We start from the raw sequence: 72,089 nt of genomic DNA on the forward strand, positions 1-72,089 counted from the left end.
AACCGGTGCTTACGTGGTCAAAGATTTCTAATTAATTAGTAGTTAGTGAACATAGTTATGAAGTGTCATGAACCACGATTGTTCATTACTCTGAGATGGTTCTCGATTTTCACTAAGTACACTCTATTATGCCACCATAGTGGCACGGACTGTGGATGTTGGTGGATTACTGTGGAATATAAAAACTGGGTTCTTTTCTTTAGTATTTTATCCCATGCTTGGTTGCATTATGTTTTTATTTTCCTAAATCTTATTGATAGCTTGTTTCTTTTCATATTGCTAATATATATGTGCTTTTATATTTTAGTAATCATGTCGAACCCTATTATGGCCCTGTTGTCGAAAGAAGTCCTGACTGGTGAGAACTTCCCGAAATGGAAGTCTAACCTGAATATTGTGCTAGTGAGTTAAAGAATTCGCTTTATCCTCATTGAAGAGAAACCTGCCTTTCCTGATTCTACTGCTTCCCGAGTTCAAAGGGAAGAGTACGATAGGTGGATCATGACTAACAACAAAGCCATGACCTACATGCTCGCAACCATATCTGATGCGTTGCGAACAAAGTTGGAAGGTAAGGAGACTGCTGTGGAGACCCTTGACTTGCTGCAAGAAATGTTTGAGATGCATAGCGAGCAAGCCCGTATTGAACTCATTCGTAAGTGCACAAGCACTAGGATGATTGCAGGAACTCCTATAAGGGATCATGTCATGAAAATGACTAATTACTTCACAGAAGCTGAACTCCGTGGGGCTTTGATGGATGAGGTCACTCAGGTTAATTATCCGGAATTCCCTTTCGAGTGATTTCATATAGTTCACGTCGAACTATATCATGAATAAGTTGACGTATGGACTACCTCAACTATTGAATGAGCTACATACTTTCGAGTCTATCACGATCGTCAAGGAAAGAATAAAGGATCGGCTCTGTATGCTGACAAAATTTCTTTGCCGAAATCCAAGAAGAACATGTCTTCTGGAGCTGGATCATCAAAGGCACGTCCTAGTACTTCGAAGGGGAAAGCTCCCGCTAACAAGGAAATGAGAAACTTTAAGAGAAGTGGAAAAGAAAAAGAGAAGAAGCGTGAAATGGTGGGCAAGTGCCACCACTGTAATACTGAAGGCCATTGGAAGAGGAGATGTCCTTTGTACATAGCCGAACTTGAAAAGAACAAGAAGAATGCTCGTAATGTACCGAAAAATTCATGATATCCTAAAATTGTTTTTGAGGATAATTATTCATGAGCATACGTCTTTTTCTTTTTGCAGAATAAATCTGGAGGAATACGATGGTGTTGGTGAGCTTGCTAAGCAATGTCAGATTCAAGCCCGAATTATTGAGAAGCTCATGCTCCAGCTCAAGATCTAAAATTTCCCGCTAGTTTTATTACTTTCATTTTTTGATTTATTTTTTAACATAAGAGTTGTGTCACAAATAATCCAAGGTATTCTGGACTATAGTCTTTATGACTATTTCAGATAGGATGAATCTTTTCTTTCTTTATGTTTTATTACATAATTTATGAACATATGAATGTGTCATTAAATATTTCTCTACTCATTTATGGATTGCCTTAAATTGCCTTTTTGATATTTGAATATGCATAAATGCTTAAGCCTTAACTAAATATAGAATAGGAAGGACCATGTATCCGTTCGTTAACTATATAGGTGCACAATATTATATTATCCGAGTTAATAATCTCTGTTAGAATTTTAATTAGCTTTTATTGCTTTATCAAAATTGCTATTATAAATGTGTTTTATGAAATAATAAGAACTATTTAGAACTCTGGTAGTTTCTAAATAATTATCTTATATCGACGAATGATTTGTGTGATTAAGAGATAATAAGATAACACAACTTTAAAGTTAGTGTTGATGATACATGATTGAGTGGGAGGATCTTTATAAGAACCTAGACACTCTAGTTTAATAACTAAGTGGGAGCTTTCTTGAATGGAACCTAGTCACTAGAATTGATTAAGTGGGAGCATCCTTTATTGGATCCTAGTCATTAGAATCATATTATTGAGTGGGAGAATCCTTTAAAGGATTCTAGCCACGATTGTTCAACGAATTTAATGGGAGCATCTTTATAAGAACCTCGTCATTATTGAATAATATAATGAAAGCAATGTACTTCACAGGACTGTTACCATCATTTATGATGGAATCCTTTAATATGAATTGATATTGTTATCATGACAATAATATGAATGGAAGTGTAATTAATTATTGACTTGCCATAAATAATCTATTAATAAGTGGTAGCATCTTTTATTAGAATCTTTCCGCTATTGAACGAATTTAAAATAGCTTAATCCTTCACAGAATTTTATGCATAATTTATGATGAGATTCTTAATTGAATCTAATAAGCTATTAAATCATACAATAAATGGAAGTATGCATTACTTGCCATTAAGTAGAAAGCATCCGTTAATGGATCCTTGTCTTTAATCATCAACAAAATCTTTCATCAAATTAAAGTATTGATCTTTAATAATGAAGATCGGGCTAACTTGTTTTATGTCATTAAACCCTTATTTAGTAGATCAACCTGTCAAGCTATTAGCTTGAAGGATTTTGAGAGATCTATAAATTGAACAATGAATATGTTCGAACAAGCGGATTGATACTTAAGGGATTGAGCCCTTGAAAGAGACATTGGCAACGATGTTGCTCTTTTCTCTGATACCACGAACCAGTTCATTTGGGATCTTATTTAAAATAAGATGAACTGTCCTTTGAGGAGCTTGTTGACTTTGGATTAAAAGGTAGATATTTAAAAACGAACAAATAATCATTGACGACTCATGGATTTTTGTTGTTGTAATCGATATTCTTGGAATGATCGATAAGTGTTATTTTTAAATATACATGTGTCATTGAGATAGTTATTATCGTTGTGTAATAAACTTAATGATGACACGATTGACTAAGCTAGAACAATTTTTGAAACTTAAGGTTTAGAAACGATAAGCTCGTTCCATAAATGTCTCAAACACACTTATTGTGATAAGGTATGACCTCAATGTTGAGGCTAAGGACATTGTCAATAAGTGGACTATATTGGCCCTTTTGACAACGTCAAATTTCCGAGAATACTAACGAGTGTTTTAAACACTGTAATATTATGAAAATAGTGAGATACTTAATTATTTAATTGTAAATTCTTAAAGTCATGTATATTGAATATGAATTGACTAACAAGGATGCACAATAAATAACTAAGTAATGGAAGAAGTCAATAAAGTTCTTATTGAAACATGCAACGGTGCAAATTGTTGAAGGCACCAATAGTCGTACACCAACGAATAGGGTAACTTCGTATCTTTAGATATGAAGTCTGGTGTATAGTCTAAAGCATGCAAAGTGTTAAAATGTTCTAAAGTAAATTGATTTACTAAGAACAAATGACTTGACCTTGAGAGGTGAGTCAAGAACACTTGCATGTTAGCATGGACTGTGGATATATATTTGGGATTAAGTCGAATCGACATAACTTCAGGAGTATGATAAAATTGTGAATCCATGGGAATCTCAATCCTGAGTCAAAACTTCTGAAACTATCTTTACGATGGCTACGAATAGATTGGCTCATGGTAACTTATCTTCTCTGGCAGAGGGAGATTGTTAGGAATATTGCCCACTAGAAGATAATGATTACTAAATAAGATAAGAAGTTACTTTATTAGCATCATATGATTAGTGGGTTGAGGTCTGATAACATTCAGAATCAATAAAACTATCATCCATAGTCTATGTATCAAACTGAATCGCATGTTGGGCATTCGAGATCGGGCGGTGAACTAAAACATAGTCGATGACTGATATGCGCTTGGAAAACCTTATCTAAAGTCATATATGTGGAACATGAGTGAGGGTTGATCACTCAGTGGGAGCATTATACACTTGCAGAAGGTGTACAACCTGGACAGGCTTTGGTTTGGATAGATGCGTCGTTTAAGGACTATTACGATGCACTAGCCGATGTCGTTAATGATGGTCACAATGACGCTTGATCTAATATCCTGAAGTAATCTGGAATTCTAGATCATGTTACCAGCTTCTTTGACTCACCACGTTAAAGGCTAGTTAGACGCTGATCAAATAGGTGTCTTGGGAAGTCGAGACATGATTGTAGAAGACCGTGTTTTACAAATACGGAATCCAGCCTTCCTGAAAGAAGGTTAATGTTCTCTCACCTAAGGGTTGATTCCAGAACCGATTGATTGTGCACACTTCTGAAGTTGGCTTACGTTCAGTTGAATCTTTCGCTGGGGAAGCAATGATGCTTAGGGTTTATATGTAACGAGAAATGTATAACGGAATAAATTGACCTATCTCGATACGGGAGAATCTGGAGGGTCGTGATCACGTACTGACTAAATCAGTGGACACTCGTTACGACGAGTAAATATAATTCTAGTATCAAAGTTGTGTTCAGTCCTAGATTACACGGTGGAGTATTGTAAGGGACTAGACAATTCGATTATAAAAGAAAAAGGAATATTTTGTCTTTATCGAGATTGTTAAGCTTCTACTACTACGTCCATCGTCCCCGATTTGGCTTTGATAAAGGTGGATAAGAACGTTAATATAATAATATGAATTATTATTATAATCTCACTTGCTGTAATAGTGATTGACAGCATTAAATTCCAAAAAGGGTATTTTGAGAATTAAATAAATATTTATGGCAATGCTGTTCATTTATTGTTAGATCAAGTAAATAAACTTTTTATTTATTGTTGGACAAGTAAATATGTGTTAAATGAGTTTAAATCTATTGGGCCTTGAAAAAGAAAATTTTTGGGCCTCCCTACCAATGGTAGGCGATTTTAGTTGTCTGGTGCAAACCAATATTTTTTTTGTTTTTCTGTTCCTAAAATACAGGAGAATAAATATGAGATATACTTGTCCTATATTATCTCCTAATATTTAGGCTAAATATTAGGAGAATATTTAGGAGAATATATTTTCCTAAATTTTCTCAACAGCAAATATTTTATAAAGTTGTATAAAATAAAATCCTAGATACTAATCTGACGGATGAGAGGAAATTTAGATACAGCTCTCCAGACGTGTATCAGTCATCGACCATGTTTTAGCTCACCGGTTGAACTCAAGTACCCAGCACGTGATTCAGTTTAATACATAGGCTATGGAAGATAGTTGTTATTGATTCTGATTTCAAAACTCAACCAACTAACCATATGATGCTAATAAAATAAACTTCTTATCTAATTCAGTAATCATTCATGTTTATTATCTTCAAGTATGCAATATTCCTAATAATCTCCCACTTTGACCAGAGAAGATAAGTTTCCTTGAGCCATGTAATTCTTAGCCATCCTTAGTAGACAGATTAGACGTTTGACCCAGGATTGAGATTCCCATCATATGGATTCCCACTAATATCTTTATTTATGTCGATTAACGTATTACTCCTTTAACATTCTTCCCTTCCATGCTTCTTTGTAAGTGATCTTTGACTTACCATTTAAGGTCAACTCAAATTGTTCGTAGTAAATTAATTTACTTTAGAACATATTAACACTTCACATATCTTTTAGGTTATACACCAGACTTTATATCTTTAAGATGATAAGTCTCCCTATTCTTGGTGTACCTCCCTTCCATGCCAAAACAAGTTGCACCTTTGCATGTATCGATCTCATCACCACTAACCATAGTGTGATTTAATGAACGTGTTTCAATAAGAACTCTATTGACATATTTCCATTACTTGGTTATTTATAGTTTGTCCTTGTCCGTCGTGTTCATATTCAATATACATAGGGTTTTGAGGATCTACTATATTTAAATAACTAAGTGTCTCACTATTTCCAAATACTTAGTGTTTTCAACACTTAGTCGGTTTTTCTCGGAAATTTGACATTGTCTGAGGTCTAATTATTAGTCCTTTTAATGACAATGTCTTTAGGCTCAACGTTGAGCTCATACCTTATAACAATAAGTATGTCTGAGACAACATGGAACGACACTACTAGAAATATGACATTTAGCGACGGAAGTATTAGCGACGACTAAATCGTCGCTAATTTTTCGTCGCTAATCAACCTTTTAGCGACGATAATTCCGTCGCTAATTATTTGGTGCCAAAACTTCTAAAGTTTGGCGGCAAAGATAGTTAGCGACGAATTTATCGTCGCTAAATGTGTAAATTCGTCGCTAAGTTCGCGGGAAAACAATTAGCGACGATTAAATCGTCGCTAATAGTTTGGAATTAATTTCGAAATTTAACGAAATTCAAAGAGGGAAAAATCCCCCCAAAATAATTTAAATGAAATGATTTAGCGACGATTTTATCGTCGCTAAATGTGTAAAAAAATCTATTAGCGACGAGTAAATTGTCGTTAAATGCCTGGTTTATGAATTGAAAATTTAAGTTCATTTAGCTACGAATTTTAAACATTTAGCGACGAGTTAATCGTCGGTAAATGTCTTTAAATACCAGGTCGCGTATCAGTTCCCTCATTCGCTCCCAAACCCTAAAATCGAATTTTTTCTCTCTGTTTTCTCCTCCTCCGCCGTGTGCCTCCTCCGCCGTGTGTCGCCGACGCCGTCGATGCCGATCTCTACCTCCCCGGTAAGTTTCTCTCTCCTCACTTCTCTCTCTCTCCTCACATCTCTCTCTCTCTCCTCGCATCTCTCTCCTGTCTGCAGCTCCGCCGCCGCTCCGCTGCCGACGCCGTCGCCGCTCCACCACCGACGCCGTCCTCGTCCTCGTCCGCCCCGGTCCGGCAGCTTGCGTTGCTCTTCCTCGTCCTCGTCCACCGTCCTCTACTCCCCGGTAAGTTTTTTTTTTTTTTTTTGTAACTTTATATATATATATATATATATATATATATTAGTTATTTATATAATTAATATATTAGTTATATATATTAGTTATTTATATATATATATATATAACTTTATATAAATAAATGGAATTGTATTAATTAAAATATAGTTATTTATATTAGGTAATTTAAATTATTTAAATTAGTTATAAATAAATGGAATTGTATGAATTAGTTATAAAAATTGTGATATTATGCTTATTTTGGTGTTATAAATATTTATATATATATATAAGTTATATTTTATATAATTACATAATTTAGTATATAGATATAAGTATTTATATAATTAGTTATAATTATATAGGATATAAGTATTTACATAATTAGTTATATATATAATTAGTTATAATTATATATATAATTATTTAGGATATAAGTATTTAGGATATAATTTAGTATATAATTTAGTATTTAGGATTTAATTACGATATAATTTAGGATGTTTGATAATTTAAAATTGTAAATTAGGATTAGAGATTAATTATGTATATAAGTATAGTAGATTAGAGATTAATAAATTAGGAAATGTAATTTTGTTAATTACGATTAGAAAATTTAAAATTGTTTAAGTTTGTGTAGTTTATGTATGAATTAATGAATTAAAGGTAGTTTAACGAATTAGTTTAAAGGTAATTACTAACCGATTCTCTAAAGGTAACAAACTTAAATTAATGAATTAGTTTAACGAAAATTAGGTAGTTTATGTGAAATTAATTACTTGGTTATGGATTGAAATTGAAATTGGATTTAATTTTTGTTAGAAATGACTAAAATTGTGAAATTAATTAGTTGTTTATAGATTTAAAAATGATCGAACCACTGAGGTTGGATTTATTGTTAGTTTTAGGATGTTTCTATGCAGGTTTTAAAGTTAAAGGCTGATGCTGGGTTGTTAAGTTTATAGGGGAGGTTCTGCCGAATTTTCGGTAGGATCGTATTTTGTTTTGAATTTCAGATGGCTGCGGCTACGGGAGCTGGAGGCAGCGGAGGCGGGGATGACTTCTTAGCCCGTCTCCCGAATTATTGCCAGTCGGCGCCCGTACGTGATGGCGTCGAAGAAGAAGACGAGCATATCGAACCGGCCGTGCGTGGGCCGACGGTCGGGATTCGATCTGAGCGTGCACGGCGCCCCGGGGTGAAGGAAGTCATCGTTTATAACGAGGAGTTTCAGTCGTTCTTGCAGCCAGAGCGCGAGATGGATCCGGATCTCGCGACGTTCGCGAACACGCTCGGGTTGGTCGTCCGAGACAAGATCTCGCCTACGGTCCCAAGGTGGACGAATGCGAACGTGGGGCCGGCGAAGGAGGCCGAGATCCGAGCAGCGATTCGAGACAAGTACGACATTCGAGTCGATGGTGATGCAACCGGGAAGAAGAAGGCGATTGTCGATGCGGAAATCATTCGAGACGCGAAGACTCGTCTTCACGATTGGAGGCATACCTTGCGGTGATGGTTCGACATCGACTGCAAGAGCAGCGTACAGGTGGCGCGGTCGCTGAAACCGAGGACCGTTAAGCTCGACACCGAATGGGAGACGCTGATACAACGATATACAAGCGATGAATTTAAGGTAATCAAATCATTTACGTTAAATATGTGTTTACCCTTTTATCAAACGATTTGTTCTTTACATGTACGGTTACTTATATTACAGGCCATTCAAGCGAAGAACAAGGCGAATCGCGCGAAGAAGAAGACGAAGACTCGACAGGGGACGATTGGGTTCTCGACCCACCGCATGAAGAACGTAAGTTTTATGTTTATATGATACATCAAATCGTTAAAATTATCTAACACTTGAAGTTTTGTTTACATGCAGAAGAGCGTCAAGACATGCGTTTTCGAGAGCTTGTTTACGAACTACAAGCGCCAACATCAGTCCGACAAGTCCGAATGGCTGACTCCTGAAGCCTCCGCACGTTATGTAAGTTTACATTTATTTTTCTTATTTTTCGATTAATATATACTAACTAGTTAATTATATCAGGATCGACTGGTCGCTAGGTTCAACACGTTGCGAGCGGAGGCTGAGCACCAAGGAGCGGACGTTGATATTTCCGTTCTAGAGAAGCAGGCGATCCGCGATATTATGGGTTCGCGGACTGATCACTTGACCGGCGTCGGACGTTTGGTGCCACAGGGAGCACGGATGGCGGCTGAAGTCGCCGAAGTCTATGGTTCGGAGGCTGGGACGTCGCAACCAGGATATGTCTCGCAGGAGGTGTTGACATCGACCCTCGCCGCGTTCGCCGAGACAATACAGAGTCAGGTGCCCGGCCTCAACCTTAGCTCGTTCATGTCCCAATTTCCGCAGAGTTCGCAGCAGGCTCCGTCATCCCACAGCCAGCAGACTCCGACGGCCGGCGTCCACACTCCGACGCCCGACGTCCACACTCCGACGGGCGGCCAGCAAAGGACTCCCGACGCCAGCCAGCAGACGACGCCCGACGGACCAAGTCAATCTACTCCGATGCCGCAGCCTGCAGAACTTCAGCGCCAGCAAAAGAGCGTTTCACGTCGAGGAGGAGGAAAACGAGCGGCGGGACGATAAAGCAAACGTCGCGAGTAGTGTTTTATTATAAATTTTGTGTATAGTAGATTATTATTTACATATTTCTCGATAACCGAAAACGTACGTAATCGGATTTTATATATTTCTTGATTTGGATAATATAATTTAGTTTTTATTTGATTTATCATTTTAGAATTTCATAAACAAAAAACCATAAAAAATAAATAATTAACGACGAAAAAAATAAAAAAAAATAATAATAATAATAATTAGCGACGACAAAGTCGTCGCTAAATATTATTACACAGAAGTAATTAGCGACGACAAAGTCGTCGCTAATTTCCTGTTTCAAAATGGAAAAAAACTTCTCGTCACGACATTTAGGGACGACATTATCGTCGGTAAATAGTTAGCGACGAAAAAATCGTCGCTAAATATATTTAGGCACGCATATTTAGCGACGATTATTATCGTCGCTAAAATCGTCGCTAAAGAGATTTAGCGACGATTTCAGGGTTTTTAGCGACGAAAAAAATCGTCGGTAAATGTCGTATTTGTTGTAGTGCGAGCTACTAGTTTCTAAACTTCAAGTTTCAGAAACTGTTAGCTCAGTCAATTTACGTGTGTCATTATTTGGGTCCAATGACTTTATTATTTGACACGTGTTTAGGAGCTACACTTATCGAACATTCTCAAAATATCGATTCTTTAACAAACATTCATGAACAATCATAGTTTGTTTGTTTCATTACTCGGATCATCCTTTCATATTTCAAAAGGTTTTAGTAGTTCAGCTAATATGATCCATGTCATAAGTTTTTCAGAACTTCATCCATAAAGGACAATTCATCTTCTATTCAAAAGATCCCAATGAACGGGTTCGTGGTATCAGAAAGAGGAGTACCATTTGTTAGGAATTCATGCCCACGAGAGTTAATGAATAAATCATAAATGATTACTAAATAGAATAACGGTTTACTTTATTAGCATCATATGATTAGTGGGTTGAGTGCTTAATATCAGAATCAATAGCAACTATCATCCATAGCCTCCGTATTAAACTGAGTCACGTGCTGGGCATCTGAGTTCGGACGGTGAGCTAAAACGTGGTCGATGACTGATACACGCATAGATAGTTGTATCTAAAGTCATATATGTGGAACACTAACATTGGTTGATCACGACGTGCAAACATTCTGCACTTGTGGTAAGTGTACGACCCGGATAGGCTTTGGTTGTAGATGTACCATTACGACAAACTAACTGAGGTTGCTATGATGGTCACAGTGAGACTTGATCTAAATCATGAAGTGATCGTGGACATTGGATCATGTTACCACGCTCTTTGACTCATTCGCTAAAAGGATACTATCAAGCTAATCACAACTCATGTCTTGGGAGTTTCGGAGCATGATTCGAGTGGGAAGTTGTTGACAGATACGGAATCCAGACTTCCTGAACAAAGGTCAATGTTCACTCACCTAAGGGTTGATTTCAAAACCGATAGATTGCCGACATTTCCGAAGTATGAACGTTCGAAAGAATCTTTCGCTGGGGAAGCAACCATGCTTAGGTTATATAAGTATCAAGAAAGATATAACAAATTAATTGACCTTTCTCGATACGAGTTGAACCTGATGTGAAATCTCAAAGTTTAATCTTAATTAAAAGGCTAAAATATTTATGTTCGAGTGACGTTAGTATTCTTTTTTAGTAAAGTAGTAGTGAATGATTTATTTATGTGACAGTTTTTGAAGTTTTTCTTTTATGTGTGCTTTAGTGTGTTTTTGAATTTAATATACTCTTTAGATTATAAAATATGGATATAATATATATAAGTTATATATTATAAATAAGTGGTGTATGTATACTTTACATATATTATTATATAAATATATATATATATATATATATATATATATATTATAGTTATAAATTAAAGGCAATGTATGTACGTAAGTAATATATATGTACATATTACGTAATATATATATATATATATATATATATATATATATATATATATCAGTAAGTAATATATATATATATATATATATGTATATACATATTACGTTATCTTTTATAATATAATATAACTATACATACATTACTTTCAACGCATATGTATATGTTTATATAATAATAATAATAAAAAAAGTAATAATTAATATTTTAAGAGTAGAAGTAGGATTAGGTTTGGGCTTTTAGAATTTAATCAAACCTTATATATATACACTCATTTTTTTTCACGCTTCCTCTCTACTCTCTCTCCCATATTCTTCTTATTTGGAAATTCGTAGCTCTAATTAGGCAACTCAATCATTGAAAAAAATAGGTATGTATTTCTTCTATCTGATTCGGATTCACTAAAAATCGTTTCTTAAAACGCTCATTGTGGTTTAAAAAATTGTTATTTTGCATCGATCCTTTTTGGAAACGTTATGTTTAAATGTCTTCTATCTAAATCATTAATCGAAAAATATTTTATGAAATATTAAATATTTTCCGATTATTTTCAAATCAGTGCGCATACCTGATTCACTGGTCTGGCCTATTCCGATCTTCAGACTTTAAACGTTTACTATAGATTCAAAAATTATTATTTTGCGTTGATTCTTTTTGGAAACGCTAATTTTACATGCCTTATTTTTAAAAAAGTAATCAAAAAATATTTTCATGCTATACGTAATATTTTCTGATTATTTTACGATCGGTCCGCACACCAGTTTTTTTACAAGTTTTTAAATTAAGATGTTATACTTGTCTCATTATTAATAAATACTTCCGATTTTCTTTTTGCCGTGGTGCCTTGACAAAAAGTTCTCAAAATCACATTTTATAGTTACTGGAATTTTTTATTAAAATTTTACTAGAGTTTTAGTTTTTCTCCGAAACCCTAATAGTCAAGGGTATTTTCGTAATTTCACGTCGAATCTCGTTCGGAAAATTTCCAGAACCTACTGTATCCCTTGAATCCTTTCCTTAGCTGATCTCCAGTAGCATTTTATCCCAATTATGTTCCGAGTCGTTTTGAGCGTCTATTTCCTTCGACGATCTACGATCGTAACCTTCGATATCGAGGTGAGAATAATCTCACTAAAACACAGATTAGTTCAAAATTAAAAATGATGATTTGTAATTCATGTTATAGTTGGTTTAAAGCTTTATATGTTTGAGTAGGTTCTTCTTTATTTGATTGTGTGATTGATTGTAGTAGGTTAATTTATGTTTGGTCAACTATGCATTGTTAAGTTAAAGTAGATTTGAGAATGTACATGTTTTATATTTTTTTAGTCATGTATTGTATGAGCATATGTTTGAAAGTTTTTATGTACATGTCATATCAATATGTAACGTAATTTTAAAAGTGAAAACATAAAGATAAGCAAGGGAGTTGTATTGCCTCGAGAGGTAATAATGAGAAGTTTCCCAGGCCGAGGCTCAAATGGGGAAATTTCTCGGGCTGAGGCCCTAATAAGTTTAAAAGATAGAACAAAGTGTGGGACTTTATAACCCTCATGTCTTCGTATCTAAATTGTACACTGAAATTGGTACGACTACCCTACGGGCATCCCGAACTAAAAGTTGATAGAATCAAGAAAAGAAAGATCAAGTCATCAATTAGTTCTAAAATACTAATAGCTGGTTCATGCATTGCATTACTCTTTTTATTTTGTGAGCTTTATATTATTCTCGCTGAGCGTAAGCTCATTTCTTCGAAGAAAAAAAAAATATACGTCTATGTTGTAGGTAAACAACTTGCAAGGAACTGAGCAGGGCAGACTAGCGGCGTCGATAGTGAGAAGGTTGAGTTATGGTTTTCATTTACAGAATAAGTCTTCCGCTACAAGTCTGTAAGAAATAAATTTCAAAGTTTTTTTTCAATAATTTCGAAGTTATGAAGTTTCAAAGAGTTTTTCTAATTTGGTTGAGCTTTAATTATTTTGCTACTATGTTTGGTTTAAAATTGGTATTTCATATTTTTAGTTTCGGTTAAGTACTTCTCATGATATTTTTGAAATGCAATCTATATTTTTCTTTAATGCTTTTTTTTTAATCTTTAAATTTTGGTTCGTCTTTGTGCGATGCGTTTAAAAAAAAAAATCCTCCCATTTTTCTAAAGAATTTTCAGAAGTTTAAAAAGTAAGATAAGTAAGACGGTCCGAAAAGTTGGGTCGTCACACTTGGAGGATCTTGATCACGTACTGACTAGATCAGTGGACCCTCGTCACGGTGAGTAAATATAATTCTAGTATAAAGGAGAGTTCAGTATTGGCGTACCTAGGTGGAGTCTGACCAAGATTAGACAAATCGATGTGAAAAAGATAAAGGACTTTTTCGTCTTTTTCATCGAATTTGTTAAGCTTCTATTACTAGGTCTATAGTCCCCGATTCGATTTTGATAAGACAAATAAAAGAACCTCTAATAATAATGAGTTTCATTATTATAGATCTCAAAACCTATAATGGTGATTGACAGCATTAAATTCAGAAAGTGGGTATTTGCTGAATTAATAGAGTATTTATAGTATAATTATTCATTTATTGTTTGATCAAGTAAATAATCAATTAATCCATTATTTATTTATTGTTGGACTAAGTCAATAAATAATTAATTGGGTTTTAAGCAATTGGGCCTTGCAACATGTGAAAGTCAAATTTTTGGAATTGGCAACTAGGAAGTCGCGCAAATCCACTTGGCCGTGTGCCATAAAATTCGTTTTCTATTTATTGGTACCAATATTTCTCTTTAGTTGTTTAAATTAAGGAGATAGAATAATATTTAAAAGGAAATAAGATATTGTCATTTATTCTCTCTCATGAATATTTATAGAGAATATAGTTAAAGGGAAATAAGATAGTTCCTTTATTATCTAATTAATAAATATTCTCTATTTAAACAGAAAATAAAATCTCATAGATATTGATCTGATGGCTAAGAGAGAAAGTAGGATTGATGAGATGAGATCAAATGTGCTTAATTAAATCCATAGTATGAACACATTAATGTGAACACAATAAAAGGAAATAATTTATTCTGGTTGTTACCATGAATATCTCATTGCACTACTATAAATAGAGGTTCACGAGAAGAGAAAAATAAGGTTTTTGAAAGAAATAAAAAAATTCACCCATCCCTTTCTTTTGGTGCTCCCCCCCCCCCCCCCCCCCCCCCCCCCCCCCCCCCCTCTCTCTCTCTCTCTCTCTTTCCCCTTGGAATTACTCAATTATGTTCTTAGAAAATTAAGAGTGAGATCTTGAAACAACATTGTTTAGATCGAGTGAGATTATAGAGTATGGTCCCACGCGGTCTTTCTTTATTTGTCCGGAGTGAACGCCTCGGAAGACTACGGTGTCATCAAGAGGAGTATAAGGATCTGAAAGCTTGAAGAAGGAGCGCTAGGCGTTTTGAAGACGGATTGTGAAAGCTTGAAGTTTCAGTTTGTGAGCCCAACCTGTAAGTTTTCTATGAACTTTATTCTTTGTTCTTATCGGTTGCTTGACATGTTTGAATGCTTTCATAAATTAATTAATAAGTAAATCTAGATCTTGTTAGGTGACCATAAAATTAAGTAGCTCTTGTTGGTGTTTTTGTTTAAGGGTAATTTAGCAAAATAGCCAACTTAAACGTTGGGAATTGCTAAATAGCCAAAGTTTGGTAAATATTAGGTAAATAGCCAATTTTATATATTTACAGACGTAAATAGTAAGTAAATAGTCATTGCCATATTAAGCCACGTCATTTATGGTTATTTACCTAATATTTACCAAACTTTGATTATTTAGTAATATCAAACGTTTAAGTTGACTATTTTCTAATTTTTTGTTTAATTAATTCCGCAACTTATATGGTTATTAAGGTGAGTAAATCACTAACACCATTGTTGCCACTCTAGGGCTCAATCCTTTAGGTACCAAATAGCTCATTAAAGGATGCTCCCACTTTATCATTGATTTATGTCTCAAGGTAATCATTAATTATCCTTCCACTCAAATAATAGCAGATATTTTCCAGTTAAGGATACCATCATTAATGATGGATTCAATCCTGTGAAGGATGCTGCTATTTATTGAACAACAAGTGGCTAGTTTCCAATAAAGGATGCTCTCATTTAATTATTGAACAATCGTGACTAGAATCCAATTAAAGATGCTCCCACTCAATAATTTTGATTATTTAGTGGCTAGGTTCCATTCAAGGATACTCTCACTCAATCAATGAACTAGAGTAGCTAGGTTCCAATTAAGGATGCTCTCACTCAATCAATGTGAATCTTAGTGGTTAGGTTCCGATTAAGGATGCTCCCACTAATTCAATTCATCAACACTAACTATTTCGCTGTGTCTCATTATTACCTCTAATTCGCATAATTCATTGTTGAAATAAAGTAACAATTATTTAGACGCTATCAAAGCTGTAAATAGTTCTTAAACATATTCAATATAAGAATTTAATAAAGCAATAAAAGCTAATTAAAATTCTGACAGAGACAATAACTTTGAAAATATATACTTGTGCATCTATATAGTATATGAACGAAAAAAAAAACGTGTCCTTTATATTCTATATTTTCTATCTCAAGGGCCTAAGCATTCATGCACAATCAAATATCATTCTGGCAATCAAGGCATTCAATAAAGAGGAAAATATTTAATGACGCAACCATGTGTTCATAAATAGCTGAGACAGCCCATACGTCAACTTATTCATGATATAGGATGTAAACTGTATGAAGTCACTCGAAAGGAAATTCATGATGATTCTAACATGAGTAACCTCATCCATTTGTGCCCCATGAAGTTCAGTTTCGATGAAGTAGTTCGTCATCTTCATGACATGATCCCTCACCGGAGTTCTCGCAATCATCTTAGTGTTGGTGCACTTACGGGTGAGTTCAATGTGGGCTTGCTCGCTCTGCATCCCAAACATTTCTTGCAGCGAGTCAAGGATCTCCACATCGGCATCATTTCCTTCCATCTTGGTCTGCAATGCATCATATATGTTTGCGATCATGTAGGCCATGGCTTTGTTATTGGCCATGGTCCACTTGTCATAGTCCTCCCTCAAGTTCTTGGAGGCAGCATGACCAGGAAAAAGAGATCTCTCTTCAGTGAGGATAAAGCGAATGCTTTCACACATCAACAGGATGTTCGGGTTCGACTTCCACTTAAGGATATATTTACCAGTGAGAACGTCTTTCGACAACAAGGCCGTAATAGGATTCGACATGCTCACTAAAACATAAAAGCACATTTATTAGCAGCATGAAAAGAAACAACTATCAATATAATTTAGGAAATAAAAACCATAATGCAAACAAGCATGGGATAAAATACAAAGTGAAAGAACCCAGTTTTTATGTTCCATGGTAATTCGACTAATAGCCACAGTGCGTCTCACTATGGTGACATAACGGAGTGCACCTAGTGAAAATGAGAACCATCTCAGATTAGTGAGCAATCGTGGTTCACGTACATTCATAACTATGCTCACTAAGTACCAGTTTTCAGGAATCTTTGGCCACTTGAGCAACTACTGGTTGGTTCATGCATGAGTCGAACCAACATTTCGGTTAAAGAAAGCTTAGCCCCACGCCCTAACGGAGTGCTAGGCCACGTCAGAGATCCACTCCTTCCACCTATTGTCAGAGACACAACATTGATATTGGAATCAGAAAAACCATTCTGTTTGGAATGACAGTCATAGCATTCACGAAGAAGAGTGGTGACGTGATGGGATCTTTCATCCTCACAGTAACGTGTCAATGTTGGAAGCATATGACTCAATATACTTTCGGTATTTAATTTTCCTAGCATTAACTTTAATCTAGCTGATCCACTCGGGTTAACTAAATCATATTAAAAATTCGAGTGTTTCTAAGCTCTCCTTAAAAATAAACGTTTCGATATAGCTTAGTTATTAGGAATTTCGTGACATTCTAGTCTTTGCTTATCCTTATAGTATTCCTTCACGGAAAAGCTTCCAGTAGGGAAGGAGGACAAAGTCTTTTAATAACCTCCTCGCTTAGCCTCTTATCAGCTTGGTGACAAAGCTCTCCGATCCGTTCAACTCATTCATTTAAAAACTATCCGAATCCAATAATTTTACATTAAAGAATGAAAGCCCGTGATAAGCTAAACCCACAAAACAATTTTTAAGTTATAGCATAATAAACATGGCTAAGTAATTAAATAAACAAGTAAGAGCAAGCAAGTACTACAAGCTAATCAAATTAATGATTATTAAAACAAGATCTAGTTTTATTTAATTAATTTAACCATGAGAGCATATATGTCAAGCAGCCAATTTAAAGAGACAAGTTATAGAAAACTTACGGGTTTCTCCTTAAGCTTTCTGAATTGGGATCTCCTCGAGCTCCTCGTCTTTTTCTCGTCTCGTATCAGCCTCCTACGATTGTCTTCTACGATCAGACCTCCGGGATGTCTCTGAAACTCTTGGGATTTCCTTCGTTTCGTCTCGATGACACCTTAGTCTTCCGAAACATAATCTTCGGACAAACAAGAATAAGGTGTGGACCACACTCTGAATCTCACTACGAATCTGATTTATGATTTTAGATCGTACCGTGTTTATGGGAATGGAATAATGGAATTCCGAGGGAAAGGGACAGAGAGAGAATTCCGTCCACATCTAGGTGGATGGGCGAAATTTTAGCTATCAGTTTCAGTCATTTTTGCTTTCTCTTAGACCCATATTTAGAGTGGTAGAAAGGAGATATTCTAGGAATCTCCTAGATATATTTTATTCTCATTTAATCTTTCTAATTTTGTAGTTAAGCATGAGCCACTGGATCTTGACTACAAATCCTACTTTTTCTCTCATCCATCATATCATAATCTATGATATTTATTTCTTAATTTTTCTCCTATACGTAAGGAATTTAGATATTTGAGAATAATAAGGACAATATCTTATTTCCTTATTTAATAGAGAGAATATCTCTACATTATTATTCTCCTAGATATTAGGAAATTAATTATGAGAGAGAATAAAAGACAATATCTTATTTCCTTAATTCATGGAGAGAGAATATCTCTACCATTATTATTCGCTCTCTTATTTAATTAGTTACCTGTTTTTTTTTCACAAATCTAGCAACTAATTAAAGAGAGAATATTGAGTATTATCTACCCATAGTAGGCGCCCATATTGACTAGTACTGGGCCAAGGAATTTCAAATTTTACAGTGTCCATAAGGCCCAACTTAAAATTCAGTTAATTATTTACTTGATCCAACAATAAATAATTAATTCCACAATATATATTTAATTCAGCAAATAGACAAATTTCCGAATGAATGCTGCTAAACAATTTACAGCTGTGAGATTATAATAATAATATTCGTTATTAACAAATAGTTCTTATTTGTATTTATCATAGTCAGATCGGGGACTACGGACCTAGTAATAGAAGCTTAACAAATTCGATGAAAAAGACGAAAAATTCATTTCTCTTTTTCCATCGATTCCTCTAATCTTGGTCAAATACTCTACCATGGAAGCCAAGACTGAACCCTCTTTTATACTAGAATTATGTTTACTTATCGTGACGAGTGTCCACTGATCTAGTCAGTTCGTGATCAAGATCCTCCAGGTTCAACTCGTATCGAGGAAGGTCAATTATTCTGTTATACCTTTCTTGATACATTTATACCCTAAACATCATTGCTTCCCCAACGAAAGATTCTTCTGTACGATACTTACTTCGAAAGTGCTAGCAATCTATCGGTTCTGGAATCAACCCTTAGGTGAATGAACATTAACATTCTTTCAAGAAGGCTGGATTCCGTATCTGTCAACCATTTTCTTCTCAAATCATATTCCAAATTCCCAAGACATAAGTTTAATCAGTGTCTCAGTAGTCTTTAGCGAAATGAGTCAAAGAACCCGGCAATATGAACTAGAAGTCCATGATCACTTTAGGATTTAGATCAAGTCTCACTGTGACCATCATAAGCGACACCGGCTAGTGTGTCGTAACGGTACTTAAACGACACATCTACAACCAAAGTTCGTCCGGGTCGTACACTGACCAAAAGTGCAGAATGCTCCCACAAAGTGATTATCTGTCACTTGTGTTCCACATATATGAATTTAGATACAGCTCTCCAGACGTGTATCAGTCATCGACCATGTTTTAGCTCACCGCTTGAACTCAAGTACCCATCTCGTGATTCAGTTTAATACAAAGGCTATGGAAGATAGTTGTTATTGATTTTGATTTCAGAACTCAACCCACTACTCATATGATTCTAATAAAATAAACTTCTTATCTAATTCAGTAATCATTCATGTTTATTATCTTCAAGTGGGCAATATTCATAACAACTTGTGGGCTAACACATTTTTTTTTTATCAAAACCGACCAATACAGTGTCAATTTGCTCATCAAACAACAATTGACGACCTCATTACAACAACACTGAGTCAAAAAATTGATGGGTTTTGACTTCACCGTCGTGCATCGAGCATTAAACTTATGCGACTTTGAAAACCTCTCCTAGAAAATAGAATTTGGTGGGATTTTCAGTGCCCTCCAAGATTGTGTCATCGGTGAGGAAGATGGGAATGCATATGGGATTATCCTATTTTGAGCGCTAGCATTCTTCTCCTCCACCTCACTCTGCGTGACTATAGTCATAGCGGGATTCCAAAGTTCCACCAATGAGGGTCGTCCAAAGATAGTCAACGTATCCGCTGAGATATCTACTATAAGTTGGAAAAGGTAACTTCAAGAGTACGTCCAACTGCTCATTCTAACAACCATCTACATCCTTATTTCGACAACCATCTCACCCTGCATTTTCATGGATTTCATGGATGCCCACCATTTGTGGGAGGTAAAACGGGCACTCTCATTGTGGTCAATCATTTCTCGAAAGATGCACACTTATTGCAGCTAGTCCACCTCTACACGGCATCCTTGGTGGTGGATGTCTTCTTTCACCATGTATTTTGACTAAACGGACTCCTAGAATCCATTGTCAGTGATTTCCATGAGGTTTTTCATTGTCTCTACTCATTGGAGCTGCTTTGACTATCGAGCACGAGCATGTCTTTCACGATTACATACCACCCACAGTCAGACGACTAAAGAAAGGTGGTTAACCGTATGCTCGAGATGTACTTGTGGTGTTTGACAGGGGACTTGCTAAAGCAATGGTTGTGGAGTACTACTACAACACATCATACCACACCGCCCTTAAAGCCACACGCTACAATAAGTATTTGGTCGAGAACCGATAATTAGATCATTCGGTTGGGACCTTACGCATGGAGGCGATCAATTGCACTCTCGAAGACTGCTAAACAATGAATGAAGACTACATTAACGGAAAGCACCGCCTTGTTGGGTTTGCATAATGAGACTATGTCTAGTTGAAGCTTCACTTTACCGCTAACTGACGATAGCGAAACATGCTATGCGCAAACCATCACTATGATTCTACAGTGTGTTCCACATCATTGACCGAGTTATACGTACCACTCCAGTTTCCCAATGAGCCTCCCTCTATATCTTTTGCGTCTCCTTGTTGAAGCCACCACATTGCGATGAGCTTTCTTCAACACCGACAAAGCTTCCTTCGATCCAAGCCGGAAGGACATTACCAGTCCTACTTTTTCGACCCTCTGTGCACAATGTTTGAAGGGGCTGCGCACATTTACTCTTTCTACAGAGTGCTGATGTAATTAAAAACACAACATGTGAGGACTTTGAGGTGCTCATAGAGGCCTATCTGAAGCCGAGCTTGAGAACAAGCTCGTCATGATGTTATATTTCCTTTGAGTGCCAATTACCAAAGGCCAAAAAAGGTTGTATTTTAATTTACTGCATCATAAGTTTTTTATTCTTTATAATTTTACAAGCAATATATGTCTCACGCGTTGCTGCGAAATAATTAACATATTTTAGTTTGAAAGAATAAATATATAGAGATATGTCCATAAATATTTAGGTTTGAAAAAAATATATTTAAAGTTTTATGAAAATATTTTTATCTTTATGATAAAATAAAAATAAAAAATCGGTAGGAATGAATACTACTTATGTTTAGGGTTCAATCTCTTAAAATAAAATAAATAAAAAAAGTAACACTGTTCATTGAACATTGGTTCGTGAGAAGGAATCTCTCATCTACTTTATATTTATATATAGATATATATATATATATATATAATAATTTAAATATTTTAAATAACGAATTTATTTAAGTAAATGTGTTGTTTTTATTTAGTTTCAACTAAGATTCTTATTTGTAGTATTCCCAATCTTATTGGATGTTTAGACCTCTTTATAAGTCTTTTTTTTTGCAAAAGTCATAGTTTAAATTGGCTATTTCATACCATTTTTTCATAAATTAATCCAATATCTTTTAACAAAGAGTGATAATCAAACACCACCGTCGTAACCTCCTCCCATCATGAGATTGCAACTTTGGGCCATATTAGGCAAATAGCGAGCACCTTCAAGAGAGTTCTACAATCTCTTTCCACCATCAATCGCTTCTAGTTCCGGTCAGCGGCGGACAGAAATCAACATGCAGCGTCACTAGATACTAACAAAGTTGTAATTTGTTGTCCTGTAGCATATTTTTTTCCATCTATTTTTGGTAACCTTTGTTTTATTGTTCAAACAAAATTGTACAAATCTTTTTTAATGGTCTGAAGTGTACATACTATTCTTAAGGTGAATCCTGGTGCCAAAATAAATAAACAAAATCACCGTTGGACAATGCGGCCCATTTTATTATTTGAAAGCTCTAGGAAACTGGTAACTTTTACTGGTCCCTTAAGCCATAGGAAAGGAACATTTTCAGCTCTATCAATCTCAACAAGAGATACAGGATGGAATGGTAAATTTCCAACGGCATTCCACCAAACAAACACAAAAGATGGGATGTGGCTATTATTACCTCTATATACACTCAAACCACTTACGGAAGAAGAACTAATTGTTGTGTTCGGATTTCGCAATCTTCTCGGCTGCTTCGGCGGCCGCGGAAGCCGCCTTGTCAAAGCCCAACTTTTGTAATTCGGTCGAGAATTTTTCGACTTCGTCGGGGCTGATTTTGTAGGGGGAATGTGCGGGGCCCGGGAACGAGCCGCTCGTGACCTCTTTCTTGTACTCCAACAGAGCTTTGTTCACCACATCTCCCACCTGAGCAAACTGCTTGCAGAATTTTGGGGTCACCTGTCGAGATTGAGTTCACTCGAGTTGAGTTGGTCTCAATGTTCTTTTACTAGAGTAAAAAAAAATAAAAAATTAATGGATTGTGACACAAGAGGAAGTAGGAAATTACTTTGGCGTGATGTGGGTGTTGTAGCATTCCGAGAAGGTCATGGTAAACAAGCACCTGCGAATGAAGCGTTTTGATTGAAGACGAAAAGCGGTGCAAGTGAATGTGGTGTATGAGATGGGGGAATGAATGAAGTAACCTGGCCGCTGCAGAAAGGGCCGGCTCCGATGCCGATGGTGGGGATGCGAAGAGCGGATGTGGCGGCGGCAGCCACAGCTGCGGGGACACACTCCAAGACCACCGAGAAGCAGCCTGCCTCCTGCAACGCCAAGGCGGTCTCCACCACCTGATACCACATCCACAATCCACATCACACAAACAAGCCCAACTTCCGTGTGTATGTACAATCACGGAGACGGACCTTGAGAGCGCTGGTGACGTTCTTGCCCTGAGGCCTGAAGCCCCCGAGAACGCTGATGGCCTGCGGAGTCAGACCCACGTGGCCCATCACGGCAATCCCTGCGTCCACAATCGATTTCGCAGCGCTCACTCTCGCCGCACATCCTCCTTCCAGCTTCACCCCGTCCATTCCCCCTTCCTTCAGTATCCTCACCGCCGTATCAACAGCCTGCTCGCAACCAACCCAATCAAACTGCCTTCTTTCTTCTTAATTCTATCAATTTCGGCGTTTTGTCGTTACCTGAGAGGAGCTTGATTCGTATGAGCCGAAAGGAAGGTCTCCGACGAGGAGCGGCGTCTTGGCGCCGCGCGCGGCGGCGCGGCAGTGGACGAGCATGTCGTCGAGCGAGATCGGGAGCGTGGTGTCGTGGCCGTGGACGACCATGGCGGCGGAGTCTCCCACCAGGCAGATGTCGATTCCGGCCATGTCCAGGTGGACGGCGGAGGGGTAATCGTAGGCTGTGACCACCGTGATTGGCTCTCCGCGACGGTGCTTCTGCCGGAGAGTCCCTAGGGTTACGCGCTGCCCCAGTGGCGTCGGACCGCCGTACACGGAGTTCTCCGGGAGGTTGCTCATGCTGCGAGTTAAGAGGCGGCGGAGGAGAGGCGCCTTTGCCGCGGCTATTCCGATCGCCGCCATTGTTGAAAGAGAGAGAGAGAGAGAGAGAGGATTTGTTTGGTTTTGGTTTTGGTTTTGGTTTGGGTGTTGAATGGAATGAGTGAGTGATTAAAGAACACAAAATCTGACTTTGTTTTATTACCATTTATAAATTCGAGAATTGAGATTGGTAATGCATGCTTCTGCTATGCGATTATAGGTAATCGAATTCGGCGGGAATTTTGATTAGAGGTTCAAAATGCCGAGGTTGTTTCGTGCTTCTTGATTTATGAAAAATCGGCACGTCAATGAAAATCCAAACGAAAAAAATATTGTAAAATAAACTAATAGAAAGATTAAATATAGTCTAGGATATTACTATATTTAATTCATAATATATAACAAAATTACTATTTTTTTTCTAAATTTAAAAAAAAATTATATATTTACTTAATATTCATACAACAATAGTAATAAAATAAGATAAATAAATATATATAGTAAATAAATATATAGCAACTATATGGCTTCTTGGCTTTGTGAGTAGATGACAGATGATGTATTATCCACTAGGCACGTGTAAATATACTCGTAAACAATGCATGAAATAAATTGCATAAAGAAGTTGTCAAACACAATGATTTAAATATCAATATTGATACCGAGATTTTGATTTTACTGATATATCGATTATCGACGGATATATCGATAGATATCTAATAATAATTTTAATGTTGACTACCGATGATATATCAATGATATATCTACTATCGATCGATACATCGTCAAAAATCCTATAACAAAATATAATTTTAAAAAAATATATGTCTCCAAATCCAAAATACAAAATAATTTATTTATTTATTTATTTATTATGATAATAGTTCTCAAATGCAACCTACCAAGACAACAAATAAACTCAAAATACACACTACAAATCATAAAATAGTATACAAATGGTACCAATTTTTAATAAGTATGCTAGAATAATTTACATTGATTGAATTAAACAATACAATATAAAATTATGAAAAATATTGAAAAAATAAACAATTAAAAAAGAAAACTCTAGGAAGAGGGAATATTGGTTTTAGACGGGCGGCGAAATTCGCCGCGACATCCTCGGACAGTCGGCGAAATCATGTCGACGTTTCCGAAATTTTGTTGAATTTGAACGCATGCGATCAGCAATACCTGGGCATGACGGAAATGTCGAGGATGTGTCGGTGGATCTTGGTGAGATGGCTGAGCGGAAAACAAAACCCTTCCTTCGTCGCTATTTCCTAGAAAAGTCCCGATTTTTTTTTTTGTTTGTTTTATACAGTCTATGAACGACATATGTGGACGAAACGACATGTAAAAGAAAACGACATCTCCTCGCAATTTCGACGACATTAATACCCAAAACGACAAAATATCACAAAGTTGCCGGACTCCTCCAAAAAACGCGATGTTGACGTTAATTTCCCCACAATTCCCTGGCAATTTAAACCTTGCTTCTAATGATAAAGCTTTCTTTTTACTGTTCATTTATCATGATTGAGTGAGTTATATCTTTAGACCGAATTCAAAGATTCAATTTTTCTACACCGTATGCGAACTTGTGAGGAAGAAGATGAATAGTAAGTCTTTCACATGGCATCACAAATGCCCAAATAAACTATTCACTTTCTTATACCAAAAGTTTTATTCATACTATTTCTTTATTATTATTAATTACAACTATCGTATTACCCTTGAAATATTTTTCACGTGATATTTCCCTCGGTCGAACTTAACGAAAAGAGGTGTTTGTTACCATGTAACCATTCAATTTCTTCGTTGTGATAAACTATGGATAGACTATGGATATTTCCCTCATCCGTTCTTCACGAAATCCAGTCAAGTTTTTCAATTCAATTAGCTTTAGATCTCACACTATGGATCAAGTTTTATAAACTATATTGTGATAAAATTTTAACACATTGCTTTCGCTTGTCATATTTATTTTAGATTCTTGTAATATTATAGAAAAATTATAAACATGGTCTTAAATGGTTTGAAACGTTATGATACGATAAAAAAAATTATGAAATAGTTCGTATAGGTCTAAAACAATCCAAAATGATTAAAAATAGTCTTAACATCAAACCAGACATAGAAAACTGGTTTTAAACCGATCCAGACCAGATTAGTGAAAGCGATTTGGTCTTGGTTTGGTTTTTTTCACTGGTCTGGTTTCAACTTTCGCTGATCCAACTAAAATAGTGCAGTCTAATTTTTTCACCTGTTTGAGGACAGGACCGAAAGTCCCACCAAATATTGTAGTAGTCTCCTAGGATAAGCTTTCAAATTGTGTTCATGTTGCCAACACCATAAGCATCATCTGATAAAATATTCTCTCGTCATTCTTGTTTAGAGCGACCATATCATGTTCAACATTCCTTTAGTTACTTTAAATATGTCAAACTCAGCTCTATCAGTAGGCCTACTTATTGGAGTAATCGCCAATGCAAAACAGAGTTTGTGGGATTGATTTGGTATTAATACACCAATGTCTAATTCAAAGGTCTTTACGATTAGTTTCATACAAACCGGGGACCATGAACTTTAAAAATTGTAATTTTAATTCTAAAATTATATTAAGTTTGAAATTTTAGCCCATTCGCAATGCGGAATATAGGTACTCCATGGCAAACAAGAACTAAGCGATGAAATTAAGTCATATATACCGCAGAAGCCTGAATGCAGTGAAGAAAGATTAGGTGGAGCTTATATAGTTATGTCCAGATCTATGTTAACTAAACCGTAATTTAATAGAAGCCATGTCCAACTCAAAACGACACCCAGCATAGGAAAAAATATTATTCAAAATCCATTGTTTTCCCATATTACGTAATTCGTATAAAGAATACTAAATATTTGGAATGGCCGACATATCTAAACCGCAATTATCATGCATCAATAAATAATTTAGCGGTTGAAAAATTACTTGAATACATAGTGTACCATCAATTTGATAATAAAAATTAAACATTTCAATTATTGTCATGTTATCTGAAAGATAATTTATATTCAGTTTTGATCATCTGGGAAATAAATAACCTCCAGTGGCCTAATACAGAATACAAGGTTCAAGTTCAACACACAAACAATACTAAAAAACACAAGAAATACATATCATTTTTGTAAAATTCAAACCCACAAACTTAAGCTGCAAGATGTTATTATGATGGATCAGAATATTGGCTTGGATTCTCTAAAAGAGAAAATATTCGCACAGCATGTTCATCTTCGATCATCTGGGGAAATAATCATCACCTCCATCCATTAATTAAAGAGAAAAAAAAAAAAAAAAAAAAAAAAAGAGATGTGAGTGCTCATGGCCAGTCCCAAGAGGTAAATGCAGCGACGCCGCTCCACAAGGCGATGGAATATGAGACTCGTCCCAACGGAGGAGCTCTTATTTCTAAGAGGACCATCAACGTTGAGAAACACTTGATCTGCGACGCTCACTTGGAACTTTACAAACACATTATCAAGTTTGCTTCCAATAATTAAAGCTTGAGATTTCTTGGCAGAGATCTCACGTCGCGTACCACAAAGATATAATAATGAAAATCTACTCAGGAATCAATGCCTAATACGAGGGGAGTTCATGATGGATCGGAATATTGGCTTGGATTCTCTAAAAGAGAAATTATTCGCACAGTATAATCAGCTTCGATCATCTGGGGAAATAATCGTCACATCCATCAAAATTAACAACAAGAATAAATTCTATGCTCAGGATATTTGAATTTTTAATCTCACTGACGAATGTCTCCGAAGTCTGACATGTGTTAGTTTAATTCATACATCGTCACAGCAAAGCCGAACAAATATACAAACAGAGAAACCAATGCTGATTGAAACTCTCAGAAATGTTTTTCGAGAAACTATCTGCTCATGCTCTATATTGCCTAGTTAAAGCATGAAATCAGAGGTAATGATAGTTATCAAACGCAAATTGTGAAATAATGAGAAACAAACATGTAAAGAGTGATCAGAGTGTGCTAAATTTGGTTTATCGGTCACGGTTAAATCAGAAACACGGACCAAATGATACTCATCATTTCTGCTAAACAAGTTGAAAAATATGTAGAGTTTCGTGAAGCGAATCTTATGATGTTAAAAATTACTTTTATGCTCAACTAATTTCAGGTATTCCTCGACGAAATTAAAGACATTAAAATAGACATAGATACCAACACGTTTGGAGAATCACATATCACACCTAAGGAAAGAGTTCGACTACAGATTTTAAAAAAAATATATAGCCTAGTTAAAAATATATTAAACTAAAGAAAGAATCATCAGAGACTTAAGTACAGAGAATCATGGAACGAATCCTCATATTGTTGCAGTTATTTTTCTCATCACCTGATTTCGTAAAGCAAAGACATAATCGACACATAGCTCGGGTGAGGAACGAGCGATTAGACTCGAGAGAAATTATAGTCCTACAGAGAAAACATTCGTGCTGTATAACAAGCTTCGACAATTTTGTAGAGTTACAGAAAATCAAAATAAATAAAATCCCAAAATCGATAAATAGACCTCAAAGTTTTCATACGAAACAGCTATGGCGTCTGCTCATACACAGCGCATACCGAGAAAAAGCGCTGGTAATCAGTTTCCAAGATGCACTATCCGAACAGAGAAAATAGATCAATGCTCAATTTCCTTCAGAGTCTACAAATTCAGCTAGTTACAATGTCATAATCATAGTTATTGAATCAATTTCAAACCAAAATTTCAACAACAAACTGAAAATGCTTTCATATTCAAATGTAACAATAGATTTCACTTCACAAACATGATCAAACGCAGTTTCTGCAACCCTACCGAAACAGACTATATGAGGCAAAAACAAAGAAGCAGAGAAGCTCTTGAACGAGCGCGGAGGAATAGGACTGTGGCATGGCTTTTTATATTTAAAAACTTATGAACCCTAATTTTTATTGGGTTGGGCTGACGAGTCGGCGCATTTGTATTTGAGAAAATGACTAATATACTACCATTTAATAACTCAATTCTCATTTTGCACCAAAACTATAATTTGGACAAAAATATTAATAGAATGATAAGAGAGAATATATTTTTTTTTTTATCTATTTTTACCCTTTTTCTTTACTTTTTTACCTATTTATTTTTTTCAAGTCTCGTTAGGATTTTTTTTTTTTTAAATCTGAATTTGTTTAACAATTTGTTGACATATATATGTCAAAAATTGATACAGTTTGTTGACATATATAAGTCAACAAATAACAACACTAAAAAGTTTGTTGACTTGTTGACATAGATGTCAATAAATAATATGATTTATTGATATATATATATATATATATATATATATATATATATATATTAACAAATGATAACACTTAAAAGTTTGTTCATTTGTTGCAATATGTGTCAATCACGTGTTTATGTAAAAAAATAAATAAATAAATAAATGTTAAACTAAATTTGATCAATAACATAATATGTCTAAATTAATAATAAGTATATTTCATGATGATTAAAGTATATATAGCATAGTATTCATACGATCTAAGATAATCAAAGAAGTATTATTGAAAACATTAGCTTGTAAAAAAAATTTGACATGATTTGTAAATAAATATCCCCTTTAGTTGCAAATATCTCAAGATGTCTACAATTCAAATTGCATATCTCCTTCATTGTCTAAATAATAACCATTCTCTTTGATCAAGTGTACAATCAAAGGAATTGTGAAATTCCAAATTTTAAGCTTAATTAAAAAACTAAAATTTTTGTGTTCGAGTGACGTTAGTATTTTTTTTTTTAATAAAATAGTAGTGAATGATTTGTGCATGGTTTAGGGTATATTTTTAAATTTAATATGCTCTTTAGATTACAAAATATGGATATAATATATATAAGTTATATATTATAAATAAGTCATGTGTACATACTATCTATCTATATATATATATATATATATATATATATATATATATATATATAATATATAACAAATTAAAGTATACATATTACTTTATTTTATATAACATGATATATATAAGTTATTTAACGTTTATATATACATATATATATATATATATATAAAAGTTACTAAGTTACGTGATATATATATATACTTATATATATAATCAGTTTACTTTTATTATACGTTTTATATATATATATATATATATATATATATATGTATATATAAAGTTATTTATATTGTCACTACTACGTGCATGTGCATATAATAGTTTTTATAAAATTATAATAATAATAATTAATATTTTTATAATTAGAAGTAGAATTAGGGTTTGGGCTTTTAGGGATTAATTAAACCATATATAAGTATCTCATCCTTTTCTTTTAACGCTTCTTCTCTGCTCTCCCTCCCTTATTCCTCTCTTTGTTTGGAAATTCGTAGCTCTAATTAGGTATGCTTTCTTTTCTATCTAGTTCGGATTCCTTGAAAACGGTTTCTTAAAACGCTTGCCCTAGTTTCAAAAAGTATGTTTTTGCGTTGATTCTTTTTTAAAACGTTAGTTTTAAGTGTCTTCTATCTAAATCTTTAATAAAAAAATATTTTTATGAAATACATAATATTTTCCGATTATTTTAAAATCAGTACTCAGACCTGATACCTATTTCCGATTTTCAGACTTTAAACGCTTACTGTGGATTCAACAAATTTGGTTTTGCGTTGATTCTTTTTGAAATAGTTAGGTTTAAATGCCTTCTATCTAAACCTTTAATCGAAACATATTTTTATCAAATACAGAATATTTTCTGATTATTTTACAAACTGTGCGCAGACAGTTTTTGGCAAAAATTTTAAAGTTAGATTTTAGCACTTCTTTTGTTTCTAATAAATAGTTAAAAATTATTTTGGCCGTGTTTCCTTTACAAAAGTGATCAAAATTATGTTTTATACGTACTGGAATTTTTACAGAAGTTTTCTCAGAGTTTTAGTTTTTCACCGAAACCCTAATGGCCAAGGGTATTTTGGTAATTTCACGTTGAATGTCGTTTCTGAAAATTTCGAGAACCTACAGTATGTCTTGAATCCTTTCCTTAGCTGTCTCCGGTAGCTTTTTATCCCAATTAAGTTCCGAGTCGTAACCTTCGATATCCAGGTGAGAGTAATCTCACTACAACACAGATTAGTTCAAAATTAAATATGATGATTAGTAATTCATGTTATAGTTTGTTTAAAGCTTTATATGTTTGAGTAAGGTTTTCTTTATTTGTTTGTGTGTTTGATTGTTGTAGTTGGATTTATGTTTGGTCGACTATGCACTGTTAAGTTAAAGTAGATTTGAGAATGTACATGTTTTATATTTTTTTAGTCATGTATTGTATGAGCATATGTTTGAAAGTTTTTATGTACATGTCATATCAGTATGTAATGTAATTTTAAAAGTGAAAAGATAAAGATAAACAAGGTAGTCGTATCGCCTCGAGAGGTATTAAGGAGAAGTTTCCCGGGCCAAGGCTCTACTGGGGAAATTTTTCGGGCCGAGGCCCTACTATGTTTGGTTTTAAATTCGTATTTTCAATTTTGGTTAAGTACTTCTCATGAAGTGTTCAATATGCAATCTTCATATTTTTCTTAAATGCTTTTGTTTCTTTTTTAAGATCTTTAAACTTTTAGTTCGCCTTGATTCGATGTGTTTTAAAAAAAAAAATTCTCCTAGTTTTCTAAAGAATTTTCTAAATTTTAAAAAGTAAGATAAGTAAGACGGTCCAAAAAGTCGGGTCGTCACAGGAATTACCAACAAAGCTCATGACAAACTATATTATTAAATCAATAAAAAAAAATATTGAGACAGCTCAATCAACAAGAAGCTCGATCTCTGCGACCCATTCAATTATGGATTTGTTCTAGGGCCCGATCATCGAGAAGCTCACGATCGAGCTGTTGATCGACGAAGCATGATCACTCGCCAAGATCCACCGCAAAATCAAGAGCCTGAAGAGCGAGCTCAAAATGTTAGAGCCTCTGCTAAGAGACGCCGAATAAAATTTCGAAGAAGAAGAGATCAGATCTCTGGTGACGAAGCCCTAAGAGCGTGGACGAACCAGATACGTTGGAGGTTCGCCGGAGCTTGTGGCCTCATGCGACCACAACAAAGATTTGTGGTGGAGAACGAGGTCGAAAGGTGAGGAATGGACTATTCCATGACGCGGCGGAGCTTGGCATGACACTCGTCGATGCAAGTGATTTCTAGTTTAAGCGTTGTAGACCGGAATGATGCTAACGAGGTCGACTCCGACGACGAGGCTTTCGGCCAGAACTCGTTGCACCGCCACTTGCATCCGTTCTCCGGGACCGGAGTAGAGATCGAGCCTCGATTGAGATGATCGGAGGAACTCGTACTTGGCGTTGAACTGGACGAACTTTCATGACGCTCGAAATCTTTAGCCATTTCGCGATATGGTAGAACTTGTCTAGCATGTGATTTCCATTTACCTTTCCCATGGCGGTCTAACCTAATATTTCATCGTTTCTTTCATTTTAGATGGAGAATGAGAGAAAGATGAAAGGGGAGAAAGAAGAATAGAGAGGGAAAAAAAGTATTTACTTATTGAGCCCACTAATATTTTTGTCCAAATTATAATTTTGGCGGAAAGTGGAGATTGAGTTATGAAATGGTAGTGAATTGATCATTTTCTCTTTGTATTTTGAACTTGGGCCGTTAGTCTGCGAAGTGACTAGGCGTTGTTCCATTTACATTTCACTTTTCCTTCGCTTAATATCAAATATATCGAGTTTTATGCAGTCATTTTTCACAAGGAAAGAACTATTGTCAATGGTGCCCACAAGAAGAGTTGTAGTCTTTACTTATGTACATTTGATGTAATAAAGTCTCACGAAGACTCTTGCTTGTAATTGCTTATTTAATAATAAAAGTTGAAACGTTCATTTACTCTTCCTTGTCTGAAGCTTTATGCTTAAAATGATATATTCGCAATCTAAGGGTCAAATGACTATTGACCTCAGTACGATTGTTAGGAGAATCTATGATGTCTGGTTATAGGACATTGAGAGTTGGAGACTCTATAGTTCTTCTAGGTATCTTCTGAAGGTACTGAATTGACCAGTGCACTTCTAGAGACAAGATAAGAACAAACAATTTAACCTCTTATGTCTTGAAGTCACTACGTATGAATTGCATCATGCTTACCTCAATCCTGAAATGAGACATGTCATTTCATAGCTTACGTATTCTCATTTGAGAAAGTCAGAGTTCGGATTCACTATGTGAATCTTAACAAGACCTATTGGTGAAGTACTAAGTTATGAAGATGTCATGAGTAACTTTGTGAAGTTCTCATAGATATGGAATTTATGTACAAGATTCCTGAAATGCAATGTATATCACCTCATGCTTTGTTCATTGGAATGTGAATAAATGAACTGGCCAGTGTCCAAATTGAGTCATGACTCTTTTGGATGAATCAATGTGACTTGTTAGCTCCTCGTCAATATATTGTTTCTAACTTATTCACAAGCGACAAAGGAGTTGAGGAAATAACAGCAAGAATGGTAAAATGGTAATTTTGTAAATCCCGACTAGCTGATATATTCATGAAGGGTAAACACTGATAATATTATGTGGATCCACTCATTATAATTATGTTGAATTCTTGAGTAGAAAATAAATTCATTTGAACCGAGAGATTTTCAGTGTCAACTCTTTAGTGGAATCAGTTGACATTAAGCTAAACTTGGAAAAGGTTTGTGAACTTTTGAGTCCAAGTGTTTAGCTCAAGTTTTGTTCATTTGGGTCCATGAGGTCACTATCACAAATCATATCGAGTAGGAATAGTTAAACTAGAAGCTAAGTCAAAACAAGAACGAGACAAGTTTTACGAAAATTATCAAAAGGATATTTCTGTCCTTTTGGACATAGGACGAAATGAATGTCAATAATTTTTTTGACATGGTCATATGATGACTTAAATCACTCGGCCATAACAAGTTTATTGGGCCTCGTGGATTAATTTCATTTCATAGAATTTTACTTGAAAATTCTAAATGGGCATTTTTTATGTTGTCATGAACAAATGAAGAAAAATCTAGAAACACCTTCTAAAAGGTGTCTTGGCCTTCCAAATAAGAGGAAAAAGGAGACCAATTTTATGCATTAATGTATCAAGATACTTGCCAAAAGAAAAAGAGGAAACAAGTTTTCTCTAATGGGAAATGAAGTGGGCGGCAATTAGAGGCAAGGAGAGAGCAAAATAAAAGAGGAAACAAATCCAAGGACTTGCTTGGATTATGTTTGGCCGTGTGACTCTATAGGGTAAGGAGCAAATTTTGCTCATGAATATATGATATTTTATAGAAGAGGAAACTACCTTATTGAAGGTAATCCCTCCCCTATAAATAGAGGCTTCGTTTATTCATTCCAAAGTTTTAGAGATTAAGAGCCTCTTTCTCTAGAACCTTGGCCGCCCCCTTCACTCGCTCTCTCTAGTTTTCTTTTCGTTTTTGTTTTGGCACCTAGGTCCACATTTGACCTAGTGTTTTAGCTCTTCGACTTTGAGACTTGTTCTTGAGTCGTCGTGTTTAAAAAGTGCCCACACACTAATTCCTTTCTTTCTCGAGTGATTATTGTGATAGAAACTTTCGTGGTTGCTCGAGTTCCCGAGGAAAGAAGAGACACGTGCTGCGAGGGGAGACGAATGTTTCAACCATCCTAACTCTTCTCAATGTTCAAGCTTCTCAAAGGTTAGTAAACATATAATGCTCATTTATAGTTTTATTTATATGTACTTTCTCTTTGTCTAGGTTAGTAAAAACGTTTTACTTGTTTTAAAGAAAATTTTTAAATTTCGTCGCTTGCTCGAAGCGTTAAATATTTTCTTAACCCTAGATCAATTCCAACAAGAACGACATATTAAGATATGAAAACGGACACGAGAACACCACTGAGATCAAGGCCCAATTGCATAGATGAAATTCCTTACGCCAAGACCTCAAGACCTCGAGCCAAAGACCCCACACCATGCCTCTCACCGCAAGCTCACTTCATCCTCGCCGTGAGCTTGCCTCTCTGCTCATGGGTTCACCACGGGCTCACCAGTTGCCACATCTCACCTCATCACCAACAGGCTAACTGTGGGCTCCTTTGTTGTCAATGGTGCCCACAAGAAGAGTTGTAATCTTTATATTATGCATTTGATGTAATAAAGTCTCATGAAGACTCTTGCTTGTAATTGCTTATTCATTAATAAAAAGTTGAAACGTTCATTCAATCTTCCTTGTTTGAAGCTTTATGATAAAACCTTAGTCTTTAGTCCATAAACAAACTAAACAACTTACGAAGAGACAAATGTAGATTTGCATGAACAAACTCTTCGTAGTTTGCTTAAAACGATATATTCGCAATCTAAGGGTCAAAGGACTATTGACCTCAGTATGATTGTTAGAAGAATCTATGATGTCTGGTTATGAGGCATTGAGAGTTGGAGACTCTATAGTTCTTCTAGGTATCTTCTGAAGGTACTGAATTGACCAGTGCACTTCTATAGACAAGATAAGAACAAACCATTTAACCTCTTATGTCTCGAAGTCACTACGTATGAATTGCATCGTGCTTACCTTAATCCTGAAATGAGACATGTCATTTCACACCTTAGTATTCTCATTTGAGAAAGTCGGAGTTCGGACTCACTATGTGATTCCGAACAGGGCCTATTGGTGAAGTACTAAGTTGTGAGAATGTCATGAGTAACTTTGTGAAGTTCTCATAGATATGGAATTCATGTACAAGATTGCTGAAATGCAATGTATGTCACCTCATGCTTTGTTCCTTGGAGTGTGAATAAATGAACTGGCCAGTGTCCAAATTGAGTCCTGACTCTTTTGGATGAAACAATGTGACTTGTTAGCTCCTCGTCAATACATTGTTTCTAACTTATTCACAAGCGACAAAGGAGTTGAGGAAATAACAGCTAGAATGGTAAAATGGTAATTTAGTAAATCCCGACTAGCTGATGACATTCATGAAGGGTAAACATAGATAATATTCAGTGGATCCACTCATCATAATTAGGTTGAATTCTTGAGTAGAAAATAAATTCATTTGAACCGAGAGATTTTCAGTGTCAACTCTTTAGTGGAGTCAGTTGGCATTAAGCTAAACTTGGAAAAGGTTTGTGAATTTTTGAGTCCAAGTGTTTAGCTCAAGCTTTGTTCATTTGGGTCCATGAGGTCACTGTCACGAATCACATCGATTAGGAATAGTTAAACTGGAAGCTAAGTCAAAACAAGAACGAAAATTGTCAAAAGGGTATTTTTGTCTTTTGAGACATAGGATGAAATGAATGTCAATAAATTTTTTTGACATGGTCATCTGATGACAAGTAACACTCGGCCATAATAAGATTAATTGGGCCTTGTGGATTAATTTCATTTCATAAGAATTTTATTGAAAATTCTTAATGGGCCTTTTTCATGTTGTATTGAACAAATGGAAAAGCTTCTAGAAGCCTTTTTCTAGATGGTATAGGCGCCCAACATACCCAAATAAATAGAGAATATTTTGTGCATGAATGTATGAAGATACTTGCCAAAAGAAAAAGAGGAAACAAATTTCCCCTAAGGGGAAACCAAGGTGGGCGCCCAAATGAGTCAAGAGAGAAGCAAATAAAAGAGGAAACAAATCCAAGGACTTGCTTGGCAAGTCTTGGCCGTGTGACTCTTTGAAGGAAAAGGGAAATTGGCTCATGAATATGTGATATTCTATAGAAGAGGAAACTACCTTATTGAAGGTGAGACCTCTCCTATAAATAGGAGCCTCATTCCACACTTTTCATTCATCCAAGTTTAAGAGATTTGAGAGACTCTCTCTCTAGAACTTTGGCCACCCCTTCCTCTCTCTCTCTCTAGTTTATTTTCGATTTTTTGTTTTGGCACCTAGGTCCTCATTCGACCTAGTGTTTAGCTCTGCGACTTCAAGACTCGTTCTTAAGTCGTAGTGTTTAAAAGTGCCCACTCACTAATTCCTTTATTTCGTGTGATTTAGTGATAGAAACTTTCGTGGTTGCTCGAGGTGCCGAGGAAAGAAAGAGAGACGTGCTACGAGGGGAGACGAGCGTTGCAAACTTTTCAAAAGCTTCTTCAAAGTTCAAGCTTCAAGAAAGGTTAGTAAACTTTTATACTCATAATAGTTTTTAATTACATGTACTTGCTCTTTGTCTAGCTTAGTAAAAACTGTTTTTACTTGAAAAGAAAATTTTTAAAATTCTGCCGCTTTGCGAAGCGTTAAACTTTTTCTTAAACCCTAGATCAATTCCAACATCCTTTTCTTTCTAGAAGCCCACCTCCTCGCCCATGGGCTCACTACAAGTTGACTTCATCATCCATGGTCTCGTTGTGGGTTCAATTCCTCGTCGTGGGCTCACCTCCCCACTTATGGGCTCTCCGTGAACTCGCCTCTTCGTCTAGGGGCTCATTGTGGACTTGCACCCTCGCCCCGAGTGCTCGGCCTCATCATGGACTTCAATTCAGTGTGGACAATGGCCCAATTCCTGCAACCAGTGAATCTGATACCAAATGGTTATACGAATAGATCAATGAAAATAAAATAAACATAATTGAGGGAACTTTTCTCCAATAATATGCTACATACTCAGTAGTACAAGGGCATACGTTCTAGCAAAAAATGGAAAATAAGCTACTACGCCTACATTTCGTACAATTTGTTTTCCTTATGTTTTTGTAAGAATGTATCGTGCGCTGTAAAGCTCTAACCATGAAATTATTGTTCATGGTATCTTCAAAGGGTATATACATGACTATATTAAGTGTATGCCACTTTTCCATTACTTCTTATAAGATTTCTAAGATGTTGTTGGTGGTAGGACTATCTTTTATTATCGTAAAGGCACAATTCTCTTGCTTTCTATTTCAACCCTCGTCTGTGTTACGAACTAACACACTCATGAAATCTGTTCTTGAATTTTCTCGACCATAAGTACAGCGTTAACGCTACACTAAATGACCCCGACAAAAAAATTAGCTTTCATTATTTCTTATCTTCTCGAAAATATTTGATAATATCTCGTTGTAGTATTCTTCTAGACATGATTTGAATACCAACACTAAATAATGCATGAATCTAATAAAACCATCTACGTGACGAAATGACTAGTCGATATAAATGATATATTGGAGAAGTTCGTTCCTAAACTCTACGAGATCGTGTGTACTTACTTGAGATTAAAAAAATTCGACTGACACGCACACCATGCAGTGATGTATTAATGAGGAATTCCATTGCTTGGTGCTATCCACTTTCATAATCTTGCCACACTTGTTACATTGACTCTCTCGGTCGTCCTCTTCACCAATTTTTGTAAAATATTACAACATTGTTAGATCGCGCTCGCCTTTTTATTTGGTATTAGTTATGGATTTGAATCCTCATTTGGAGGTTGTGGATAATGTTGTGGAGGTAGTGGAGATGGTGGGTCTTGTGATAGAGGTGGCGGATCGTCGTCTTCCTTTTAGTCATCCCTTTTGTCGTTGTGATCTATGCAATTAGTCTTGATATACTATGCCGGTTAATTGATAATGAGGTTGTGGTTGTGTGTGTTATAAGGATGTTGTGGTGGTGGGTTATGGAGGTTGTTATGTATTATGGGGATATTGTTGAGGAAGATAAGAAGATATTGGAGGTGTGTGAGAAAAAAGAGGCATGACGAGAAAAACAAGAAGAAGTTCGGTGTATGATGTAACTATGGTAATGGAGCTAGAGAGATTGTGGGTTGGAGAGTTGTGAGTAGAATGAAAAGAAATGCATGTATTTATAGAAGCAATGACAATTAGAGAATAAAATTTAACCCCTTAAAAAATCGAGACCCAACGCCAAACATGCTTATATATTTTGGGCCATTCAATACTCCAACGGTAATAAAATCAATAGCTCTCTAGATATATAACTATACGAAAACTCAAATTTTTTGCATATAAACAATCTTTAGTAAATTTATAAATAAATAGCCATGCGATTTTATTAACAAAGTAAAAGAAAGATGTTAATAGCTGTAAATTATTGTAAATAAACCATCAGACTTCAATGTCATAAATGTAATGCTAAAAATGTTCAAACAGTGTCACATCACCATAATGACTATTTATTTAAAATTTACAAAAAAAATAGATATTTAGTAGATCTTCAACATTTGGTTGCTTAGTTAATTATAAATTTGTAAAATCAAAGGTTCGCAATTTTTTAAAATTAGAAGACCATTCTCGGTCCTTGTCGGTCGTTTCGCTGGACATGTGCATGGAACCAAAATTTTGTCTAGCGCTGCAACCAGAACAAAACTTCCGTTTCTTCAAAGTGAGCAATCGAAACTGAAGGGTGATGTAAGAACATAACATAAAATTTCTAGCTTATTATAAAAAGAGTTTTGTCAGTAATTAGGTCACTTCAAACGTGTAAATTTCAATATAGTCAAGGTTTAAAAAATATTAGACAAATAACCAACAAGTTGACGTGGCAGATGATTTATACCTTTATTACCATTATTAATTAGATAATTAAATTTAACTTTCGAAAAAAAAAAATTATTCAAAAAATTCCTAATTATTAGGATCTCAAATTTTCTAACCTCCCTCTCCCTTTTTCACGTTATCTCTCTCTCTCTCTCTCTCTCTCTCTGAATGGTTCATTAATGTTTCTTTTGATTTTTACTGTAGCGATAAGTCTCAAAATACGTACAAACTTCTCACAAATATTATCATGACTTTGAGTCAATTGAAATTTTACAAACGCACATTGGATTAATGGCCAGTAATGAAATCGAGCATGTTCACGTTCTTATTTCTTTTTTCAACAATGATCAATAATATTATATATATATATTATTCCATAATATAATAATCGGTAATAACTGTTAAATTTTTTGTTGGGTTTATTATTTTATGGTTTGTATTCTAAATTATACAGTAAATAATCTACAATAATCGTTAATATATGTTAATAACTTGTTGATTTTAATTTTTTGGGTTTTATGCACAATTATTCATTGTTAATTATTGGTTATAAGCGATTGTGTTCATTGGCAATTGTTATTTCAGTATTCTAAATTATATGACTAATTTTTGTTTTCTTCTCTCTAAACATTAGAGCTAATGTGATGGAGTTTTTATTATTTATTTATGGAAATATTAATTAATTTGTTGGGAGATTGACACTAATAATACCAAGTGAACGTCACTTACCAAATATAGGTCAAAACTAAAAATTTGACACATAATACCTACCCCAATGAGTAAAGACTATTATACCCTTAAATTTAATTTGAACGAAAAATAAAGAAAACTTCTATCGCTCAACCCACGCGAAACCAAACGACCTTTCATCTTCTTACCCACCACTTCGTCCATCTCTTTCTCATTCTCTCTTTCTCGCTCAACCCACGCGAAACCAGCCACAATTCTTTCTTTCCCTCTTTCTTTCTCTCCGATTGCCTCACAGATTTCTTTCTCTCTTTTTCTACCTCTCTTTCTCTTTCTCTTTCTTTCTCGCTCAAAAAACACAGAACCCAAACAAGGTCGTCCATGCTCGCTCAACCTACGCGCAATCCAAGATTTTGGTGACCCATCCTCACTCTCTTTCTCTTCGGTCGGCGACCCATCCTCACTCTCTTTCTCTTCGGTCGGCGACCCAGATCTCGGCGAAGGCTAAGTATTTCCGGCTACCCATCCTCACTCTCTATCTCTTCGGCCGGCAAGCCAGATCTCGGCGAAGGCAAAGTATTTCCGGCTACCCATTTTTTTCTAGAGTGAGTTTCTCTAGAAACGTCAATTTATGGTTATTTTAATGAGAATTAGTTGCACGTTTGTAGAGTTTGTTTGAAGTATTTGTGTGAGAATTAGTTGTATGTTTGAAGTATTTGTGTGAGAGAAATTGATCCGAAATTTATGCTAATGACTTTCATTGAAGTATTTTTTTTTTGTAATTACTTGACTATATAAACCTAGAAACAGGATTGATGAGTTGCATATTTGTTTCGGCGATCCATTTTGGTATTGCCGGATTAATTTGTTGCCGGATTAATTTTTGTACGTGTTTGTTTGTGTGTGAGATTAATTAATTTGTATTCCCGGGTGTTGAGTTGAAATTTGGTCATGATGTTGTTGAAATTTGGTGACTTGATTTGTTTGATGTTTTATCTTCTCTATAATGACGAAGTCAAAATCGACCAAGGCCGGTGAGGCCTCGGCAGTTGTTCGACGAAGCCCAAGGATGGCTTCAAAAAGGAAGAATGATCAGCCATCAAATAATTCCGATGATGGCGCATTCATTGTCGCAACAAAGATAAAAAAAAAGTATGGAATACAAACTAAGAGACCCATATGTGGCTTATTTATGATGATTGGGTTGCCTTGGTTTGTTTTATGTTTGATACAGAGTAAAAAAAACCGAGACTTCAGGCGTTGTGGCGGCCTCGGAGAGTCCGTCAACTCCGATCTCCCGAAAGGTAAGTGTCACAAAACCATTTGGATCCTGGTTCGTGACATATCGGTAACGAAGTGATTAAGTTCGTGACCGATGTGTCACAAACTCACCCACTTCGTGACCAAAGTCTCACAGACTCGCCCACTTTGCAACCTATGTGTCACAGACTCGCCCACTTCGTGATACATCGGTCACAGAGTGAATGAGTTCGTGACACATTGGTCACGAAGTGGGCAAGTTCGTGACACATCGATCAAGAACTTAATCAGCTCATGCTACATAGTTGATGTAATTAACTTTATGTAATTGTTTCACTTATTATGTCATTGACTCATATGTGTATGAGAGGAAAAGGTGTGTACCTGAAACCAACATAAAAGATTTTGGGTTCAACTTCCATGGGGGATTGGACAATTTCCTCACCCTCTTACTCGACCGCAACGCCAATGTCAGAAGTCACCAAACGACCTAACCATGCTGATGTTGCCGTCATGAAGTTGAGGATCAGTGTCGGCTTGAAGAGGAGCCACAAAACCATATCTCAGGGCAAACCCAAATATAAATCGGAGGAAAAAAACATAGCGCCTTCAATAGAACTTGGTCAAATGGCTATAAACCAGAAGACCTTCTTCTATAACCTGTAGCACGATGACAGTTGGTTGTCTGATCAGGTATTAATGTGTGTTAGTAATTTTTAAAATAAGACTTGTTATACAGATCATTTTGTGACAGATGTGTCACAGACTCAGTTCATTTCGTGATACATGTGTCACGAAGTGCATCCACTTTATGAATGATGTGTCACGGACTCAGTCCACTTCGTGACAGATCTGTCACAAAAGTGCATCCACTTCGTGATAGATGTGTCACATACTCAGTTCATTTCGTGACACATCTGTCACGAAGTGGATGCACTTTGTGACACATCTGTCACGAAGTGGATTGAGTCCGTGAAACATCTGTCACAAAGTGGACTCACTTCGTGACACATATGTCATGAAATGAACTGAGTCCGTCACGGATTTCCCAAATTTATAACTTCCAAGAAATAATTTATCTTTTGTCATGTAGCATGTTGACGTCGCGAAGTATTACCTTCGGAAGAAGAAAAATGCGGGTTTGCTGTGTCACTCTTTCACCGTCATGTCCACAATCTTCTGTAAGTATCTTCGAGATACTTACAGTGAGTTCAGCGCTAGCCAAGACCCGGGGATATTTTTGAAAAAGAAACTGAAAAAATGTGTCATCGACCACATTACCGGGTAGTCTAGATCGGAGCAACTGGTGGACCCATGGGATGGCGTCGATGATGTCTTCATCCCTATCATAGACGATGGGCACTGGTATCTTCTTGTTGTCAACGTACGTTCAAGGTGTATAACGGTGTATGACTCCATGAGTTCCACCTCTAGACATCAGACGCTTGTGGACACGGAAGTCAGAAACGTAGCCACCATTTTACCATTTGTTCTACATTTTGCCAGCGTTCTACTCTTCAAAGATGAAATATTCAAGGTCATCCACTATGATCAAATGCCACAACAAGACAATGGGTAAACATTTTAATTCTTAATTTCACATTTTTAAGTATACATTTCAATTTACGCATGTTTGTTTTCCTTCAGAAATTAGTGTGGCATGTTTTTTTATCAAGACTGCCAAGTTTTTGGCACACGGCCTTCCCTTGTCTGATTTGAAACAGAAGGACATGAGCAAGTACCAATAGAAGATGGCAATCGAACTATACCGACACGGAGCGCTAAGAGTTGATGACGTATTTTCTCTTTGTTGGTAGAACCAAACTTGCATTCTCTCCCTCAACCAATCAAGGCACTTCACTATTGAAAATGATCTTGCTTTGACAGTTAACACATTCAAAGACTATGCGTTGTTTGAAGTCATGATCGTATACCTTGAGGTCTTGAAGAAACAACATGCCCACTTCTCATTTCCTACTTCGTTCACAAGGTACAGCCGTATATATGGGTCTTCCTTGTCCAACATTCCCATAAACTTTTGATATTCAAATATAGTATACGCTTTGGTTTTACCGTCGAATTTCCAATTGAATTCCTTGCCAAGTTTTTTTAATTTTTCCTTGACGTTATTCTTCACGTGGTATGCGCAAAAACCATGTTCTGCTCTTGGAAAGACTTTCTTCACGGCGTTAATGATCCCGGTGTTTCAGTCGGATACAATGACCATGTTATCTCTCTCCCCTAATGCTTCCTTAAGTTTGTTGAAGAAGGAAAATCAGGACTTCAAAGTTTTCAACTCACCAACACCATAGGCAAGCAGGAATATTTGTTCATTCGCGTCCATCGCGGAAGCCGTAATCATGCTGCCCTTGTGATAGTCTGTCAAGAAGGTTGCAAAACAATAACGATAGGCCGACAATACTTACATCCCTCTCTGAACGGAGCCAAAGAAACGAAAAATTACATGAAGTATTTAGGACTATTAGTTTTTAGGTCGATGAGAGAACCTGGATTCTTTTTGCTCTAACATGTATTTGTATTTTACAAGGGAGGCATACGACTCATCCTCAGTCCCATATAAAGACGATATTAAACATTCTTTTACCCTCCATGTTTTTCTGTATGAAATATTGACTCCAACCTTTGTTCGCATGTAACTCTGGATCTCATTCGGGGTACAACTATGTATACTTGGATCAATAAATTTGTGTTTCACCCTCTCTCTAACCAAGATTGCAATAGTTTGCGGTTGAAATTTTTGTCTGTCCACCGCAGAATAATTGTGCTTTGGATCATATCTTGAAACATAAAGACATACACACGGTCAATTACATTTGTTAATTGTCTTGGTTAATTTCGTGGCAGATGTGTCACGAAATGCATCCACTTCGTGATAGATGTGTCACAAAATGCATCTATGAAATTAAGTTAGGAAATTCCAGAAGAAATCAGTTTGAAATGACATGAAGTTTGAGCGGAGATGAAATTTTATCTTCTAATTTAAAAAAAATCTGTGTTCTTCAGCTTCACTACATGGACCGGCAAATCACAATTTTGACTCGCACAAATGACATGAAGTTTGAACAGAGATGAGTTCTTCGTTTTGAAACGATAATGATTATGTTGGCATTGGTGCCCACAAGAAGAGTAGTAGTCATAACTTATATATATTTGATATAATAAAGTCTTACAAAGACTCTTGCTTGTAACTGCTGAATAATTAATAAAAAGTTGAAACTTTCATTCATTCTTTCTTGTTTGTTTGAAGATTTATAATAAACCTTAGTCTTTAGTCCTGAAACAAACCTAACAACAAATGAAGAGTCAAATATAGATTTGCATGAACAAACTCTTCATGATTTGCTTAAAACAACATATTCACAATCTAAGGATCAAAGGGCTATTGATCTCAGTATGATTGTTAGGAGAACCTATGATGTCTGGTTATGAGACATAGATAGTTGGAGACTCTATAGTTCTCCTAGGTACCTTCTAAAGAAACTGAATTGACCAGTGCACTTTTAGAGACAATGTAAGAACAAACCATTTAACCTCTACTGTCTCAAAGTCACTATGTATGAATTGCATCATGCTTACCTCAATCCGGAAATGAGACATGTCATTTCATAGCTTACGTACTCTCATTCGAGAAAGTCAAAGTTCTAGATTCACTATTTGATATAGATAAGACCTATTGGGGAAGTACTAAGTTGTGAAGATGTCATGAACAACTTTGTGAAGATCTCATAGATATGGAATTCATGTACAATATTGTTGAAATACAATGTATATCACATCATGCTTTGTTCCTTGGAATGCGAATAAATGAACTGGCCAGTGTCCAAATTGAGTCATGACTCTTTTGGATGAGTCAATGTGACTTGTTAGCTCCTCGTCAATACATTGTTTCTAACTTATTCACAAGTGACAAAGGAATTGAGGAAATAACAACTAGAAGGGTAAAATTGTAATTTAATAAATCTCATTTAGTTGATGATATTCATGAAGGGTAAACATAGATAATATTCAATGGATCCACTCATCACAATTAAGTACAATTTTAAGTAGAAAACATATTCATTTGAATCGAGAGAGTTTTAGTGTCAATTCTTTAGTGGAGTCAGTTGGCATTAAGCTAGAACTTGGAAAAGGTTTGTGAACTTTTGTGTCCAAGCATGCTAGCTCAAGCTTTGTTCATTTGGATCCATGAGGTCACTATCAGAAGTCATTAGAGTAGGATTTGTTAAACTAGTAGCTAAGTCAAACAAAGTTCAAGTGTTGAACTAGATGAATTTTACGAAAATCGTCTAAAGGGTAATTTTATCCATAAGGACAATAAGATGGTATAAATGTCAAAAAAAGATTTTGGACATTTTCATATGATGACAATGTTGATGATCCACATGGCCAACATGGACATTTGGGCCTTGAGGATTGAATCTCATTTTATGGAATTTTATGTGAAAATTCTACATGGACTTTTTGTTGGAAACGATCTAGGGTTTGAGAAAATAATTAACGCTTCGGTAAGCGGCGGAATTTTAAAAATTTTCTTTTACAAGTAAAACAGTTTTTACTAACCTAGACAAGTGCAAGTACATGTAATTAAAAACCAATATGAGCTAAGAGTTTACTAACGTTTCTTGAAGCTTGAACTTTGAAGAAGCTTTTGGAAAGTTCGCAACGCTCGTCTCCCCTCGCAGCACGTCTCTCTTTCTTTCCTCGGCACCTCGAGCAACCACGAAAGTTTCTATCACTAAATCACTCGAAATAAAAGGAATCAGTGAGTGGGCACTTTTAAACACTACGACTTAAGAACAAGTCTTGAAGTCGCAGAGCTAAACACTAGGTCGAGTGAGGACCTAGGTGCCAAGACAAGAAAAATCGAAAATAAACTAGAGAGAGAGAGAAGAGGGGCGGCAACCACAAGTTCTAGAGAGAGAAGCTCTCAATCTCTAACTTATGTGGAATGAATAGAATGAGAGGAATGAGGGTCCTATTTATAGGAGAAGGGTTGGCCTTGGAAAGAAGTAGTTTCCTCTTATTTTCCAAGCCTTTATGAGCAATCTTTATTGCCCATTCCCATCCAAGTCACACGGCCAACATGTGCCTTAATGACACCTTGGATTTGTTTCCTCTTTTATTCCTTGCTCTCTCTAAGCTTGTTTGGCCGAAATCCCTTATGCCTCTTAGAGGAAATTTGTTTCCTCTTTTTTCTTTTGGCAAGTATCTTCATACATTAATGCACAAAAGGAACTCTCTTTCTCTTGGGTATTTGGGCGCCTATGACCTTCTAGAAAGGCTTCTAGAATTTTCTTCACTTGTTCATGACAACATAAGAAAAGCCCATTAAGAATTTTCAATAAAACTCTTATGAAATTAAATTAATTCACGAGGCCCAATGATCAAGTCATGGCCGAGTGACATTAAGTCATCAAATGAACTTGTCAAAAAATTTATTGACATTCATTTCATCCTTTGTCTCAAAAGACAAAAATACCCTTTTGACTATTTTCGTTCTCATTTTGACTTAGCTTCCAGTTTAACTATTCCTATCGATGTGATTCGTGACAGTGACCTCATGGACCCAAATGAACAAAGCTTGAGCTAAACACTTGGACTCAAAAGTTCACAAACCTTTTCCAAGTTTAGCTTAATGCCAACTGACTCCACTAAAGAGTTGACACTGAAAATCTCTCGGTTCAAATGAATTTATTTTCTACTCAAGAATTCACCTAATTATAATGAGCGGATCCACTGAATATTATCTATGCTACCCTTCATGAATGTCATCAGCTAGTCGGGATTTACTAAATTACCATTTTACCCTTCTAGCTGTTATTTCCTCAACTCCTTTGTCGCTTGTGAATAAGTTAGAAACAATGTATTGACGAGGAGCTAACAAGTCACATTGTTTCATCCAAAAGAGTCAGGACTCAATTTGGACACTGGCCAGTTCATTTATTCACACTCCAAGGAACAAAGCATGAGGTGACATACATTGCATTTCAGCAATCTTGTACATGAATTCCATATCTATGAGAACTTCACAAAGTTACTCATGACAGACTCACAACTTAGTACTTCACCAATAGGCCTTGTTCGGAATCACATAGTGAGTCCGAACTTTGACTTTCTCAAATGAGAATACTAAGGTGTGAAATGGCATGTCTCATTTCAGGATTAAGGTAAGCATGATGCAATTCATACATAGTGACTTCGAGACATAAGAGGTTAAATGGTTTGTTCTTATATTGTCTCTAGAAGTGCACTGGTCAATTCAGCACCTTCGGAAGATACCTAGAAGAACTATAGAGTCCCAAACTCTCAATGCCTCATAACCAGACATCATAGATTCTTCTAACAATCATACTGAGGTCAATAGTCCTTTGACCATAAGATTGCGAATATATCGTTTTAAGCAAACTACAAAGAGTTTGTTCATGCAAATCTACATTTGTCTCTTCGTAAGTTGTTAAATTTGTTTATGGACTAAAAGACTAAGGTTTTATCATAAAGCTTCAAACAAAGAAAGAATGAATGAACATTTCAACTTTTTATTAATGAATAAGCAATTACAAGCAAGAGTCTTCGTAAGACTATATGACATCAAATGTACATAAATAGACACTACTACTCTTCTTGTGGACACCATTGACAACAAACTCCCACTTGACTCAAAGAAGATGTGAGTAGTCCTACATGCCTAATCCCTCACGATGTTGGTCGAAGACCTTGTTCGCTAGGGCCTTGGTGAATGGATCTGCCAGAGATCTACTTCACCTCCACGTCTTCGCGTTGCGCGATCTCTCGAATCAAATGGTATTTCCTCTCTATATGCTTAGAGCGCTTATGGCTTCGAGGTTCCTTTGAGTTAGCGACAGCCCCACTATTATCACAATAAAGGGTCATGGGCTCGTCGACGTTTGGAACAATTTCCAAATACTTAAGGAATTTTCTAAGCCATACAGCCTCTTTGGATGCTTCACAAGCAGCCACATATTCTGCTTCCATTGTGGAGTCAGCAATGCAAGATTGCTTAATACTTCTCCACACAACAGCTCCACCATTAAGGATGAACACAGATCCTGAAGTGGATTTCCTGGAATCCTTATCCGCTTGAAAATCGGAGTCGGTATATCCCGTCATAGTCAGGTCAGTACCTGAGTATGTAAGCATCAAGTTCCTGGTTCTTCGAAGATACTTAAGAACATGCTTAACAGCAATCCAGTGCTCGGGTCCAGGGTTGGATTGGAAACGGCTAACTACGCCAACGGCGAAACATATATCAGGTCTAGTGCAAAGCATAGCATACATGAGGCTTCCTACGGCAGAGGCGTAATGAATCTTCCTCATGTCTTCAATCTCTTGTGCAGTCTTGGGAGACTGGTCCTTAGAGAGTGAAACTCCATGCCTAAAGGGTGTTTGACCCTTCTTGGAGTCTTGCATCGAGAAGCGATCCATCACCTTATCAATATAAGATGCTTGAGAGAGCGACAGGGTCCGGTTTTTCCTATCTCGAAAGATTTGGATCCCCAGAATGTACGCGGCTTCTCCTAGATCCTTCATATCGAATTGCTTTGCCAGCCAGACCTTAACCTCAGATAACTTACCCACGTCATTACCAATGAGTAGTATATCATCGACATATAGTACCAGAAACACAACTTTACCTTCGTGTATTAACTTGTAAACACAAGGCTCATCTATCGACTGTTCAAAGCCAAAGCTTTTTACAGTTTCATCGAATCTAATATTTCATGACCTAGATGCTTGCTTTAGTCCATAAATGGATTTAAGCAACTCACAAACCTTGGTCTCTTGACCTTTATCCACGAAACCGTCTGGTTGAGCCATGTAAATGTGCTCGTCAAGATTGCCATTCAGAAAGGCTGTCTTGACATCCATTTGCCAGATCTCATAGTCGAGAGCTGCAGCTATGGATAGGAGTATGCGGATGGATTTAAGCATCGCGACTGGCGAGAAGGTTTCTTCATAGTCAATCCCTTCTTGTTGGGTATAACCCTTCGCCACAAGTCGTGCTTTGAACGTCTCAACGTTCCCATCAGGACCACTTTTCTTCTTGTATATCCACTTACACCCTACGGGTTTAATCCCTTCAGGAAGGTCTACAAGTTTCCAGACATTGTTGACATACATCGAGTGCATTTCAACTTTCATGGTGTCAAGCCAAAGGTTTGATTCAGAACAAGCCATCGCTTGGCTATAGGAAACAGGGTCATCCATGTCGGAGACGACTACAAGAGAGTCTCCATAAGACATGTACCTGTCAGGCTTTTGAGTAGCCCTCCCACTACGTCGAAGTACTACTTGACGAGATTCTGATGAGTTAGGTTGTGTTTCAGTTGGGGTAAGAACAGTTCTTACAGATGAGGTAGAAGCTTCCTCACCCAACTTTTCTTCAAGCACAATTTTGCTTCTAGGTTTCGCATCCTTCATGAAGTCCTCCTCAAGGAAACGAGCATTCGTGCTAACGAAAGTCTTATCGTCCTCGGGACTATAGAAAATGAAACCTTTGGTTTCCTTTGGATATCCCACAAACAGGCACAATTCTGACCTACTAGCCAACTTGCTAGTCTTTTGCCTTAGCACATGTGCAGGGCAACCCCAAATTCGGATGTGGCCCAAACTTACTTTACGGCCAGTCCATCTTTCATAAGGAGTACCAGGAACCGTTTTAGACGGAACTTGGTTCAGAATGTAAGCGGCTGTTTCGAGGGCATATCCCCAAAAGGAAGGAGGGAGTGATGAGTAACTCATCATTGATCTAACCATCTCCATTAGAGTTCGGTTCCTTCTCTCTGACACTCCGTTTTGTTGAGGTGTGTCAGGTGCGGTAAGCTGAGAAGCGATACCTTCTTCTTTAAGAAAGTCATCGAACTCTCCAGACATATACTCACCACCTCGATCGGATCGAAGGGTTTTGATCACTTTGCCAGTTTGCTTTTCCACTAAAGCCCTGAAGACCTTAAATACGTTAAAGGTTTCGGATTTGTGTTTAAGCAAATAGACAAACCCATATCGCGAGTAATCATCGGTGAAGGTAACGAAGTATTCGTATCCTCCACGTGCCTGTTGGCTGAGCGGACCACATACATCAGAATGTATTAGTTCCAGCAACTCAGTGGCTCTTCGACCCTTATCGGAGAAAGGTCGCTTAGTCATTTTTCCTTCTATGCAGGATTCACAAGTAGGTAGTGAACCTATTGCAGAGGCTTGGAGTAGACCATCCCTCACAAGTCTCTTAATCATATCTAGACTGATATGACCAAGTCTTAAGTGCCAGAGGTATGTTGATTTTGTTAGATCGGAGGATTCAGAAAGTTTGATCCTCTTTGGCTCCCTAATTAGATCGTTATCTATTTCGGTGTCTAAAAGAGAAGGTTGAGTGGGATAGATGTAAAAAAGAGCATTCTTCATACATGCATCAGTGACAAAAGAATTATCAGGAAACAAAATACGAATTCCATTCTTAATAAACTTTAAACAATAATCTTGCTCACGAAGACGAGCAACGGATATTAAGTTCTTCCCAAAGGTAGGAACAAAATAAACATTATTCAAGTTTAAAGAGCGGTCTTCAAAAGACAGTGTCACGGATCCCACAGCCTTTGCAGACACCAGGCTCCCATCACCCCATTTGAAACAAAACTCGCCTTCCTCTAAGCTTTTGGTTTTCTTGAAACCATTCAAGGAACAACAAATATGGTTAGTAGCAGCGGAGTCAAGAATCCACGTTGATACATTATCAGCTACTAAGCATGCTTCGGTAACTAGTACAATACTATGTTCCTTTGCTTTGAGATAGGCAGGACAATTCTTTTTATCGGCTTTGTTAGGTCTGTTCTTAGTTCCAGAGGCGGAGGCTTTTTGCTCAGTAGCATGTGCCTCTCCTTGATTCCTCTTTCTCTTAGTGAGACCTACAGCAGTGTGAAGTCCCTTCATAAGCTTGGTAACAGTATACTCTTGTCTATGAAGTAGTTCATCTTGGAGGTATCAAGAGATGCGGGGAGAGTTTCTAAGATCATATCTATGATTTTCTTCCCATCAATCTCAGATCCTAGGATTTCCATTTTATTCAGAAAACTAATGATCAGTATCATGAAGTCTCCAACAGGAGTCCTAGCCTGCATATGACAGTTCATAAACTGTCTGACTGCTTGTAGCCTTGTTTGACGCATTTTCCCTCCAAACATCTCAAGGAGATTGTAGAGCATGTCAGCGGCAGTCTCGATGTCACGATGTTGCTCTTTCAGCATATTGTTCATAGATGCCAAGATATAGCACCTCACAATCTCATCGGATCGAAGCCTGGCCGCTAAGGCGTCATTGTCCTCTTGAGTTGAATCATCATTCGTCAGAGGAGGACACGGGGTGGTGAGTACCCATTTGTGCTTGTTAACGGTAGGTACTATGTCGAGGTTACGTTTTGAGTCTATGTAGTTTTCGTTTTCGAGTTTGTTCGAGGAAAGAATGAAAGAGAGAGAGTTGGGAGACATATTGCCTATAAAAGTTGAAACAAGTTTATGATTAGTCTTTGGTTTAGGATTTAAGTTTGTTTAAGACTTTATAAAATCCAAAGGTGTTATGAATGAAATGACACTTTACTCCTTCGAGGGAAGGCCGCAACGAGTCTCCTTTCATAAGTAAATGACTCATCATTAATGCATAGCCAAGATGTCAATACATCAATTTTGACTAGCCACCTTGTAAATTGGTTTGATCACTCACATCCTTTCGCAGGGCCTCGAGGGAGGATTACTAGGGATTGAGTCTAAGTGTGTAACCAACCACTTAGTCCAAAAGATTGACTTTGAAAAACAATCTGCCGAGGGGAGGCCTTGTCATCATCGTCTCACTCTCGGACGTAGCTCATTGAGCAATGATCAGAGCAAAGCGCCCTTGAGTACTCTCATTTAAGAGAGGGCCACGAGGGTGACTCTTAGTCCGGCGACACTTGCACTTTTCATTAGTGTTGGGGATCGTGGGTTACAAACAAGAAGTATAACCCTCCCACTTAGTTTTTGGAGTTGGTTCATCGACTCTTTTAAGTTCGGAAACAAATTTCCTAGTTAGAGAGCGACAGAGCGGACAACTAGAAGAGAATCCTAGATCGACATGTTCAGAGCAGTATTAGTGCATAAAGGCACAAGGTACATACTCGATCTTTTCCTATTTTCTATTTCGGGAAAGTGCGTGAGGGAAGTGTGAACTTCAACTCACTCGAACACTTGAAAGTTTGAGATTACACATCTTTTTATTTTTCGGCTTGTCTACAAGGAGACCTCCCACTCAAATTTTCAAGAGCATATAGATTTTGAACATATGTGATATAGATATAGTTTTGAAAACATTTTGAAAATTTATTTGATTTGGATGACAAAATATTTTCAAGTTTGAAAGTGAAAACGGTTTTTCAAAATTCAAACTAGTTTTGTAAAAAATTCAATTTCAATTAATCTTTCAAAAATCAAAACTTTTAATCTTACACATCATGTTTATAATCATATGAAAAACATTTTTGCTCAAGAAAGTTTTCTCATTAGAGTTCTATAACTCATGGTAGTGGGGTTTGAAAATCCGGATTTCTAAAAAACTGGAGTTTCAGACAGCCGCGCACCACGGAGTAAAATCGCCATATCTGGCGGCTCCGATGTCCTTTTGAGCCGAAACCAGTGGCATTGGACAGAGGACAGACAGAGATTTAATTTGATTCAAGAATCATTAAATTTCGATTTCTGAACAGAGAGTTATGCCACTTTTAATGCGGGTTTACTCCAGCTCGAAGAAAAAGAAATAAATTAAAGCTTGGTCCTATTTAGGTGCGAAAAAGAATCAAGTGTAACGGAACGTTTTAAGATGTTGTTTAAAGCTTTTATTTGTGTTTTATTAGCAGGGTAATAACATAGAATAAAAGAAATAACAACAAGCATAAAACGAATACGGTAAATAAAAGAAACTAGAAAGACAAAGTAACTAGTCACAAAATTTACCGAAATTTCTCAAACCTTTAAAACACGTTTTTCAATATAAAAAATCAAAAACTTTTAGAACTGATTCTAATGTGTTTTAAAAACATCCCAAACTCATAGAAAATCAACATGGTTTTTAATTTAAAGGCAAGAGCAATAAATTAATTCTACATGGACTTTTTGTTGGAAACGATCTAGGGTTTGAGAAAATAATTAACGCTTCGGTAAGCGGCGGAATTTTAAAAATTTTCTTTTACAAGTAAAACAGTTTTTACTAACCTAGACTAGTGCAAGTACATGTAATTAAAAACCAATATGAGCTAAGAGTTTACTAACGTTTCTTGAAGCTTGAACTTTGAAGAAGCTTTTGGAAAGTTCGCAACGCTCGTCTCCCCTCGCAGCACGTCTCTCTTTCTTTCCTCGGCACCTCGAGCAACCACGAAAGTTTCTATCACTAAATCACTCGAAATAAAAGGAATCAGTGAGTGGGCACTTTTAAACACTACGACTTAAGAACAAGTCTTGAAGTCGCAGAGCTAAACACTAGGTCGAGTGAGGACCTAGGTGCCAAGACAAGAAAAATCGAAAATAAACTAGAGAGAGAGAGAAGAGGGGCGGCAACCACAAGTTCTAGAGAGAGAAGCTCTCAATCTCTAACTTATGTGGAATGAATAGAATGAGAGGAATGAGGGTCCTATTTATAGGAGAAGGGTTGGCCTTGGAAAGAAGTAGTTTCCTCTTATTTTCCAAGCCTTTATGAGCAATCTTTATTGCCCATTCCCATCCAAGTCACACGGCCAACATGTGCCTTAATGACACCTTGGATTTGTTTCCTCTTTTATTCCTTGCTCTCTCTAAGCTTGTTTGGCCGAAATCCCTTATGCCTCTTAGAGGAAATTTGTTTTCTCTTTTTCTTTTGGCAAGTATCTTCATACATTAATGCACAAAAGGAACTCTCTTTCTCTTGGGTATTTGGGCGCCTATGACCTTCTAGAAAGGCTTCTAGAATTTTCCTCACTTGTTCATGACAACATAAGAAAAGCCCATTAAGAATTTTCAATAAAACTCTTATGAAATTAAATTAATTCACGAGGCCCAATGATCAAGTCATGGCCGAGTGACATTAAGTCATCAAATGAACTTGTCAAAAAATTTATTGACATTCATTTCATCCTTTGTCTCAAAAGACAAAAATACCCTTTTGACTATTTTCGTTCTCATTTTGACTTAGCTTCCAGTTTAACTATTCCTATCGATGTGATTCGTGACAGTGACCTCATGGACCCAAATGAACAAAGCTTGAGCTAAACACTTGGACTCAAAAGTTCACAAACCTTTTCCAAGTTTAGCTTAATGCCAACTGACTCCACTAAAGAGTTGACACTGAAAATCTCTCGGTTCAAATGAATTTATTTTCTACTCAAGAATTCACCTAATTATAATGAGCGGATCCACTGAATATTATCTATGCTACCCTTCATGAATGTCATCAGCTAGTCGGGATTTACTAAATTACCATTTTACCCTTCTAGCTGTTATTTCCTCAACTCCTTTGTCGCTTGTGAATAAGTTAGAAACAATGTATTGACGAGGAGCTAACAAGTCACATTGTTTCATCCAAAAGAGTCAGGACTCAATTTGGACACTGGCCAGTTCATTTATTCACACTCCAAGGAACAAAGCATGAGGTGACATACATTGCATTTCAGCAATCTTGTACATGAATTCCATATCTATGAGAACTTCACAAAGTTACTCATGACAGACTCACAACTTAGTACTTCACCAATAGGCCTTGTTCGGAATCACATAGTGAGTCCGAACTTTGACTTTCTCAAATGAGAATACTAAGGTGTGAAATGGCATGTCTCATTTCAGGATTAAGGTAAGCATGATGCAATTCATACATAGTGACTTCGAGACATAAGAGGTTAAATGGTTTGTTCTTATATTGTCTCTAGAAGTGCACTGGTCAATTCAGTACCTTCGGAAGATACCTAGAAGAACTATAGAGTCTCAAACTCTCAATGCCTCATAACCAGACATCATAGATTCTTCTAACAATCATACTGAGGTCAATAGTCCTTTGACCATAAGATTGCGAATATATCGTTTTAAGCAAACTACGAAGAGTTTGTTCATGCAAATCTACATTTGTCTCTTCGTAAGTTGTTAAGTTTGTTTATGGACTAAAAGACTAAGGTTTTATCATAAAGCTTCAAACAAAGAAAGAATGAATGAACGTTTCAACTTTTTATTAATGAATAAGCAATTACAAGCAAGAGTCTTCGTAAGACTATATGACATCAAATGTACATAAATAGACACTACTACTCTTCTTGTGGGCACCATTGACAACACTTTTCTTATGTTGTCACGAACAAATAAAGAAACATCTACAAGTTTGTTCTAGACACTAAATTTCGTGGCCCTCCATCAAGAGAAAGAGAATTTATTTTGTGCATTGATGTATGAAGGTAATTGCCAAAAGGAAAAAGAGGAAACAAATTTATAGCTTCTAGCTATACACATGGATTGTCAAGGCTAAGAAAAAGAGGAAACTATTTCCAACCTTAGTATTTTGATAGGAATGAGAAATAAAGATTGTGCTCATGAATATTTGATATTCAATAGAAAAGAGGAAACTACCTCTTCAAGGTAATCTCTCCTCCTATAAATACTACACCTCATTCACAATGTTGAATACACAAGTTTTTGAGATTAGAGCTTCTCTCTCTAGAACTTGGCCGCCCAACCCTCTCCCTCTATCTCTCTTCTTGCTCTTTTGTTTTGGCACCTAGGTCCTCATTAGACCTAGTGTTTTGTAATAGCTCTTTGGCTCTAAGACTAGTTCTTGAGTCATTGTGTTTAATAGTGCCCACACACTAAATCTTTTCTAAACTCGAAGACTTTAGCGGTAGAAACTTTCGTGGTTACTCAGGTTTAAGAAGGCACGAAGGAGACAAGCTAAGTGGGGAGACGAGAAATTCAACCTTTCCAAAGGCTTCTCAATGCTCAAGCTTCTAACGAGGTTGGTACCGAGTGAAAACTCTTTATAGTTATTAATTTTAAATTATATGTTCATGCACTTTGTCTAGGTAGTAAAATCGTTTTACGTGTTCTAAAGAATTTTTTATATTTCGCCGCTTGCTAGAAGCGATAAATAATTCTTAATCCTAGATCTTTTCCAACAGATTATTGATTGCATCCATCTGCAATGCTTCAAAAATGCCGCTTTGTTTGCATATATCCTTTTTTTTTACACTTATCGGAGATAAAATGTCCAAGACGTCAATATCAATAGTCTCGACACATGTATCTGATTCTGGAGCCGTACACGAACACCCACAATTATCTTGGCTCGATACCTTCTCTTTTCTTTGGGATCGAGTGGGCGGCTATCGCAGAAGAGGAGGCTCTGGCTGGTATTGACTCTGTGGTGGAGCCTATATCGACAAAATAATTAGTGGCAGAGACCCTCTTGGCTGGGATGTCGGTGTCGCCTGGCTAAACGTATTGATTGTTGGAATTGATCTAGGGTTTAAGAAAAAGTTTAACGCTTCGGGTAAGCGGCGAAATTTTAAAAATTTTCTTTTGACAAGTAAAACAATTTCACTAACCTAGACAAAGAGCAAGTACAAGTAAATAAAAACTATCATGAGCATTAAAGATTACTAACCTTTTTAGAAGCTTGAACGTTGATGAGCCTTCGGAAGGTTGAAAAACGTTCGTCTCCCTCGCAGCACGTCTCTCTTCTTTCCTCGCTAACTCGAGCAACCACAAAAGTTTCTATCACTATAATCACTCGAGAAAAATAGGAATTAGTGTGTGGGCACTTTTAAACACTACGACTCAAGAACAAGTCTCAAAGTCGAAGAGCTAAAATCGCTAGGTCAAATGAGGACCTAGGTGCCAAAACAAAAACGAAAAGAACTTAGAGAGAGAAGGAGAGAGGGGCGGCCAAGCTAGAGAGAGAAGCTCTCAATCTCTAAAACTTGGGATGAATGAAATGAGGAGAATAAGGCTTCTATTTATAGGAGAGGCTTTACCTTCAATAAGGTAGTTTCCTCTTCTATAGAATATCACATATTCATGAGCAAATATTTCCTTATTCCCTCGTGAGTCACACGGCCAAGGCAGCCTTCTAGAAGGCTTGGATTTGTTTCCTCTTTTATTCCCTTGCCTTGCCTTTGACTCACTTGGCCGATTCTCTCTTGCTATGCATGGAAAATTTGTTTCCTCTTTTTCTTTTGGCAAGTATCTTGATACATTCATGCACAAAATAATTTCCCTTTCTCTCTTTATGTTGGGCGCCCAAGGCTTCTCTAGAAGGAGCTTCTAGAAGTTTCTTCATTTGTTCATGACAACATGAGAAATGCCCATTAAGAATTTTCAATAAAATTCTTATGAAATGAAATTAGTCCATAAGGCCCAATTAAACTAATTTGGCCGAGTGACATTAAGTCATCAAATGACCTTGTCAAAAAATTTATTGACATTCATTTCATCCTATGTCCAAAAGGACAAAATTACCCTTTTGACAATTTTCGTAAAACTTGTCTCGTTCTTGTTTTGACTTAGCTTTTAGTTTAACTATTCCTACTCGATGTGACTTGTGACAGTGACCTCATGGATCCAAATGAACAAAGCTTGAGCTAAACACTTGGACTCAAAAGTTCACAAACATTTTCCAAGTTTAGCTTAATGTCAACTGACTCCACTAAAGAGTTGACACTGAAAATCTCTTAGTTCAAATGAATTTATTTTCTACTCAAGAATTCAACCTAATTGTAATGAGCGGATCCACAGAATATTATCAATGTTTACCCTTCATGAATATCATCAGCTAGTCGGGATTTATAAAATTACCATTTTACCCTTCTAGCTGTTATTTCCTCAACTCCTTTATCGCTTGTGAATAAGTTAGAAACAATGTATTGACGATGAGCTAACAAGTCACATTGTTTCATCCAAAAGAGTCAGGACTCAATTTGGACACTGGCCAGTTCATTTATTCACATTCCAAGGAACAAAGCATGAGGTGATATACATTGCATTTCAGCAATCTTGTACATGAATTCCATATCTATGAGAACTTCACAAAGTTACTCATGACATCTTCATAACTTAGTACTTCACCAATAGGTCTTGTTAAGATTCACATAGTGAATACGAACTCTGACTTTCTCAAATGAGAATACGTAAGCTATGAAATGACATGTCTCATTTCAGGATTGAGGTAAGCATGATGCAATTCATACGTAGTGACTTCGAGACATAAGAGGTTAAATTGTTTGTTCTTATCTTGTCTCTAGAAGTGCACTGGTCAATTCAGTACCTTCGGAAGATACCTAGAAGAACTATAGAGTCTCCAACTCTCAATGCCCCATAACCAGACATCATAGATTCTCCTAACAATCGTACTGAGGTCAATAGTCATTTGACCCTTAGATTGCGAATATATCATTTTAAGCAAACTACGAAGAGTTTGTTCATGCAAATCTACATTTGTCTCTTCGTAAGTTGTTAAGTTTGTTTATGGACTAAAGACTAATGTTTTATCATAAAGCTTCAAACAGACAAGGAAGAATGAATGAAAGTTTCAACTTTTTATTAATGAATAAGCAATTACAAGCAAGAGTCTTCGTGAGACTTTATTACATCAAATGTACAAAATAAAGACTACAACTCTTCTTGTGGGCACCATTGACAACATTGATGTCATCCAGCCCAACAGTATCATTTACGAAAGCCTCCGGGCTTGGTAAGTCCCATTCACGTGACTCGGATATAGGACTCGGCATGTTTAGAATGATCCTCGTTCGATTGCCAGCGAATCCACTCTCGCTTGTGTTTGGTGTTGGAGTGGATCCAACCCGTGGAGAAGAGGCTTCATCCGCTTTTTTATCCTCAAATGGCTCCTGAATTATCTCAAGTACAAGATTCAACTTCGTCCGGTTCGGTTCGTTCTTCCTCAAATGCAAATAACATTGCAAACTTTTATTGTCGTATATGGTTGGCGGTGTGAGCCCGTTAGCTTCATGTTTGAAGATGATTGAATGTGTTGCAGGGGTTACGTTCAACCGAGCGTACAATGTTTGCATCAAGCTTGGGTAATTCAAGTTGGTAGGAAGTAAAAGCGTAAGAGTACCACCCTCTTGATATACGCCCGATTGTACCCACTTCCCGCTATGCTTAGAATATAAACATATTTCCGCCATCACTATATACGTTTCGGTCACATTATATATAAGTATTAATACACGGTTGTGAACATCGAAATACATCCAGTTCGTGACACAAGTGTCACAAAGTGCATCTAGTTCATGACACATCTGTCACAGAGTGGATTCACTTCGTGACACAAGTGTCACAAAGTGAATCCAGTTCGTGACACATGTGTCAGAAAATAAATCCACTCTGTGACACATCTGTCACGAAGTGAATCCACTTTGTGACACATCTGTCACAGAGTGGATTCACTTTGTGACAGATGTGTCACGAAGTGAATCCAGTTCGTGACGCCTAGAAAAGTCGTGAACACAACAAAAAAATCTCCATTTTTGGCAAACTAATTACTCACAAATGCATTGGAACCTATTTCAAAATGAATCAAAATAATTAAACTTGTTCTTATTTGTTACAAAACGAACTTACCAAAATATGTATGAAGAAGTTTTGGATCTTGGATTTGCAGGAAGAAGAACCTTGGATCTTGAAGTTTTGAAGAAGAACTTTGGATTTGCAGGAAAAAAAAACCGTCATTTGGATTTGCAGGAAAAAATGGGTTTAGGATTATTGCAAAATGGGTTTAAACTAGGTTTAGGAAACAAACCGTCGACGAGCAAGATTCCGGCGACCCACGTGCACAAGGACTCCGGCAATCGTCGTGAAGAAACCTCCGGCGACCCACAGACGGAGTAGACCTTGTATTCTGAAGAAAAAATCGGGAATCCAGGCTATGTATTCTGAAGAAAAAAAAATGGACAACAAAGTGTCTGTGTTGAGGGAGTGTTATTCATTAATGGGTAGATGGTAGTTATGCAAAAATTAAATTCTCTCGCCTACTTGTAGTACTACTTTTGTCAATTTTTTAGTTTTGAGCTATATCTGGTAAGTCACACTCATTTAGTATTATTCGTGTCAATATCCCTAATTTGTTTGTTGCGTGTATTAGGGAGTTGTTCCCAAAATTGAGTGATATTTGGATTGCGTGTATATCACATATGTCATTGTTGTCTTAAAATAGAAACTTTGTTTATGTGTTGGTATAATTGTGGGAGTAATTTTTTAAAATTTAAGCGGTTAATAATAGAAAGTGGTTAAATTTTAAAAAAATTTCAAAAACATAGGTTAAATTGAAATTCAACGTTTCAATTTGGCTAATTTGCTAGAGTGCCCATTTTTATGAGTGTAAAAACGTTTCATCTTGTTTCAACACGTGTTCGTCATAGAAATTTGAGGTAAATGAATATATTTGTTTTTTTTTTTATGAATATTTGTTTGTTAGTTAGTTACATGATTTTTTTTTAAAATCAAAGCAACCAGCTATTGAAAAAAAAAAGAAAAAAAAAAGAAGCAAACGTGATGCTTTTGTCTGATTTGCGAGGGAAAGATAAACTGATCATGAGCTTTAAAAAAAAAAAAAAAAAAAAAAAAAAAAAGATCCCACCGCTTCAATTTTCTAACAACTAATGCTACTAAATTGAAATAAATAGTATTAAATTATTACATAATTATTATATCCCCATAATAATAAATGCTATATTACATCGCATAACAAAAGAATGACACTAATAATATATTATTTATTTTCAATAATCCATTTGATCAGTGTTTAAAAATTATATGAGTTCAAAGAATTTAGTAAATTATTTACAATTTGTGACAATGACAACTTGAACCGATAAACATAATGCAACCTTAAAAAAAAAAAAGTAGTTGTGAATTAATTCCAAAAATATTACAATAATTTGATTTTACAGTTCAATTGGTTATTTCTCTTTCTATCATGTTATTAATTTTGTACCTATATTGTATATGTGCACACAATTGCTTGTGTGAAACCCCAATAAAAAATAAAAAAAATCTAAACTATTAATGATTTAAAATGTTCATATTTCGCTTTGAAAATTTAATTTAAGATATGTAAAATGCATTATAACTTTCTTTAATTTTTTACTTGTTTTTAATCCAAAGAAAATATGCTGAGTTTTATATATACAGATATATAAATATATTATGCTAATATAAAGATATGTATATTATGAGTGAGAATAAAAAAAAAGCCCATGGAATATATGTTTTATATGTTATATGTGTATAATATATTCTATAAATGTTATATGTGTATTATACAGACATAATATGTGTTATATTTGAAATATATATGATACATAGGTTATAAGTTTTTTTAATAAATGGCATGCGTTGTAGGTTATATATGCGTAGGTTATATAATATTTTATATAGTAGTTAAGTAAGGTGTGTTTTTATTGAACGTAGCAGTGTATAACCGATAATATATATATATACATATATAATATATTATATTATATATTATTATATATGCACAGTTGTAATCTGTTTCTTAAATGAACGAAGTTTTCCAGTTTTTTTTTGTTAAAACGAAAAAAAAAAAAAAACGTAGGTTATAAGAGAAAGTTGTTTCAATTAGGGTTTCAATTTGGTAGACGCTTTGTCATTTTTTTCTCTGAGCCGTATCTCTCTCCCTCTTCACCTATTTCTCTATTCATTTTCCCTCTACCACAAATATAAACCCTAGCCACCAAATACTATTAGATCTATCTTGTCTAGAGTCTAAAGTTTTAAAGAGGTGTTTCTCTTCATCCTAATCAAGGTAAAATCGTGTACCATTTTTATCCTATATAGAATCTTATGGTTTTTACTTTCGTTTGCTTTTAACAAATATTTTACAAAGTGGTTTTTGGTTCGGATTAAATCAAAATCGTTTTTAATACGCTTACTACGGTTTTATTATTTATTATTTTGCGTTGATTCTTCTTGGAAATGTTAGATCTAGATGTCTTCTGTTTAAATGTTCAATCGAATAATATTTTTATAAAATACAGAATATTTTCTGATTAAAGTCCGATCAGTGCGCGTACCAGTTTTACAGTTTTGACAAATTTTCAAAATCAATTTTTAGACGCTTACCAATTCAGTTACGTTGATTGTTTTAATGCAATTCTTCTTGTAACGTTTATTTATGTATGTAATCAATTCAAAAAAATTAATTTCATAATTTTCGGATCACTTTGATCTATTTTACAAGCGTTACAAATTCATTGCGCAGATCAGGATTTTGCCAAAGTAAATCCTAATATTTTAGTATTTCGTTATTTTTGTCTTTTCGCAAATTTAAAAACTAATTCTGACTTTGTCGATTCAGAGTTTTATTTTTAAAATATTATTTCAGATTTTCTAGAATTTTTCCAGCATTTTCCAGAATGTTAGTTTTTTTCCCGAAACCCTAATAGCCAAGGGTATTTTAGTAATTTTGCGTCTAATCTCGTTTCTGAAAATTTCCAGAACCTAAAATATGTCTTGAATAATTTTCTCAGCTGATCCCAATAGCCTTTTATTCCGATTAGGTTTCAATTCTCTTAGAGCATACAATTCATTCGACGATCTACGATCGTAACTCCCGATATCCAGGTGAGAATAATCTCACTACAACACAGATTAGTTCAAAATAAATTTGATGAGTGTTTATTCATGATATGATTTTTTTTTATAGATTTATATGTTTGAGTATGCGATTTGTTATTTGATTACGTGGCTAGTTGAAGTAGTATGTGATTTATGTGTTGTATGCCATGTGGTGTTATGTTAAAGTATATTTGAGATACATGTTTTATTCTAGTCACGTTTTTGTATGAGGATATATATAAAAACATTTATGCTCATGTCATATCAGTATGTAACGTAAGATTCAAAGTGAAAAGATAAAGTTAAGCAAGGGAGTCATACCGCCTCGAGCTACGGAGGTATTATGGAGAATTTCTCGGGCCGAGGCTCAAATGGGGAAATTTCTCGGGCCGAGGCCCTAATAAGTTTATTAGCTAGATTGAGCGAAGTGTGGGCTTTGCAACCCCATATCTTCGTCTCTAAAGTGATCACTGAAATAGGTATGACTACCCTAGGGGCACCCCGAACTAAAAGTTGATAGAAGCAAGAAAAGAAAGATCAAGTCATCAATCAGTTTAAAATACTAATAACCGGCTCATGCATTGTGCTACTTTATTTTGTGAGCTTTATATTATTCTCGCTGAGCGTAAGCTCATCTTTTCGAAAAAAAATATGCGTCTGTGTTGTAGGTAAACAAATCGCAAAGAACTGAGTAGGGTGGACTAGCGGCGTCGATAGCGAGAGGGCGGGTCATGGTTCCCATTCACGAAATAAGTCTTCCGCTACAAGTTATTAAGAAATAAATTTTAAGGTTTTTGTTTTCTTTATTAAGAAATAAGTCTTCCGCTACAAGTTAAGATTTTCCAGTTCATTAAAGTTATTTTATGGATTACGTTTTACTTTGCTACTATCTTTGGTTTAAAATCGGTATCTCATATTTTCTATTTTCGTTAAGTACTTCTCAAGATATTTTAAAATGCAATCTATATGTTTCTTTAATGCTTTTGTTTCTTTTTAAAATCTTTAAAATTTTGGTTCACCTTCGTATGATGTGTTTTAAAAAAAATAAAAATCCTCCAAGTTTTCTAAAGAATTTTCTAAAGTTTAAAAAGTAAGATAAGTAAGACGGTCCGAAAAGTCGGGTCGTCACAGCTTGAGATATATTTTTTTATCCGTATGTTTTAATTATATGATACTTCATATTTATTTTAAGATTTTTTTGTATGTGATTTACTTTTGATACGCATTTCTTCGTTTTTTTTTTGTTTTTTTTTTATGAAATTAAGGGACACTTTTTTAAGCAAAATAATCTCTTTTTTGTTTTCATTCTTTTTCTATATAACCACTAAAACTTTCATATATTTTTGGTCTTTAAATTATGAATCTATTAAGTTTATAACCAAAATATAGTTCAACAATATTATATAACCAATGTTTCGTAAATCTGAGATAAATGACCACGTTCATGTATTTATGCGCGTATATTGACATAAATACTGTACTATTTTATTTCAATAAAAGAACAAATCAAGAGTGCCACGTCATGTTTGTGACTATTTATCAAAAATTTACGAAACGTTGGCTATATAGCAATCCCAAATATTTTAGTTGGTTGATCACCTAATATTTTGTTATATTATAGAATAATTTGTTACAACCAAGGTTTTAAATGCCGCGTATAATAGGACAAAATCGGCGGCGGCGTCGCTGCCGGACCAAGAACGGCCGACGGAGACACATATTGTCGTTTCGCCGTTAAATGCAGTTCGGTATTTGGTGAAACAACATGCCGTTCGACAGAAAAATGACCGCTCGTTTTTGTGGATTTTCGGAGAAAGTCGAGGGAAACGGCGGACGTGGACAATTTTCGGTGGCCTACGTTTTGTGTTTTGAATTTTGATATATTTGCAGACCAACAATGGGGGTCAGTGAGTGAGGGAGAAAAAGAAGAAATATGAGGAAAAGTTCAAATATTTTATAATTATAAACGGCACAGTTGCCAACTGTAATAGACATATGTTTTATTATATCCTTTGATATGACATATGTTTTGTTTACAATATTTATTTGGGACCGATTATAGCTTATTAATATAATACAATATTTAGAACATATATCCAGGTAGCCTATATTATTTACAATACTAAATATAACCTATTACATAATATTTAGAGTAGGCTATTATTATACAATATCGTTGGATATATTAAATCCAAGGATATGACATATATTTTGTTTACATATATTCGCCATACCTAAATATATTTGTATTTACCAAAAAAAAAAGTTACGAATATAATCAAATAAGATTACGTGTAGTATTTTAGAATTTGTTGTATGATTTAACTGGTAACATATATTTTTTATGTATGATTTTTATGCGCATAGTTTGGAGTATATTTACAAATATTATTTTATTAGTTTATTCTGCAATATTATTTTCGTTCGATTTTCCATCGGAATTCTAGTGATGCATTTCATTTTCTATTTTAGCTATATGTGTCTGGAACATCTTTATTTTATGATGGTTTGCAATATTATGGTGTGACTTTAACACTTATTATTTCCTTCTTTGATACATTTTGTGGTGCGAATTTAAGTATAGAACATCTATATTTGATATGTATGATTTCAAGTTTTTTTTTTTATTATATTTCATTCATATTATTATCCAGGATTGGTTTCGTTCACTTGTTTTTTTTTCTCTATCTAAAAAGAAAAGAGTGAGAGAGATTATGCCGTAAACATACTTACCAAATGAAACAGTAAAATAAAGAGAAGCTATCAATCTAAAAAACTTGTGTATTCAACATTGTGAATGAGGTGTGATATTTATAGGAAGAGTGATTGCCTTGAAGAGGTAGTTTCCTCTTTTCTATTGAATATCACATACTCATGAGCACAATCTTTATTTCTCATTTCTTAAATTTGGACTATATTTACAAATATATATGTATTAGTTTATTGAGAAATTGCCTCATTTGTCACCAATTTCATAACATTTTCCCACTTTCCACCAAAAGACTAATTTGGCCAAAAATGTCACCGATATGTCAACAATGTTGACATCTAATAGTGAATGACAAAAATAGATGTCAACATTGTTGACATAGATGGTGACATTTTGAGCCAAATTAGTCTTTGGTGGAAAGTGGGAAAATGTTATGAAATTGATGACAAATGGGCCAATCTCTCTAGTTTATTTTTGCAACATTATTTCCGTTCGATTTTCCATCGACATGTCGGTTTTCCATCGAAACAGCATTTGAAAACGACATTTCATTTGCCATTTTCCACATTTTTTCATTCGGTTTTCTGTCGACGTGTCGATTTTCCGTAAATCAGGAGGTGCGAAACGGCATAAAAAACGATATTTCGAACTTTGGTTACAACTAGCCAATCTCTTAGTTTCTTTTAAAATTTTAGCCAAAATTTTGCTTTATAAGAAAAGTAACCAATTAGGCCTAAATAAATTTAATTAACTAAACCAGTTAATTTAATTTACTTCCATTTGATGAGATATTTTTTAAAGTAAATTAAATTAACTAAATTAGTTAATTTAATTTACTTCGACTTGGTGGACTATTTTATTTTAAAAAAACAAAAATATTTGGTTATTTTTTAAAAAGAGAGTGAGTTATTGAACTACTGATCTAATTGTCCCTAAATTATAATTTTTCAACACATAAACTACAAAATGTCAATTTACAATACATATAATAATTATATTTTTTTAATTATGGTTTAAATAAAGTTATGCATGTTTATTAGCAAGGATTATAAGTGTCTTTAAACACTATGGTAAGTATTAAGAGATTAAAACAAACTTTTTTATCTTAATTTTCATTATTATTATCATGATAACATCATTTTTTAAAAATTTACATAGCGTGCCATGCAGAGACATGGCAATAGAACTAGTAAAACTATATATATATATATATAAAAAAAACAATATTATTATTGTTCATACTACAATATTTATAGTATCTCAAAGATTTAAGTAATTAGTCAATTTAGATGTTTGAGATTGTTATATATCCAACGTTTAATAAATATTCAATAAATAACCATAAACATGATACGACATTTCTGATTTATTTTTACATTGAAATAAAATAGTGTAATATTTACATCAATTTAAACGTTTTTATGACTATTTACTAAATATTTAACAAATGTTGGTTAAATAGTAATCTTAAAGTGTAAATATGGCTATAGATGCCGGTATTTTGGGATTGTTTTTAGATATATAGATAATGTCACCTTAAAACTAGGTAACTATATTTTACTAAGAAAGGAGATAAATATTAACAACAAACAAAACGCTCTCTTCTCAAAATATTCCATCGCCAATAAAAAATTACAACTCTCCCAGCTCTCTCTGTAGCTCTTCTCAAACTCTAGCTCAGTCCAACTTTAACAAATTTCCACTCTCTGTAGTCTACAATTCGATCATTTACTTCACACATACAGAGAGAGTATATATATATATATATATATATATATACACACACGCACACATATTACATGGCGGGTCTCAAATCGATCGTGGCCGACCACGTGGTCGGAGAGTGGTTCTCGGTTCCGGAGCTCCGACTCCGAGACCACCACTTCACCGTCCCTCTCGATTACAGTCAATCCACCGAAAACTCTTCCAAGATCTCCATATTCGCTCGCGAAGTAGTCTCAGGTTCACTTCGCATATTTTTCATTTCAATTATATATTCATTACGACAAATCCTTCAATTACACTGCTCGATCAGCTAGGTTTGGACATCTAATTAAATTTTAATCGATAAATCTATACCAGTTTGTATTCTATTTACATTGACAGAGGGGAATTAAATTTACATAATATTTAATATAAAAATATCACTAAAATCTTATTTTGGACACTTTTATCGCTATTTTACGACGATATTGTCGTAAATTTGATAAAATGGTGATACAAGTATTCAAAGTAAAACTCGGTGATTGTTTTTTTTTTTTTTCATTCCAAATATTCGTGATTGCCAATATTGAGGTCAGAATCTATACTATATCAGTTTGCAACCAGTTCACATTGAGATTGAGATCGTGTAGTTGGGAAAGAAGATGACGAGGCAATGCCGTACCTTCTGTACCTTGAAGGCGGGCCCGGAGTCCCGAGCCCACGGCCCACTGAATCCACGGGGTGGCTCGAGAGAGCGCTGAAAGATTACCGAGTCGTGTTGATCGATTCGGTACAAATGGTTAATCTTGGAATACGAGTAATAATCCGGTGTGACAGGACTTAGAGAATCCTGTGTTGTTGTGGTTGCAGAGAGGGACGGGGTTATCGACCGCACTGACATCCTCGTCGATGTTGCAGTTCGATTCGCCCACGGAACTCGTCGAGTACATAAAGCATTTCCGAGCCGATAATATTGTCAACGACGCCGAGTTTGTCCGCAAACGAATCGTCCCTGGTGCCGGACCCTGGACTGTTCTCGGCCAGGTATAGCTTCAATAACAACTATTATTGATTTTCCGATTGATTGATTGGTCGTGTCGTTGTAGAGCTACGGCGGATTTTGTGCGGTGACGTACTTGAGTTTTGCGGCACAAGGGCTGAAACAAGTCCTATTGGCCGGAGGAATCCCTCCGATCGGAAAAGGCTGCGCCGGAGATTTCGCGGAGAAAGCGTGCTTCGAGCAAATCAGGGTCCAGAACCACAAGTACTACCAGCGATTTCCTCAGGACGCCGAGCTTGTTCGAGACCTTGTCCATCACTTGTCCCAGTGTGAAAAAGGAGGTGTAAGTACACATATATCTGTAACAATACTATGATGTGAATTAGAATGAGAACATAAAGTTATATATGTGTTTCTGTGTTTGTGTGTGTAGGTTGATCTTCCATCTGGGGGAATCTTAACCCCGAAAGGCCTACAATCGCTTGGCCTTTACTTCCTTGGAGCCCACCTTGGCTTCGAGCGCTTGCACTACATGTACAGTTTCGGTGATTTCCCCGAGAATCTAGGAAAGTTCTTTTTCTTCGTACCCGAGTGTTGTTTTCACTCTGTTCCTTTGTTTTTACGGTCTATAGGCTTGAGACGGTCTGGGATCCGGTGATAGTCCCAGGAGCCCCGAAGCGAATAAGCGACAACTTCTTACACGAAGTAAACGTTTCGATATTTCATGAAGCTCTGTCCATTTTTTAGCCATTGAAAAAATGTTGGTGCTTTTTCAGTTTGAGAACTGCGTTTCATACAAGACGACTCTGCTAAGTCCGCTTCTGGGAGAAGCAGCGTATTGTCAGGTAATAAGAAAATAAATTATTTAATTTTTTTCTTAAAATAATCTATCGAATTTTATGGTGTCACGTTTGCTTTATTTGAATTAAAAGGGCGCTTCGTCGAGATGGGCGGCTCAAAGGGCAAGGGACGAATTTGGCAGCGAATTCGACCCAATCTCTGCCTCGAAAGAAGGCCGTCCAGTACTTTTTACCTCGGAGGTGCTCAACACTCATATAAACTCTCTTGTTATTTCTTCTCAATTAGGCTAAATTGAATTGACACTTTTGTAGCCCTCTATTTCAGATGTTCTTTCCGTGGATATTCGACGAGTTTGAGAACTTGAGGCCGTTCAAAGAAGCTGCTCATATACTGGCACATAAAGAGGATTGGCCTATGCTATACGACATCGATGCCCTCAACAACAACAAGGTATTCGAGCGTAAAATAAGCGGACCATGTTTTGAATCATTTAGCTCATGTTGTGATTGGACTCGGAATAATTAGAGATAATAATATCACCCAGGTAAATTAAATCTGCACTAATGTAGTTGTTATTCTATAATAGAAGCTCAAAATAATCATTCAGTAAAATAGTTAGTTTGGTTTAGCCTTTCGTGGGTAGAATTAGCAGGTCTCTCAACTACCCGATTAGATTTTATTTTCTTATTGTCTATCAATGGAATTTGAAAGTGTCTAATTTGTCTTTTAGATCCAATAACAGAGTCTTTTAACATATTGTTTTTTGGCTTTGTCAAGGTTCCGGTAGTGGCCGCCATTTATTATGAGGACACGAGTGTCGGGTTTAAGGCTTCCACCGAAACGGCTTCTCAGATCGCTGGAATTCGGTTGTTTGTCACGAACGAGTACTTGCACTCTGGTCTCTCTGACTCCGGCGGCCGAGTTTTCGACTACTTGATGGGAATGCTCTCTGGAAAGAAGCCACTCTTTTGACCCCTCTTGTTTCCTTGAAACTTGGCATGCAAGCTACTAATTTTTAAAGTTGCAATTTGCTCTACCTATTATTGTCGTTCTTACTGTTTCTAATGATAATTATTATTGTCGTTTTTCTTTTTATAGCAATAGACTTAATTGGTAAAAGTAATAGAAGAACTATCTTTTGCTTGATTCGAAGCATTTTGACATGTCATTTGTGATTGTGAGTATGTTAATATCAATGTTTTAAATGCCGTTTCGAGCCCTTTGATTTATAGAAAATCTCGAACGAATTTTTTTTGGAAAAAAACAACTGATAAACCGATTTTAAATGCCGTTTTCGATGGAAAACCGACAAGTCAATGCAAAGCCGAACGGAAATAATGTTATACAATATATTAAAAATGTACATATATAAATACATATGTATCTTTCAATTTTAAATTTGTAAAATATATGATACTCAATATATGTATGACATTTATTTTAAAAGTTTATGACAATGTAGTTTAAAAAAAGTGATTTTAAAATAGCTGTACGAAAAAACTGATGTTTTAAAAAACAGATGAGTGTTTGGTACACTATTATAAAAGGGCCGGCTAAGGAACTAGCCAAAATGACACCCCTACTTTAAAATTATAGCCAAATTATTAACATATTTAGGAAAATAGCCAATTTATCATGACAACATTCCAATATTCCAATTATACCCTTAGGTTAATATTATTAACTATCATAGTAAATAATATCATCCATAACAAAAAAAATTAGTAAATCTAATTAAGAATGACAAAAACTACATTAAATCTTATTTGTCATAACAAGAATAATAGTAAATCTTATTTACCGTAACAAGAACAATAATAAATCTTATTTACCGTAACAAGAAAACAATAAATTTTATTTACCGTAATAAGAACAACAGTAAATCTTATTTACCATAATAAGAACAAAAGTAAATTTTATTTACCGTAACATTTTGTAGTTAATCTAACAGGAAAAGTATCAGAGATGATGACTAGTTAATCTAACGGTAAATATGATTTACTAATTATTTCCGTGAACAATCGAGGACTAACAATCCGACAGTAAATCATATTAACCATTGAGTAAATCATTCGTTTCTATGGTAAATTTGACTAGTTAATCTAACAGTAAATACGATTTACTAATTATTTCCGTGAACAATCGTGGACTAAAAATCCGTCAGTAAATCATATTAACCATTGAGAAAATCATTCATTTCTATGGTAAGTATGACTAGTTAATCTAACAGTAAATACGATTTACTAATTATTTCCGTGAACAATCGAGGACTAAAAATCCGACAGTAAATCATATTAACCATTGAGTAAATCATTCGTTTCTATGGTAAATATAACAGTAAATCCGATTTACTGTTATATCGCTCTTCTCTTTCATTTTCACATCAAAGATGACGACTAATTAATCTAGCAGTAAATACGATTTACTAATTATTTCCGTGAACAATCGAGGACAGTAAATCATATTAATCATTAAGTAAATCATTCGTTTCTATGGTAAATATAACCGTTGGATAAATTCAACATAAATTTGAGACAAAAATTCTACTAAACTAATTTGGAGTTGAAATCAATGGCCGCATTAAAACAACCAATCAGGCGTCGCCGTTGATGTTGGCTCCGCAAACTGTCCCGCCATTCTTCCCACCTACTCAACCGCAAAATCATAACCATGAATAACATAATACGAGTCAACCCTGAGTCTTTTTCCTAATCAATTTCAGAATAGTCATATTCGTCTAATTGCTAGAAGACAAAATAATGATGATAATAAGAATGGGTTTGGTGTGTGACCTTGACGACGGGCATTTGGCCGCCGAACATGAGTACGGCTCCCATCTGGAGGAGGATTCGGAAATATGAGATAGTTAATTCAACAAATATGAGATAGTAAATAATATTAACCTTTAGAGTAAATCAGTTTAACTTCGTGCTCTTCGATGCCGGTGATTTCTTGCTTCGACACCGGCGATTTCTCTGGCTCCTCCGCCATTAATTCATCTGTAAGCAATATTCATTATAATCCAACACCTCAA

The 72,089-nt window shown here is 35.7% G+C and overlaps 2 protein-coding genes and 4 non-coding genes across 8 annotated transcripts; 1 reads left to right on the top strand and 5 right to left on the bottom strand.

Moving 5' to 3' along the window:
- Nucleotides 1–22,136: 22,136 nt before the first annotated feature.
- Nucleotides 22,137–23,861, bottom strand: LOC149401645 (3-methyl-2-oxobutanoate hydroxymethyltransferase 1, mitochondrial-like). The gene is made up of 5 exons (XM_089611063.1): nt 23,349–23,861; nt 23,070–23,276; nt 22,848–22,994; nt 22,712–22,765; nt 22,137–22,602 (listed from the first exon to the last, which is right to left on the bottom strand). The coding sequence occupies exons 1-5, from the start codon at nt 23,745–23,747 to the stop codon at nt 22,360–22,362; spliced, it is 1,050 nt and encodes a 349-aa protein (XP_089467189.1). The 5' UTR covers nt 23,748–23,861; the 3' UTR covers nt 22,137–22,359.
- A 3,055-nt stretch (nt 23,862–26,916) lies between these two features.
- LOC149401646 (small nucleolar RNA Z103) lies at nt 26,917–27,011 on the bottom strand. Its single transcript, XR_016296860.1, has one exon. It is a non-coding gene; the product is annotated as a small nucleolar RNA Z103 (small nucleolar RNA).
- A 334-nt stretch (nt 27,012–27,345) lies between these two features.
- Nucleotides 27,346–27,440, bottom strand: LOC149401647 (small nucleolar RNA Z103). The gene has a single exon (XR_016296859.1). It is a non-coding gene; the product is annotated as a small nucleolar RNA Z103 (small nucleolar RNA).
- A 23-nt stretch (nt 27,441–27,463) lies between these two features.
- LOC149401648 (small nucleolar RNA R64/Z200 family) lies at nt 27,464–27,558 on the bottom strand. The gene has a single exon (XR_016296892.1). It is a non-coding gene; the product is annotated as a small nucleolar RNA R64/Z200 family (small nucleolar RNA).
- A 476-nt stretch (nt 27,559–28,034) lies between these two features.
- On the bottom strand, nt 28,035–28,113 carry LOC149401649 (small nucleolar RNA Z199). Its single transcript, XR_016296881.1, has one exon. It is a non-coding gene; the product is annotated as a small nucleolar RNA Z199 (small nucleolar RNA).
- A 39,037-nt stretch (nt 28,114–67,150) lies between these two features.
- On the top strand, nt 67,151–70,150 carry LOC149401650 (uncharacterized). 3 transcript variants are annotated; one of them, XM_089610277.1, is made up of 10 exons: nt 67,151–67,512; nt 67,905–68,071; nt 68,173–68,298; nt 68,361–68,597; nt 68,688–68,788; nt 68,887–68,959; nt 69,031–69,099; nt 69,187–69,294; nt 69,380–69,505; nt 69,833–70,150. In XM_089610277.1, the coding sequence occupies exons 1-10, from the start codon at nt 67,350–67,352 to the stop codon at nt 70,025–70,027; spliced, it is 1,365 nt and encodes a 454-aa protein (XP_089466403.1). In that variant the 5' UTR covers nt 67,151–67,349; the 3' UTR covers nt 70,028–70,150. The 3 variants fall into 3 exon arrangements, with proteins under 3 accessions (XP_089466403.1, XP_089466402.1, XP_089466404.1); XM_089610276.1 differs by having other exon boundaries at nt 67,905–68,044; nt 68,125–68,298; XM_089610278.1 differs by having other exon boundaries at nt 67,370–67,512; nt 67,868–68,044; nt 68,125–68,298.
- The last annotated feature ends 1,939 nt before the right edge of the window (nt 70,151–72,089 follow it).

The sequence above is a fragment of the Urtica dioica genome, chromosome 4 (assembly GCF_054948205.1).
Source record: "Urtica dioica subsp. dioica isolate 48M chromosome 4, U.dioica_male_clone48M_v1_H2, whole genome shotgun sequence".
NCBI classification, from domain to species: domain Eukaryota; kingdom Viridiplantae; phylum Streptophyta; class Magnoliopsida; order Rosales; family Urticaceae; genus Urtica; species Urtica dioica.

Excerpts from the sequence above, each read along its gene's own strand:
- LOC149401645 (XM_089611063.1), bottom strand. The coding sequence starts at position 23,747 with ATGGCGGCGATCGGAATAGCCGCGGCAAAGGCGCCTCTCCTCCGCCGC. Across the intron at positions 22,995-23,069 it reads ACGTCACCAGCGCTCTCAAG|GTGGTGGAGACCGCCTTGGC; the intron begins GTCCGTCTCCGT and ends ATGTGGTATCAG. Across the intron at positions 22,766-22,847 it reads GCCCTTTCTGCAGCGGCCAG|GTGCTTGTTTACCATGACCT; the intron begins GTTACTTCATTC and ends CTTCATTCGCAG.
- LOC149401650 (XM_089610276.1), top strand. The coding sequence starts at position 67,350 with ATGGCGGGTCTCAAATCGATCGTGGCCGACCACGTGGTCGGAGAGTGG. Across the intron at positions 69,100-69,186 it reads GAGAAGCAGCGTATTGTCAG|GGCGCTTCGTCGAGATGGGC; the intron begins GTAATAAGAAAA and ends TTGAATTAAAAG. Across the intron at positions 69,295-69,379 it reads CAGTACTTTTTACCTCGGAG|ATGTTCTTTCCGTGGATATT; the intron begins GTGCTCAACACT and ends CCTCTATTTCAG.